The sequence below is a fragment of the Anastrepha ludens genome, chromosome 4, assembly GCF_028408465.1.
Source record: "Anastrepha ludens isolate Willacy chromosome 4, idAnaLude1.1, whole genome shotgun sequence".
Lineage (NCBI taxonomy): Eukaryota > Metazoa > Arthropoda > Insecta > Diptera > Tephritidae > Anastrepha > Anastrepha ludens.
The window spans coordinates 38,127,884-38,188,831 of NC_071500.1; the positions used below are offsets into that span (position 1 = coordinate 38,127,884).

Consider the following 60,948-nt stretch of genomic DNA (forward strand, 5'->3'; position numbering starts at 1 on the left):
TTTTATCAGCTTGCGTAGCGCAAATCTTAAATTGAGCTTACAAGGACCTAAAGACTCGAGAAACTACGATAACACTGTGGAACAAATTCAGGTTAGCTAAAATTAGGTCCATTCTGAGAGTGGCGGGTGAAAATAGAGGCGAAATTAGAAGACCCGTATCGCGCCGTTTTTTTTTATGTTAGTTCGAATTTTTTTTTAATCGACCTTCGAAGTTTGCAGTCAAATGCCGATTTTCAGTATATTGTTTCATAAGTACCACAAAATTTTTCGAAATCAATTTTTTCAAAAATTGTAATTGTTGCACAGGTCTCTAGCAATAATTTGGCTTTTACAGATTGAAAAAATATCAATTAGTCGACGAGTTATAGCCAAAAAAACATATAAACAATTTTGCTCCGATTTCGAACTTCGAAGGCCGATTGAAAAAAAAAGTTCGAACTAACATAAAAAAACGGCGCGATACGGGTCTTCTAATTTCGCCTCTATTTTCACCCGCCACTCTCAGAATGGACCTAGTTTTTGCTAACCTGAATTTGTTGCACAGTGTAACAGTAGTTTGGAAAATTGTCAATTTGATTTCAATCACTTATTCTTATTCTTATTCTTATTCTTATTCTTATTATTCAAAGATGGCTACATACCTACGCATGCACAAGGTGGCGCAAAACTAATCAATTAATCAAAATTAATCATACTTTTCAATAACTTTTTTAACTCAATACAAAAATTGGTTTTGTGTGATGCAGCTGTCTAGTTTGCAAGTGTCAAATATGTTCAATGTATGATTAAAAAATTATAATAATTAATAATTAATTAAAATAATGGAAACATAATGAATATTCCGATAGGGTGTTTAATTCAGACTGTAGCAAAGCAGGTGGAATGCAAAATTGTTCAAAAGATGACGTCATAAGTTCCATTTTGGTATATAAAGTTCGTTTTTATTTGTAATGAAGAGTGTAGTAATTGTTTCTAACTTACCACATTTCAATATTATTCAAGTAGTGGGACGAGCGTGCGCCTTAGAACTCCATGGCGTATGAGTAACTAGCAGAAGAATGAATTATTGTCGGAACCTCTCCATCAGGACAATAACTTTTGCACTATAAAAGTTTATCTTACTGTGATGAGGCATTTAATGTAAGGATTTAAAGGTATTACATATTTTTTTTAAGTTCAAAGTAGTATCACTGCAGTGCGCCGTTCTTGGAAATTTTTTTTTACCTTTCACGCTTTTTTACTGGTCATCAAGTGCATACGTATCTAACGTACATAAATATAAAAAATTTAACGAATTTTATAAGCAAATGCATTTAAATTCATGTTTTGAAATAGCTTCTTTTTTGAGGAATCACGTATGTGTTAACGGTAAGAGCAATACACGAATAGAATTTCTAATCCAACTACAAACTGCTATTTGAGTGGAAAGTCAAATATATTTGCATGAGTAATGAAGTGATGAATTCAGTCCTGACAAACTTTATATACCTACAATTGACCTACCTATTTAGTACAAATTAGTTTTTGCAAGAGCGTACAATAGTTGGCGCATGCCGATGATATTGAAACCGTTGCCTTAAAAATCGCGCTGTTGGTTCTACCTTTTCCAAACTGGATAAAGAAGTAAAGCGAATGGATCTAGTGGTGAACGAGGACAAACGAAGTATCTTCTGCCATCAAACAAACAGTTGGCGCACTCTTGTATTGGCACCCACGTCACTGTTGACAGCTATGATTTCGAGGTTGTAAAAGAACTCGTTTGTTTAGGAACCAGCATAAACACCGAGACACACATTGTCAGCCTAGAAATCCAACGTAGAATCTTTCTAGCCAGCAAGTGATACTTTGGACTAAGTAGGCAAATGAGTAGTAAAGTCCTCTCTCGACGAGCAACACTAACACTATACTAGGCTCTCATCATGCCCGTTTTAGCGTATGGCGCAGAAGCGTGGTCGATGACAATATCAGATGAGGCGTCACTTGGAGTGTTTGAGAGAAATATTCTGTGGAAGATTTTTTATCTCTTGAACGTTATATAGACATAGCGCAGCGAATGAAGATACAGGGGCTCCGTACACTGGGTCAAGTCATTCGAATGGATAAAAACGCTTCGGCTCTGAAAGTATTCGATGCGGTAACATCTAGTGGTAGCAGAGGTAGAGAAATGCCTCCATGGGAACTTAACCTCACTTGATGTGTCCACCTCGCGCTGGTTAGCACAAGAAAGAAACGGCGCGCTTTGTTAAACTAGAGTAAAACTTGGTAAACGGCTATCGCGCCAATCAAAAAGAAGAAGGGAATTTGGGACGCCTTTTAAAGGAACCAGCCCATTTTCAATTCCAAATTACTTTAAATAAAGAGTAATAGGTGCAAAAAGTTTTATTGAAATATATTAATTTTTGCGCGAGTTCTTGCGCGTGTGGACGGATGGGGATATCTAAATCGACTCCCGCCATTAGTCTGAGAATTTTGGGTTACAAAACAGGATTCTTGTAAAAGTTACTTTTTATTTCACTGAGTGCAGTATTTATGTAGAGTTATTTTTTCCGAATTCTAAATCATACTTGTGCACACTCCAAGAACATCTCCAATTTGCCTAAATTTCTTATTCTAGAAACATTGAGACTTATGAGATGAATTTATATGTATTTCTCTTCTTTGCTACTTAGCTCTGTGTAAAACTTATATTCATATTTATCTATCGAAATAATAGTAATGAAGGGCTATATGCCATATGTTATTTTCAATACATTCATCAAAAGTCGGCTTAATAATTTTATTGAATTTGACATACACTTAGCTGTAGCAGTCGTATTTAAGTTCTCTTCAATAACCTGATGAATTATATCTCCATTATATTTATATGAAATTTTTAAAAATCCACCAAATGTTATTTATTCTTGCATCGATGGATGTCGGACATAGCTTTTGGAGACAAATGTGGTCAAACAGGTTGCAGAAAACAAGCAAAGGATGTATGTAGAGGAAAAGTTTGTCGTACGAGCAATGCTGCAGGGACACCGGAACTATAAGAACGTCGAAGTAACTGTCTCGTACTATTTAAAAGCTTGCTTAAATATATATATAATTTTTAAACGCCTTTAATCAGGTTGCGGATAGTTATTTCTAACGCCTGACAAAATTCATTAGAATCCTCCGTCGATTTAACAAGGCGAACTCACAAACAAAAATGTGTTACCACAGTAAACCTATAACTGTAGGCATATTGGCAATGCAGTATACTTATACATGCGCGGGATAATATCGCCATTAACATTCACATTATCATCTAATTTTAAATTTCCAATAGTATTTCTAATAGCAGAACTTACAAAATATTTAGTAGATGCATTCGGAATTAAAAATGTATACCCTTGTACCAGGCTTGAAAGATTTTTTTGAAAATTTTTTTATTTTATTAATTTACCGATTAATCTATCAGAATAAGTATAGTTTAGCTGCACCTTCTTGAGTCACTCATATATTTAATTATTTTCTTTTTTCGTTTTCTATAGAGGGGTACAATAGAAAGAAACGAAATTTTTTTAAATATGACATCAAAGTGAAAAAACGGTTGAAAATTAACTAATTTGCCTTTACATATTTGTAAAATATAATCGTATCATGGGCATAATCCCGAAATAAGATGTTTTCAGTTGCAGTTTTCAGAGCAGTTTATGTCAAAGCTTTAAAAACAAAACAGCAAAAAGTCAAACAACGTAAACTGCCAAGGTTTCTTTCTCTCAAAAACATATGACCTTGAAGTCAGTTGTTAAGTTAGGTAGCCTAACCTAATGGTTCCCCAGGAAGAAACATGCATGTATAAAGAAATCAAATTCGTCCTTTTTGTTCCCATTGCCGAGGAAATAAGGAGGAGGTAATAGAACAGAAGAAAGAGGGGGACTTGTGGTTGACTACCCAATGATACCTGATTCCTATTGTGCTAGCCTCTTCATGCTGCTGATGAAGTTCATCAGATGGTTGACATCAAGTCATAGCAAAGGAAAGAGAGCCAATATGCCTAAAGCATAGATTCACAAAATCAGAAAAGCTAAGAAGAAGATGATTTCCCCTAATCCTTTACATAAAACTCATAAAGGAAAAACAATTCTGGGCCTCACATCATGCATACCTCATGGACAGTGCCCTGTAAGGGCACGCACAAGATTCGAAAGTTGACGTGTAGTCCACCCTTCCAGGAGTAGACCACAGGTAGTCAAGAGGATCCCACTCTGTCTAGCTGGTTCATCAGCATTGCAGCCTCCAGGAATGTCCCTGTGATCAGGTGCCCAGATGAGACCAGTTTCGAGTGCACCATTATCGATCACAGGGTCTGATTGCAGCTTCGCTATGAGAGTAAAAAAAAAAAAACGAAGTTGTCACTTCCAAAGCAGTTTGACATCTTTTCCCCATTAAAGAATGTTAAAAAAATAAAACTTAAAGATTTGCTTTACATAAAGAACGCTGAATACAGCTGAAGAACTTTCGTTCGTTTCCACTAAAAGCTACTCAAAAACCATTTACAAGTAAATCTGATGATTGCGGGGAAACAAAAACCAGAGTGATAATGATGGACAATAAAAGATTTACATATTTTTTCTTACATATACATACTAACATGTATATACATTTACATACAAGAAAAAAAGTTTTAACGTATTCACTGAACTTGATGATTTTTGTTCTTTTTTAGTTGGCAGGAATACCTCAGGAAAAAATGAAAATCTGAAAATTGATAAATCAAAATTTCCCTCAATTGCAGTTGCAGAAACTTGGCAATGGCTTGACCGATTTGAATACTTTTTTGGTTTTGTTCATTTCAATATAGATAAAATAGAGAAAAAGTATAAAGAAAAACGTATATTCAATTAAAGTTAAAATGCGAATAGAGTTCCTCTGGATGTGTAAAATCCCACTCTAAACGTTGACTTCAGTGGCAGCTATTGCAACCTAACGAACCATATTTTTCTCCTATTTCTGTAGTTCAAATATCGCGCAAATTGACACTACTTGTTAAGCTTTAGAACAAGTCTGAAGTCCACTCGATTCAATTGCCACATTCCAAAAAAACCACCAATCAACTTTGTCACTTCTTTCATGCCACATCACTGCTATCAGCCTATTAAAATATCACCAACATTTGTATGTGTAAGTGCTATATAGTCGCCATCTTGGCTTTGCTATTGTTTATATTTTTACTTCAATACAGATTCACTGCCAATACCATTTTAATTGCTAGCAGAAACACAGTACAGACAGTCTTACTACGGCTTGACACCTTTCAACCACTCTGTGTGTACTTTTATTAATGTATGTTTCAACTTACATAGAGCATACATACATACTTTCATGTATATATGAACACACTCATATTGTTATTTATGCACTTATGTGGGTATATGTTTACTTGCCTATACCTGTCTATAGTTAAATATAAAACGCAGATTTTACATCCCACTAGACATTTTTATACTATTTATAACACAATTTAATCCGCGAACTCCCCCTTGGTAGCAACTCTGCTCCCATTTATTCAATATCTGTGTCTACATATCTGCTCGTCACTACATTCAGCACTGGCCACATCTCACACTACTTACGCGCACTAGTCGATTGCTACGATCAACATTTTATTAGCAATTTGTTCATTAACAAACCCCTCTTATTGGGGTAGTCCACTCGATGGTACGTGCATTTGTATGTAAGGATGTATAGTAGAATATTTCTGGCGAGAGTGTGATATGTGCTAGCTGCCGCCATAAATATTCATGTACGCGGGTAAGGATTTTTTCAGACTCATATGGTGTATCACTAAAAAAAATACGCTTTTGTGCAAAACCAATGCAGTTACTGAGTTATGTATTCTTTAAGTGTACCATATACTATATATTGATTAGTTGGGTAAAGTGGTGATTCATTCGGAATCCAACTAGTGATTCCACACAATTTTGCTGTCACATCCTCGCCACCAACTGGTGGAACAGTTATTTAGAACATGCCTATTTATACGAAGGCGCTTCAATAAATACCCGTGTTTGATGGCAGAGGCGTTCCTGAAGGATGTTGGTGAGCTGCCATCTATTAAACGACGGGAAAAAATCTCTGTCTGACTGATAGCTTAGTTTGGATTTGGCAGCTATTCGAGCAAGACGTGTTTCGTGCAGTATAGTTCGGTAATTCTCGTTTTCTTTTTGGATGGGAAAAAATGCGAGGAGATAAAAGCAAAGCTGGATGCTGTCTATGGGGACGCTTCGCCATCTATGACCACTGTTAGATATTGGTTAACCGAAATTAAACGTCGGCGAACGGCCGTTTTTGACGAGGAACGACCAGGACGCCCGGCAGGCATGGGTACCGAGAAAATCGTTCAAAAATTTCACGACATGATTATCCCTGATCGTCGAACGAAAGTGCGCGGAGTAACAGAGGCCATAGGTGTGTCGACCGGAACGGCTATTAATATTTTGCATAATAATTTGGCGATGAAAAATTGTCGGCCCGTTGGGTGCCGCGATTGTTCACAAGCAACAACAAGCGGATGCGGCTGTTAGCTTCGAAGCAGTGTTTGGAGCAATTTCAGCGAGATCAGAAGGAATTTTTGCCTTGAGTTGATACCGTTGATGAAACCTGGATTCATCATTACATACCAGAAACTAAAGAACAGTCAAAACAATCGATTCCTCTCGGTGAATCTGCTCCAAAGAAGGCGTAGAGAGTCCCAGGGCCAGGAAAGGTCATGCCAACGATTTTTGGTATGCGAGCAGCGTCATCCACATGGCTTTTTTTAGAAAAAGGAAGAACGATCACTGGACAATACTGCAGAGAGTTATTGGACCGCTTTCACAAAAAAATGCATATGACACGGCCGCAGTTAGCGAAGAAGAAGCGCACCATCACCTAACATAAAAAAATGGCACGCGAGAAATAAAATTAGTTCCAACGAGGAAGTCAGCGCCGAGACGGAGGCGTATTTTGGAGAGCTCAACCAATCCAGTTTTTTGGAGGGGTATGGGCATTGGGAGAAATGTTTCTTTCTAAAAGGGGACTTTGTTGAAAAATAAAAGAAAATTCTTTGAAAAACTGGAGTCTACATTTCTAACACGGGTACTTATTTAATGCTCCTCGTATATCCAGTCTGAGTGGTTTACGAACCAACCAAGCCAGACAGTTGTTCGAGATCCTCAAATAATGGCTTGCCCATTACCTTTTCCGCTGCTTGTTTTCCAATAGACCAAAAGCCATTTATGACTGACGGAAGTCTCCAGACGTCTCGTCGTTTCATGTTTATCAATACTGATGTTTATTTAAGGTTGTTGGTGGGTTTTGCTAATTTTGCATCTCATTTGGTCTCTCCTTCTACAATCCATGATTCGAAAGTATTTTCAGGAAATTGTATTCGTGATTCCACCCAGTGGTGTGAATATCGCATCTTCAAGAACGTTATTCATGGCAGATCCTTCTATTCTTCTACAGTTCATCTGTTTTTTTGCTACCTTCAATGTCCCGATGTCCCGATATTTCGGAACACAGATTAAGGTAAAGGTTATGGTTTTGAATCAAGATGGTAAGGCTATTCCTACTTTGTTCCACCAGTTTCGAAGTTGTTGTTGCTGAATCCAAAGCGTGCATTGCAACTTGGCTATCCGAACGGGTATGGATATTACCCATTTCTGAGAGCTGTTCTCATATCCACCACCTAGGAACGCGCCATCTAGGAACACAGGTTCCCCTTAAATTCTGTATGAACCAATATTTAGAGACGAAGTTCAAAAAGTCATAAGGCGGCGTAAAAGTACCCGTAGCTTTGGAGCCGATGAACTACTGACTTAGACCTTCAAAGCTGCTGAGCGTGGCTGGTCTGATGAATACATACTTTCTTATGTAGTTAATCTATATTTGCAATGCATATTTGACAGAAAGTGTGATGAAAAAGCACTAGGAGAATTACATAAAAGTATTTAAGAGCTATGGCTCCGGAATTGGGGGAATTGGTAAACGAGGACTCGTGCCAAACCCAAGAAGTGCTTGCTGAATCATTGGGCGTTGATAAATAAACCGTTTGCAAGCGTCTAAAAGCGATGGGAATGATCCAAAAGCAAGGACATTGGGTCCCGTACGAGTTGAAGCTGCGCGACGTCGAACGGCGATTTTTTACGTGCGAATTGCTGATCGAGCGACAAAATCGGAAGGGTTTTTTGCATCGGGTGGTGACTGGCGACGAAAAATGGATCCACTACGATAACCCAAAACGCAAAAAATCATGGGGTTTGCCCGGCCACGCATCAACGTCGACGGCCAAGCAGAATATTCACGGCAAGAAAATCATGCTCTGCATTTGGTGGGATCAGGTCGGCGTCGTATATTTTGAGCTGCTCCAACCGAGCGAAACAATCACGGGGGATCGTTACCGACTGCAATTGATGCGTTTAAGCCGGGCATTGAAAGAAAAACGGCCGGAAACGGTAAAAAGGCACGACAAGGTTATTTTGCAACATGACAACGCTCGGCCGCATGTTGCTCAACCTGTCAAAAAATACCTTGGAACGCTTGGCTGGGAAGTGTTACCCCACCCGCCGTATAGTCCAGACATAGCTCCCTCCGATTATCATTTGTTGCGGCATATGAGTCTCGATTTGGCGGACCAGTGATTCTCCTCGTACGAGGCTACCAAAATATGGGTTGAGTCATGGATAGCCAAGCAGCGGCCAGAATTTTGGAGAAACGGCATCCGGAAATTGCCCGAAAGATGGGCGAAAGTTGCAGCTAGCGATGGCCAATACTTCGAATAAAATATTTTGTACCGTTTTTTCACAATAAAGCTTCAAATCTTCGAAAAAACCTTTAAAACTAATTCAACCTCCCAATACATAAATTACTTTGCTTCGCAAAGGATGGGAAAATTTCGTGGTGATTATGGTTTATTCGAAAATTGGTGTATTAAAAAAAAATAGCAAGTTGGAGTCGACACAAGTTGGAAAAACACGCAATCAAACATCGTGTATGGTGAGCTGCTCTGAACTAAGAAGCTCCAATAAGCTAATATTCAACAAAGAAATTAAACTTTCTCATCTGAGGTCAGGTAATCAGACTTATAGTCTGACATGGGTTGATCGCCCCATCTTTACGTTATCTAACTTAAATTGTTGTGAGCTTTTAGGTTTTACGTTCCCAGCTATGTATATAGAATGAACGAGTGATCAAATTTTCGTTGAGGAAACCATCTATGTTCCTATAAAGACGGGTCCAGGATGGACTTTAATATTAGGGTAGGTGTTTCCAAGGAGGTTGGTCATGTTCAATTATTAAGTTTGGAAAAACATTCGAGCACCTTTCAAACGCAAATGTTAGGTAGCTGCGTAGATCTTAAGAAGTAATAGCATGAATTGAATTGAAGCATGAACTACTATTCGAAAGGGCATAGGTTCGAAACACCAGGCAGATCATGGCAAAACCTCCGAGTATATTTCTATCATGGAAAATCTCCTCATAAAAAGTCATCTGCCGTTCGGAGGCGGGATAAAACTGTAGGTCCCTCCCTCTATTTGCTCAATCAAAAACCTAAAAAGGGTGTAAATGCCAACTATGTAAGTATGTACGTAATCTGCCGCACTATTAGTAAAATATGTATATATATGGTATTAACTTTTCCATCTAACTACAGGCTAACTAGTAAAAAATGCGGAATAAAATTAAGCTCAGCGGCCCCGTCGCCTCTGTTATTTCTCTCATTCGGATTTCCTATAAGTAGAAATATAAAAGAAATAGGAATGCAAATGAATTGAAAAATCTGATGAGTCTGTCAGAATGAATTCGTAACGGTTATTAGCAGAATTGATCAGCAGTGAATTTAATTTTTTTGATTTAGCGAGGAGAAAGGGATCAGGGATTCGAAAGCGTAAAATAGCAAGACTGATTTAACTTAACCACAGCAGGACGAAGACAGCAGGCCTACTAAAGAAACCAAAGGCAGAGGCAATTGGAATTGAGGCTGTTATTACAAGACACTGGATGCTACAAATTCATATAACAGTAATACGGTTCTTTTATTACGCCAGGCAACAGACTTATGGGATTTCTTAATAAAGGGTTTTTCAATAAGGGCGGGTAGATGTTGAAATGGAATAAAACAAGCTGTGTGTAAGTTATTGACAAAATTATTTTTTTATTTGAAAGGCGCATATATGCCATTAAGTGTGGAATATGGCATCATTCAAATGCCCGCCTCGGCTTCTTACGGTGGAACGGATCCGAGTGGTCCAATTTTCAATGACTCTTCCGCATAGATCCGGCTGAATTTTAGCGATAGCCTGTGTTTTGTTCACCTTTAGAGCATCGGCATGTCTTTGGTGGCCAATTCACATCACCTCTGCGAGAGATAACCTTACCCTCAAATCGTTCATGCAGAATGTCAATCGTGGCGTTCGCTGTGTGGCACGTAGCGCCGTCCACATGTCGTCTAGGTCCATATGGTTGTGTAGCGCTCGCTGTTGACCGTGACCGCCTCACCAACGTCGTTTTCAAAAAAGTACGAACCAATGACGCCGCCGGCCCAAAATCCACACCAAACGGTAACTTTTTGAGGATGCATTAACACCTGGTGAACCTCGTGTGGATTGGTGTCGTCCCATATACAGCAATTTTGTTTGCTAACACAGCCATTCATCCAAAAATGCGCCTCGTCACTAAAGATGATTTTTCGCCCAAAACTGGGGTTCTCTTCCAAACGATTCGAAGCCCAGCCAGCGAACAAACGGCGTTGTCTATGGTCATCAACTTTGAGCTCCTGGGTCAGTTGGATCTTGTACGGGTGTAGGCCAAAGTCCCGACGCAAAATTCGCCAAGTTGAAGTCTGCGAAAGGCCAAGTTCTTGGGCGCAATGCGCGCAACGTTTGCGTTAATGAACACTCATTTTGATAATAAAGTTTTATCATTTGAACGAGCTGCTCAATCGTGTAACTTGCCATGATGATTTGGCATAAGCAACTGAATAATAAACAAAAGATTTGACAGATGTCACTTAAACTAAATGGCTGCCACAGGGCGCCAAAACCGACCTGCGCCAATTGAAAACCCCTTAAGGTGGCCTGCATACATTTATATGAACGTGAAATGGTTTAGTTAATGAGACTACGGTAGAATTCCGGTATTATTCACGAGCAGCGCAACAAACTTGCGCCTACCTGTGTTTAACAACCCTAGTTACTTTGAAAGCACAGTAAACAATTAATGAATCTATCGAAACAGCCGCTGGAATTTTTTTAACAAATGAAAATTCAACGAAACCTACGTAAATCGTTTTCACAGAAGCTTTTTCCGGACCAGGTACAATAATTTCGCATTCCGTTTACAAATCACAGTACATATTGAAAAGTAGTATTAATATACATAGGTCATTATATTTCTATTTTAATAAATACAAAAGCAAAAATTACTTTATATGAAAAATTCTAAATTTAGTGAAGCTGAGCTTGGATGGAGGTCTTTGCAGCCCGCATGCATTGAACAAATTACTAAAGGTTCTTAATTAGAAATACGCAAGAAAAGGTGTAAGAGTGAAAGGTGTAAGCGCATAACTACCCACACTTTTGTACAGTTCACAAACCCACACACAAATACTTATTTCAGTGAGTACTGCATTTCTCCCTCTCGTGAACAGCTGAGCTCCATGAATTCTTGGTTGGCAGTCAGCCCAATGCGTCACTTGGCTTAACGAACCGCGTCGAGTAAACGCAACGAGGCAAATGCACACCGAGCACACCTCGACACCAAAAAACAACTCAAAAAGGTGCAAAAAATCTAAAAAAGAACAAATAACGCTCAGCTCCATCAACATAGTGCACCATGACGCGGTGAAGGTAGTGGGTGCCAGAGTCAACGTAACAATGCCCACTGTAAGCATAAGCCAGCTCAAAAGTTTTCATGCGGCTCAAAGGATGCGGCATGCGGTGAGCGCTACAAGGCGCACACTTAATTAAGAACTCATATTAACAGTAAATATTTGACACATGCAAATTGTATTAATTTTCACCGCATCGCGGTAAATACAAACTAATCAAAAATAGCAAATAGGAAAATGTGTATGTATGAGGTGCATTAATTTAGAATTTAGCGTCCTTCACAATAGCCGCTCTTTAACTCGGAAAACAAGTGGAGGAGGCCGTTCTAGGATGACAACATGGAATGTTGCAATCACGCAGAAGTATATGCGTAGGGAATGATGACGTGGGTATAGAAGAGAGTAAATGACACTGCATTCAGTTCCCACTTGGACATACTCGTGTTTGTTAACCACTCCACCCTTTTTCATTTATATATCCTTCCAGTTTCAGGTATGCACTACAATGTCTAACCAGCTAAGAAAATCTCTGACCAACAAATCTTCGCAGATCAATTTTAATGCGAGTCACTCATTTTCACGACACCAAGGAAGAAGTTTCCATAGAAAATATGCATAAAACACAAGCTACTGGTGCCACCGTCATCAAATTAAACATTGGGTTTCTCTTGAACCCTAGAATGATAATCATATTCTGACATACATAAAAGATAATCATGCGTAAAATTGTGTCTTATATCAGAAACTTACTTAACAACCCATACATATGCAAAGATGAAAAATTACAGCACTTATTATACAAATCACTCTTTAAACAACGCCACAGGAGGAAGTGCAATTCTGGTTAAAAATAGTATACGACATATTGAAAAAGAAAAAGTTTGCATTGAAGAATTTCAATCCACTAGCATAGCAATAAATGTCGAATCGAACGAAATATGTTTAACTGCGGTATATAGTCCTCCACGACATAATAGCAGTATAAACAACTACTTCAAAAGCATATGGGGAGACTCATAATAGGACGAGACTTCAATGCAAAACACGTTCATTGGGGCTCGAGACTCACAACAACTAAAGGTCGTGAACTCTATAAAGCTGCAAGAGAAACTGGCTGTGAATTTATCTCCACCGGCAAACCTACTTATTGGCCAACAGACCAAAATAAAACTCCTGATCTAATTGACTTCTTCATTGTAAGAAAAATTTGCAAAAAATCCTTGCTAGTACATATATGAAGGGAAAGACCTTAATTCATATCATTCACCCGTATATTTAAAACTAAGTGAAGGCATTGAACTTAAACAACAAGCGCCTACTCTGACCAACAAGTTTACTGATTGGGAGTATTTCAAATATACGCTTAATCAAAACGTTCAAAAACAAAATACACTCTCGTCACATAATGAAATTGATGAAGAAGTATTATTGCTTACCCAACAAATCCAAAATGCCGCATGGTATAGCACATCAACTCAAACAGCAAAACAAGCTGGACTTCGTTATCCAAATGAAATATATTCCCTTATCGCCGAAAAAAGAAAGTTAAGAAAAAAGTGGCAACGAACCCAACAACCATCGCTAAAAACTTTGTTAAATAAAATGACTCAACATTTAAGAGAAGAAATTAATAAACTAAAAAATGTATCCTTCAATTACTATATACAGGAACTAACAGCGGAAAAAAGTACTGACTACTCCCTATGGAAATCTACAAAATACCTGAAAAGACCAACTATACAAAACCCTCCAATTAAAAAACCCAATGGCTTGTGGGCTAAGAGCGATATTGAAAAAACGGAAGTCTTTGCTGATCACTTAGAAAAAACATTCAAGCCTCATGAAGCACATCATGCGCCATTGCTTACAGACATTCATCAAGCTGAAAACCAGTTCTGTTTGTCTTCGCCTGCAGAGATAAAGCGTGAAATAAATCTCCTGAAATCTAAAAAAGCACCCGGCTTCGATCTTATCACCGCTGAAATCTTAAATAATATTCCTCAAAAAACCTTGGTTAAGCTAACAAAAATTATAAATGCATGCCTTAAGCTAAAATATGTGCCAACGTACTGGAAAATTTCAGAGGTAATAATGAATCCAAAACCTGGCAAAAGTCCTCACGAAGTGTCATCATACCGTCCAATCTCCTTGCTACCTATAATATCCAAACTACTCGAAAAAATAATTCTGCAGCGGTTAAAGCCTTTGATTGAAAACAAACGCCTTATTCCTACGCACCAGTTCGGATTTCGAGCAAAGCACTCAACAATCGAACAAGTGCATAGGATTACAAATGTGATAGAAAAAGCAATTGAAAAGACAAAAGTGTGCTCTTCCATATTTCTCGATGTTGCTCAGGCCTTCGACAAAGTATGGCATGACGGACTACTCCATAAAATTAAAATCTTGCTTCCAAGGGAGCTTTCGGACCTATTTACTTCGTATCTATATAACAGATATTTCAGGATCAAGTGCGATAGCTCTTATTCAAGCCTAAAGCGAATTAAAGCCGGGGATCCACAAGGCAGTATCCTTGGCCCTATACTTTACGTGCTTTTCACATCTGACCTACCGGTCTCTGAGACTAGCACTATAGCTACCTTTGCTGACGATACGTGCATTTTAGCAATTGGAGATGATGAGACACAGTCCTCTCGCAAACTTCAGGAAGATGTTACAATAACAAAATCACCGAATGGACTACAAAGGGGCGTATAAAACTTAATGAAGCCAAGTCACTTCATGTGGATTTTACAAACAAAAAAATTCAATATAATCCTATATATATTTCAGGCACGAAAATTCCTTACTCCAATACGGCGAAGTACTTAGGGATGACGCTTGATGCCAAACTATACTGGAAAGAGCACGTTAAAATAAAACACGTGGAATTAAACCTCAAAATGCAAAAATTAAACTGGCTTACTGGAAGGAGGTCTCCTCTTTCCATACAAAATAAACTTTTAATTTATAAACAAGTATTTAAACCTATGTGGACTTATGGTATACAGCTATGGGGCTGTGCCGAACAAACTCATATCGAAAATATACAACGATTTCAAAACAAGTTCCTAAAGAATGCAGTAAACGCACCATGGTGTGTGAGGAACACTGATTCACATCGTGACCTAAAGATGTCATTAGTATCAGAAGTTGTCAAACATTACGCTGTAGCTCATGCCGAAAGGCTCAAAAAACATACAAACCCGGAGGCTCGGCGACTTGCCAATTTAGATGACCAATGCCGGAGACTTAAACGAAAAAAACCAAATGATCTTGTTCCAGAAATTTTGATGATTGACAAATATATGTAAATTTCTGTCAGCTGTCTTCCAGTTATATACGTATTTCCTGAAAATACTGTTGAATTTAATAAAATAATATTACTTGATAGTTCTGAACTAGGTGTAATAGAATGAAATGTATTTAAATATATAACGTTTCAATAAAAAAAAAAAAAAATCGTAAAATTGACACATGATTTTTAACCAGCTATTTTTTCATATTTTATTGATTCATTTGGCATAAACTAATATGGGTTATATTTTTAGGTACAAATGAAATAAAGCGGGTAGGTGGGTAGCGCTAAATGATCTGCGGCCTCAACGGCCTTCCTGAACGATGATGACCCCCCCGGTTTCAGATTTGGACTTATTTCTCCTTCAACACTTTTTAGACTTTTTTGACCCCTCGCGGCATTCTACCACCTGAGTATGCTGAGGTGAAACTCATCAGAAATGGCTGGTGGGCTAATGACGTGACTGCCCTCGTCCCGCTTAAACCTTGGCAGGCCTCGGAGTACGTTCCAAACCCGTAGCCATTGGGTTGGTGGTGTAGGTGCGGTTGAGACGACTCCCGTCTTTGTGTCCGGTCTGGCTCTGAACGCATGCCCCATAAGGACATGCGTCAACCCTCGCATGGCCTCCCTGCTACGGCACAGACAACCATGGGACCCTTTAAGGACGACTACACACTACGGGTTTGGATAGCGGCTACGAGTGGGGGCCCACTCAATACAATAGAGAACTACAACAAAACAACAACAACAACACAACTAACAAAACAATAAATCTTCACAAAGCCTCAGAAGGTGGCGGGAACTTGGAACCGAGTCCCAAAACCACCTCGCTCAAGACAGGAGGAGCGAAATCGCCTCCTCGAAAATGTTTACCCCGGGGGGTAGTCTCTAGTGGGGGTAACGCGTCGGACTCAATGCGTAAGGTAGTAGCCAAGGGAGACACCGAGGGAAAGTCGGAACCGACTTTCAGTATTAATCGGGGGGTAAAGGGTGGGAATCCACCTTTGATAGGTAGCGGAGTACAGACGGAACCGTCTGCAATTCCCAAAGTAGGAGCGATGGATGGGAAAGCCAGCACCAGCAAGGGGCTTTCCCCAAGTATCTCTCCTGGGACCCTCCACTAGGCCTCGAGTGGGCCAGGAACGTCATCAGGGGAGCAGAGGAGGGCAGTGGAAAGGGAGTGGAAGCGAATGCGCCACAGTCGGACTCGGGAATTAAAAGGCAACGCTCCCAGGAAGAGGATCTTCCGCAAATTGGTGGTGGCCCGCCAAAATCATTTAGCGAAGTCGCTAAACAGGCGGGCTCGATCATTCTTGGAGTAATGGGCATCGGTAAGGAAGACGGCGCTATCTCTATGGAGGAAAGGAAGAGGGTAGCGTCCGCCATCTCCGCAGTTTTTATGAGGGTAGTGAGGGTTTAAACTTAAATTTAACTAGCGCGTAAATTTAACGCTTTCGTTTCTTCGTTTTTTGCATATTTTTTGTATTGCGTGATTGTTTAATTGTCATTCACCAAATGCCATGGCAAATGTAATATCGAGCCACTTTTACCCAGCGACGTCGCTGTCAATGCATATACTTCTTTATGATTTTCACACATATTTTTGTAATCGCTGTCACGTTGTTGTTGTTTGTAACTTTTATCATTATCATTACTGTCATTATTTGCTCATTGTAGTTGTTTGTCGTTGGAAGCACATTTCATTTGATTGCAGTTGTTGTTAATTGTGACATTAGCGGAAATGAGATTTTGCAATTGTATTTACACACAAAAACTCGTGCACTGGCACGCACATATACATACATACTTACGCATAGAACCGAAAATGCAAATGCGTTTTTTTTTTTTGTGCACATTTTCACAGTTATGTGTATGTGTATGGGTGTGCAGTGATGTCAGTCTAGTTGAGTAGATGAAGTGAAGCGGATTTTATTTTTTCTATTTGCGCATCACCGTCTGCTCGAATGGAATGCTTCTCCAAGCAAACAACCAACATTTGTCTCTTCGGGCATGGACTGATTAAGTTCACTTACAAGTGCCGAATGCAATTTGGTTCACGCGCATACACACACATGGCTTTACTTGTTTGCAGTGTTGCAATCAGTTCGACATACCCCATCACATTGCAGGTTATTTTTGTCTAATCGCGTTCAAATATATTTGTCTGTATATTTGCGCAAATGTTTTTATTGTCACTATAAATCGTTTTGTCTTTATGGAATGAAGCTCAACAAGCTTAGGTGTTTTCAAATAGAATAGGAGCTCTGTTTATTTCTTTTATTTATTAATGCTCTTGTTTGCTACTCGCCATTCATGAAAATATATTTCAAATTCATAACTAAAACTTTTAGTATACATTTCTGCTGTTGTAAAATATTCAGAGAATGCCTAGATTTTCACCTATTTGAATGGTACTAAAATACGGTGTAGTTGGAATATATTCAAAATATATGATTATCATTGATTTATTACTTTCTATTTTCTCTAAAATTTTAAATTTCATTTCATGTGTTTACCTACTCTGATTCACTATCGATTTCTTAACATTTGTATATATAAGTAGCTATTTTTGATCACTAGCTAACCTGTTTTTATTAATATTTTTTTGGTATAATACGGTTTCTCAGAATCTTGCAAATATATTCTGGCGCTGCTTCAATGAACCCTGGGAGCAGCTGCACAAAACCGGTCTGTTGCGCAATATTACTATGACTTGGCAAGAAAATATACGAAGAGTAACCGAAAGTGGAATTGTAACAGGGCCCATTTCTACTAGGTGAATTTGACGTAAATTTCATCACATATATGCAGAGACCTTAAGATTTTGAAGTTCTATAGCCCAAATTAAGGTTAATAGCATCCAAATTTTGTAAAATCAGATAAATGAATATTTACAATAATTTTGGATGATTTTAGATATGGTTCTCACCTCTCACTTAACACAGAATTTAATATAAGATGCGAACTTTAAATTCTGAGGTGGCGTAAGATGTAAAAATTCCCGATACAAATATTTGGCATAATAAATGCCTCCTATTTTCCATAAAAAAATCTCAAAAATTACTATAAGGGCCCGCTTTACTCGCAGCTGCGTTTATCGATCACCGGACGATCGGGACACACGCGGAAAAGCTAGGGTTACCATTTCATCTCCATTGCAGAAGCTGTGGGGACCTTTCAGAGGAGACTCTGTAAATGTCCGGGTTTGGCAGCTAGACTACTAAGGTCACTGAGAGCTCCTTTCTTCGACAGCCTGGGGCAGTGCGCCCACCTAAATCCAATCAATCTTCTCCATTATATCAACAGCTCTGGCTGACTGTAGATATCTGCCTGTTGGTGGTCTCATAATGGTATCAAAACGGCGCTTTAGTGCTACTTGAGGAGTACCAGGTGCACTTCAACAATTTCACCTATCTACCCACCATGAGGGCCCAGAGATTGAAACTTGTTCTTTCTGTTACTTAGTGCATCAGATTTGCATCTCCTCGTTCAAAAAACTATTAACACCTTACCTATACGAATTTCGTCCCTAGTGTCGATTGATTCTGAGAAGAGAAATTGTTGGATAATTCACAACTTTTAATTGTTCGCAGTGAACAAGAAATTTTGCCTAGTCATCCCTAATGCGCAATAAAGTTTTGTTGCAACTAAACATATCTTGCTGCAGTCCATATAAAGGGTGACCAACTTAGAGGTATCGGATTTAAAATTGAAATAAAACAACGAAAATTCAAATTGATTGAATTCATGACTTTTATTTTTAAAGATAATCCCATTCAAATGTTGACCGCCGTAATTCGGCCATCCATAAACACGAATTTTGGATGACTCACTGGAGGCCTTCACTCAGTATCTCGTAAATAACTTTAGTAATATTGGCTTCCAAGGACTCAATCGAAGCTGGTTTATCTACAAAGCATTTGGACTTTACATACCTCCACAAATAAAAGTCCAAAGGTGCGAAATCACACGATATTCGTGGCAAATCCACTGTTCCACGCAGTAAATCCATTGTTTCACGGGTTGTATGCCAAGTAGCGTTGTTTCGTTAGAACTAAATATTGTGGAGATCACGAGCTTTAATTTTCGGTATGAAAAAGTTGTTTATCATAGCGCGATAGCGTTCGCCATTGTTACATTGGCGTCAGACTTGTCTTTGAAGAAATATGGGCCGATAATTCCTCCAGTTCATAAGCTGCACCAAACGGTTGTTTTCAATGGATGTAATGCCTTTTCTTTTGAATGGCTTCAGCCAATGAGTTGCTCTGCAGCCCAAACTGTCGTATGCTTATTCACATAAGCATTAAGCCAAAAATGGGCCTCATCGCTGAACACCACAATTAGGCCTGAGCGCGCGATGTACACTTTTCACAGAACGTAAACTAGTAATAAAATTGTTATTGAGGCGTAAGTCTTTCCATGATGAAATATCAATAAATACTGAAAAAAACTATGTATTTTGTTTGATAGTGGACACACGTGTTCTGTCAAACACCCCTATTGGAGAAGGCCAACCCCATGAAATCGCCTTTTACTACTGTAGATAACGAAGAATGGAAAAAAATTCTCGGCCGACACACTAGAATATCTTATAAATACTCATTTCCCTGGCAACACAGAATATATTGAGAACAATAGTAACAGTGTTCAAACATCCAACCTATCAACCATTACAATCAACCACATCTTATCTCAAGATATAATATTATGGGCGATGAAAAACTTTGAGCCATATAAAACAGCCGATCCAGATGGGATATTCCCAGCCATTCTGCGGAACACTCGAGAAACGACGATTCCTTGGCTGGAGGTCTTTTTCAGAAAAAGCCTTATGCTAGGACATATTCCAAAAAGCTGGAGGAGGGTTAAGGGGAATTTTATCCCCTGGTAGACGCGGTCATGATACAGCTAAAGATTTCAGACCCATCAGCTTATCCTCCTTTATTCTCAAAACTCTCGAGCGATTGTTGGATGTATATCTCAGGGAGAAGATTACAGACACAACGATTTCACCATCTCAACATGCCTACCTCAAAGAAAAATCCACAGAGACAGCTCTTCATGAGGTTGAAAGTGCGATTGAGTGGAGCATAGAATACAAACAATACTCACTAGTCGCTTTTCTCGACATAGAGGGGGTGTTCAACAATGTTAGCACAAGATCCATAATCGAGGCTCTTAATATGTCAGGCATGGACATAGGTCTCAACGAATGGATAGAGAACATGCTTAAAACTAGAATAATCATCGGTGAGGTAGGTAGCAGCACGCCAAATGCTCTGTCAACAGGGGAACGCCTCAGGGAGGAATCTTATCCCCTCTTCTGGGGTTACTAGTCGCTAACAACATCCATACCAAATTGAACCGAAGGGGAATTAAAGTAGTGACGTACGCGGACGACATAGTGCTTATGGTTTCAGGAATGTTTCCAACCACAATCAGTGAGATTATGGAAGGAGCTCTGGTATTACTCAGCAATTGGGCCACGGACTGTGGTTTAAGTGTAAACCCGAGAAAAACTGAACTGATGCTATTCACCAAGAAAACCAAGGTACCAAACTTTAATCTCCCAAAACTAAACGGCGTCAGTCTCACGCTAACCAAACAGGCAAAATACCTAGGGGCTATCCTGGCTATCAGCTGGAAGTCCAACGTAGAGTACAGGGTAAAGAAAGTGAATATAGCACTTTACACGTGTAAGAGAATGTTGGGGAAAAAATGGGGTCTCCAATCAAAACTATCCAACTGGTCCTATACAGCCATTGTAAGGCCAATGCTAACATATGCGGCACTAGTTTGGTGGCCTGCAACAGAAAAGAAATACAACAAAACTAAGCTGAACAAGATACCAAGAACAGCGTGTATCTTAACTACAGGAGCGCTTAGCACCAGTCCTACTGAAGCGCTCAATGTACTAACACATCTACTGCCATTAGATTTACGCATTAAAACAATAGCTACTTGCAGCGCGGTGAGACTCAGAGGCATAGGAAGCTGGACAACAAGGTCGTACGGTCACAGTAAGATCCTCCTACAGGGACCCTCGCTGCTCAAAAACAGATCAGACTACACAGTCCCCGACCTCAACTTCAAGAAAGGTTTTACGGTATGTTTTCCACCGAGCACCGAGTGGAGCAAAGGAAAGGTGATTGGAAGACACGATATCGAAATTTATACCGATGGTTCTAAGATGAACTGTGGTGTGGGAGCTGGCTTCCATTCGGAGCCACTCAACCTATCTGAATCAATTCGTCTTCCTGATTATGCCACCGTGTTCCAGGCAGAACTTTTAGCGATCAGAGAAGCATGCAAATCCCTAGTATTCTATAAGAAAGTTGGTGCAAGAGTAGCTATCTTCTCAGACAGTCAAGCAGCTATTAAGGCCTTAGACTCCAACTCCATTTCATCCAAACTGGTCTTACAGTGTAGAGAGGAGCTGGAACTGCTCAGCCATTGGCTTGAAATTACTCTGATATGGGTTTTCGATCATAAGAACATACGGGGCAATGAGATAGCGGATGAGCTAGTAAGAATAGGTTCGACACTAGACATAGCAGAGGCGGGGGCAGTCTCCACCCGCTCAACACATTAAAAGCATCCATTGCTTCACACTATCATGCTTTAGGCGAAAGAAGATGGAAGCAAATAACCACATGTATTACAACAAAAAACACATGGCCGTCATACAAAATCGAAAGGACGAATGATCTGTTAAGATGCTCTCGGCCAAACATCTCACGCATCACTGCAACGCTTACAGGTCATTGGAAAGTAGGGGATCATGCAGCTTGACTCAATCTACTCTTCAATCCTATCTGCAGAAGCTGTAAAACGGAAGGAGCGAAGAAAAGTTTTCTCCACTATTTATGTGAATGTCCAAAGCTAGCTTAGGCCCGACTCCGCTCCTTTGGTAAGCCCCTCTTGCAGCAAATTAATGAGATCTCAGATATCGAGATAAAGAATTTGCTGCTATACTTGGGCTTCACTAAATGGATTTGACTTAGAACAACAAAAAAAAAATTACCTTATTATACGAGGACGGTGGTAGTAAAACGGTGCTGGTCACTAATTAGTATTATTTCAGTGGAAATACTCAACCACTTCAACAACAACAACAACAACTGTATTTCGCTTTCTCTCTGTACCTATCAACAGCTTTGTGTGCACATTTCATAATGCTCATCCTATCAACATCAGAGTGGACCACTTTAAATTCACCGGATATTAAAATGTTCATATTTGACGAGGGTAATGAACCTGCTATTCCAATAAGCTTCAGCGTCGATGTCAGTGGTGGCAATGGTAGCAATGGCATTGTCTGCTTTATTTACACAATCTTGCCTTTTGGTTTATGTTTACACTCTGCCTTGTGACAAGGGATTTGGCATTGCTGCAGTGCGACAATTTATTTGGCCAGTGGCGAGTTTGATGAAATATTAATTACCATTGCCAATAGGAATGGTTGATGTTTACATAGTTTTTGTAAATCCTTTTGTATAATAAATTGGATTTTTGCAAAACGAATTTAAAGTCCCACGTGACGCATCGAAATAAATTTGCATAGAGAATCCATTAGCGGTTTCATTTTTTATTTACCGTTGATTACAGTTACAAACTTCTTATTCAATTTAAAAGGAAAATTAGTTGTGAGTAGTTAATAAATATTCTTTGTTTAAAATATTAAGCGCTCAACGGAGGTAAGTTCGTTAAAATCGCATATCACACCTGATTTTGAGTATTGAATAAAAAATAAAATCACAAAAAATCTTAAATTTACTTCTTTTATCTTCTTTCATAGCGTTACAACGCGGGGTGCGTCAAAGCTTCCTTCAAAATGCTCCTTCAAAGCGGTCTATCTTGAGCTGTTGCTTCGTAGTTACTTAGTAGTTCCCAGCTTCTTAAGATCGTATTCCACTGCATCTATCCAACGGTTCCTCGGTCTCCCTTTGGCCTTCACGCCCATTAGCTTTCCTATCAAGGCTTTCTTCACGGTACAGTCAACAAGCATACGGATCACATGACCTAGCCATCTTATGCGCTGCGCTTTAACAAAACGCACAGCTGTCTCGTTCTGAGTTAGATCGTTCAGTTCAGAGTTCAATCGAATTCTATCGGTACCATCATCCATTCTAATTGGGCCAAAGATCTTTCTTAAATTTTTTCTTTCCATGTGAGCAATCTGAGCACAATCATCAACCTCACAACTATATGTTAGGATTGGTCGAATAAGGGTCTTGTGCATAGTGAACTTTATTACTTTAGACAAAAGTCGGGTCTTGAATAAGTTAAGGAGGGCGTAATACGCTTTGTTGGCGGCGTTGATGCGATCCCTGACGTTGGAAGTTGAATCACCGCTACATGCGAACATAACTCCTAGGTACTTAAAATGCTGCAATGCTTCGAAAGTATAGGCTCCCACATGAAAATTTGGCATCTGTGCAGGCCGCCTCGATTTCAACAAATATTTGGTTTTGCCCTCGTTTACAAAAAGGCCAATATCGTTTGCAATTTTGTTAATTTTTTAGAAAATTTCTTTTAAGTCATTCCTATTTCTTGAGAGAATAGCGATGTCATCTGCATAAGCACATATTCGGGTTGTTTTAGTTATCAAGGTACCACCTTTGTTGACTTCCCTTACGACAAAGTGCAGCATCAAATTGAACATAACTGTTGATAATTCATCACCTTGTTTTACACCTGTTTCAATAGGAAACGACTCTGTGAGCTTCCCTTGAATGATCACTTTTGCTTGTGTATTTGTGAGCGTTGCGCAAACGAGCCTTATTAGTTTGGCAGGCATTCCAAGAATAAGCAATATGTGCTGGATCCTAGCTCTTTTAACACTGTCGAAGGCTTGTTTGAAATCAATGAACAGGCAGTGAACATCTAGCCCGTATTCATAGTGCTCTTCAAACATTTGGCTAAGAACAAAACATTGGTCAATTGTAGACTTGCCTCTACGAAATCCGCATTGGTAGTCTTAAATTTACTATTTACAGATTATTGAAGTGCCGGAAAACCATGGTCACGAGTTAAACAGATTATAATAAAAAAACGTAACACTTTATTTTAAGATGTCAGTTCTTCGGTGCCTGTTTAGGTCTGCTTTCCAATTAAATTAAGTTTAAGTCCCAAGTCCCAAGTCCCTTTACAGGTTCAGGGTATGTTTAAACAAGCAGAGACGGCGTATTTCAATCGGGCGCGAACTTTATATGCTGGCACACATTTAAGTAAAATTTTATTAACCGAGCTGTTAATTTTTAGAATTAAACAAACTTATAGACAGTGGCAGCTCTGGCTTGTAACATCATGTAGGCATACGGATATTTTCTGGGATGATTTTTGGAAGATTTCATTAAATTGCTATCGATGTACACATAGTTCATAACGTCCACGTACACCTTACAAATATTTTTAAATTGGTTAAGAACACAAGAAAAATTTATAATAGAAAACATATTTTATTTGTTTATTCTTTCATTACATTCTTAAGTTACAAAAGCGAGAGAAGATAACAAGATAAAATATAACAACCAGGAAGTCTGCGTACAGTTTTAAAACATACGGAAACAGCTTTACAAATAATATACAAAAACGAAAATTAATATTTTGTTGGATAGCTACGATGTTTAAGCACTTCACTTAATCTATTTGGCATTGACTTTACTAATTTCTCTGTTTCTCCAGTTGTAATCTTCGCCTATTCTGCCCGCATAATACTTCACAAAACCTCCGAATTCGTTTTTCTTATAAATCCCGTAGTTGCTCAATAGGGCGAATTTGGGATGTTTTAAGCTGCTTTGGGGCGCTGCACAAGAGCCAAAGCTTAACGGCCTCGGTTGTGTGTGTTGGGGCGTTATTATTGTTGAAACCAAAACGTTCTTGATAATCCAATCATTTGAATTAATGAAACAAGTTTATGGTGATGATATGGGCCGCCCAAAATCAGTAATCACAGAAAACTGTATCAAAACCGTTTGTAAATTTATCAAAAATGAACAGAATCCACGTTAAAGTTCATGGGATATATCCAAAGCATGAAATTTATCGCATTCTAACTGATAATTTCAGCTTACGAAAGGTCTGTGCACGTTTCATTCCGCACAAGTTAACTGAGGACCAAAAATTACTCAAAATACAACATTCGAAATACCTCATTATAGAGGCGATAAAAGACAAGAACGTTGTAGTTGGTGATGAAACGTAGTGTTTCTAGCATGAACCTGAAGCTAAGTATCAAAGTACCGAATGGAAGACCACCACCCAAAAAATAGCGTTCGAAGTAGTCAAAAATCAAGTCGATGCTCATTTGTTGTTACGATTCCAAGGAAATTGACCACAAGAAGTTCATGGCAATGGGCCAAACCGTCAATGCATTTTTCTACCTTGGCGTTTTAAAGCGTTTGTTAATCCGTTTGTGATTATGCACCATCTCAATGATCTACTCTTGTGACTGATTTTTTGACCAGAAATCGCATTTTAACCACCAATCACTCACCGCATTCGTTTTATATGGCTCCCTGTGGCTTCTACCAGTTCGGAAAATTGTATTTGGCCATGAAAAGAAAACGTTTTGCGTCCATAGAGACCATCCAACAGGCTTGTACCGACATCGTGAAAGAAATTCCGGTCAATGGCCTGAAACATTCTTTCGAAAAGCTTTTAGATCACGCAAAACAGTGTATCGAAACCAGAGTAGACTATTTTGATTAAACATACTCGAAATTATCAGAACAAATCTCCTGTTGTTTCTATTTTAGCTCATTTGGACTCCCACTTGTAGTAAAGGTTGCAGTCAATAGGCATTTCTATGGCACAATGATTGAATTCGTAGACTCAGTAAGTTATTTTGACAAAGATTAGAGCCATAAATTTTGCTACTACCCTAATATAATGTAATTGAGCTCAAAGGAAACAACCAAACTATTCTTACAGTCACTGAAAGTATTCGTATGTACCATCTTAAAAAGTAGCGAAGAATGTAAGACAAGCCTGACCTTATTGTCATTGTCTCATTCAATGAGATCTAGGCCAATTACACTAGTCAACACCTATCTGAGTAGGTACATGTGGTTTCATAATAAGATTGATTAATAATATGTAATATTTATGTACCATATGAATACGTCTAATTTTGATATCATATTTGGAAGTGGAGATGTATTACCTTTTATTTTTTTACGAACATATGCCGTGATATTACACTCAAAGAGTAGATGACATGAAATTATCTATCTAGATATCTAATAGGACTATGAATAAGTTCGTGCGGTTTTTTTTCGAAATTTGAAACTTTATTGACGTAAAATGGTTACAAATTTAATATTCAAAATATTGTCCATCGCTTACTACTACTTTTTCCCATCTTTCTGGCAATTCACGGATTCCCTTTGTGAAAAATTCGGTCGGTTTTGCCGCAATCCACGAATCGATCCATTTTTTGACTTCATCGTAATTACGGAAGTGCTGGTCAGCCAGGCCATGTTGCATCGATCGGAAGAGATAGTAATCGGATGGCGCAAGGTCTGGACTATACGGCGGGTGGGGTAGGACATCCCATTTGAGCGTTTCTAAGTATGTTTTGACCACTTGTGCAACATGTGGCCGAGCATTGTCATGTTGCAAAATAACTTTGTCGTGTCTATCGGCGTATTGCGGCCGTTTTTCTCGCAGTGCTCGGCTCAAACGCATCAATTGTCGTCGGTAGACATCCCCCGTAATCGTTTCATTCGGTTTCAGTAGCTCATAATACACAACACCCAGCTGGTCCCACCAGATACACAGCATAACCTTCAGGCCGTGAATATTCTGCGCCGACGTCGATGTTGAAGCATGGCCAGGGTATCCATACGTTGCCCGACGTTTTGGATTGTCGTAATGGACCCACTTTTCATCGCCAGTCACAATTCGATGCAAAAAACCCTTTCTTTTGTGCCGTTGAAGCAGTTGTTCGCATGCCATAAAACGGCGTTCAACGTCTCTTGGCTTCAATTCATACGGCACCCAATGGCCTACCTTTCGGATCATTCCCATGGCTTTTAAACGTTTGGAAATGGTTGATTGATCAACTCCCAAAGTTTTTGCAACCTCTTCTTGCGTTTGAGCCGGATCTTGATCGAGCAATTCCTCCAATTCGGTATCCATGAACTTTGGCGGCGCACCCTCGCGTTCTTCGTCTTCCAAGCCAAAATCACCACTTTTAAAGCGTGCAAACCACTTCTGGCACGTTCGCTCAGATAGAGCATGCTCACCATAAACTTCCACCAAGATACGATGACTTTCGGCTGCTTTTTTCTTCATATTAAAATAATGAAGAAGAATTCCCCGCAAAAACACATTATTTGGCACGAAATTCGACATTTTCAAGTGTGGTAAAAATATTGTTGTTTACGCTTCAAATAAAAAACTTATACTGACGTTTGTGCCTTACGACAGTAGCTCTCCAATGAATGTTTGGAAATGTGGATCGATGGAATAATAATCAAGTTACGCCATCTGTTGTAAAACCGCACGAACTTATAAATAGACCTATTATTTTATATTATCATTTGAAATTCTCAAGCTCTTAAAACAGCAATTGGTACAAAAGACACCTTCAGAGCAACTAAGAGCTTTTTGGAAAAAAGCCGAAAATTAACTAGGAGTTATGGCTGTATTGAACACGGAGCACAATCCATGGGGCCAACATATGCCTACTACAGGCATCATCAACAACCCAATATGTATCTAGTGTTCGAAGGAGCATTCGCTAGCAAAAAACACATAATTTTGGGAGACGACAAAGTCGTCCTCGAAATCATTAAGAAGTGGGGACAATTTGAAGAGGAGATAATCATATAATCATCACGATGTGCAATTTAACTTACGTGTGCCACCCCCGCATTCCGTGGGGAAGATCAGCTACCTAACTATCGAATATTTTCATACTACTCCCATCAATACAATTGGGTTATTATCTCTCGGCCTCCTTAAAACCAAATCCGAATCTAATATGGAAAGAATGTATAATGCAAATGAGTTAGCATATTATTTACTTCATATATACTCGTATGTATGCATGTACTTATCAAGTTCCTTTATTTTTCTCTATAGTTTTTCTTTACATTTCCGGCTATTAGAAGTTCTTACAGTTTTCGAATTTACATACATTTAATACATATTTTTATTAATAGTCAATACAATAGAAAACACATTAAACATCATTTTGTAGAACAGTATTTTCAGTTGTTATCATAAATTTTCTCTAATATTAATACTGGTAATAAATTAGTTTAAATTATAGTATTTTTATGTGTATGCAACAATTTTACATATGATTCGAAATAATTTATTGGAAACATGCGTTTTATGGCTGATTAGATGGGTTTGTGTGACATAAACATGTAGGTATGAATGTAGTATGTGTATATGTATGTATGTATGTATCCATGAACGAATATACGGTTTTTCTATTGGTATGTATGTATATATGTTCTTGCCCTTCATATTTGTCTCATGTAAGATTTTCAATGATTAAATTTACATATTGCACTTAAATTGCCATTAAGCTTATTATTTAGTTGAACAATATTTTTTTTAATTTCATTTATTTATACTCGTATGAGTTTGCAACAGCATTTTAGCATTAAAAAATATTTGAACAACAAAGTTTCACAATATGATAAATATAAATGTATAATCACAAACAAATCAGCAACTGATACAAAAAAAATTGTTTTCGTAATAAAATATGGGTTTCCTTTAGCCTATTTTTTACACCACAATTTCGCCTTGAAGCTGGAATTTGGCGTAACATATTTTAAACTCCCGCTCACATACCTGGCCGATTGTAGTTACAAAACACTTGAGCCTCATCAACGCAAATATTTTTCGAAGCACTTGGTCAATTGCCGGTGCGTTATTTGCTAGATTGCCTTATTTACAATCCGTTCTTTGTGTGATGATTGATCCCTTATGTCATGCTTAGCCTTAGGCAATTTTTCAGATTAACTTAAAATCTAACGAATCGCTTTAACGATGACTCATTTTGGACGAAACATTTGACAAGCCATTCCAGAATTTTAAAAGAGCTGTGGATAGTACCTAAAGAGACTGACCACTGCCACTATTAGCATTAGTCACTATTAATTCTTCTATTGCGGAAGTACTGGCGGCAGGCAGCTGTCTCGCGCGAAGCAAATCTGCATAGCCATGCCTTTCGTTCAAAATGGTGTCCAAAAACAAGTTCACAAAGTGAGTTAATCAAAGGAAACTTGTTGCGTAGTTTCCAACAATTCAAGATTACCATAAGGGCAAACTATATCCCATCTAAGCTTGGTAGTAATAGAAGAAGTAGAAATGGGATGTTCTAATAAACTGACCTTAATCACCTTAATAAACTCGGAATCTATCCGCGTGAAATTTGCACATTCTGGAGAACAGAGAACGGAATTGTAAGGCACATACTCGAGCATTGCCCAGCACTGATGGTCAAACGCAAAAGAATCCTGGATAGCCATTTTTAAGGAACTTAGAGCTTACTAAAGTTTTTCTCGAACATGGCATTAAAAGACATTATACAAATCCTTGAAATATGAGCAATGGCTACTAAGGTCGCAGTGCTGCTTTCCCAAAAATAATGGCAAGGATAAAATAATAATAATCATAATAATAATAAAAGTAAGAAGGACCGAACTAACTACAGTTTCAATTAGCAATTCCTGTTGGGTTTAGTGATGGATTATTTGCATTCTTAATGCATTTAAGTTTCATTCAAATATAGCTGCTGCACTGAGTTCACCCGGCACAAGGTTTTAAAGAACTTCTATACTTTAACTTTAACTCACTCACATATCTTAACTTTTTGACCACTCACATATCTTTTTTAGGGTTTGTCAGTTTTATCATCCTTGAGTAAAGAAAATTTACTTTCTGTATCAAATAAGATGTGAGTGACTTTATATAATTGGGGCTATCACGCTTTATTGAGTATTTGGCCTAGCGCCTCCTTTTATGTGAGTCTAGAAGTTTTTTTCGCAAATGGAGAGACCATTTCTTATCAGAAATACATTTGGAGCTTAGCCACTGACGAGAAACGACCTCTGTTAAGAAAAACTTTTTTCCATCATTTGGTGTTTCATGCTCACAATGAGTTTCGCACCCGGGCTATACCGAAAGTACATAGTCACGCACCAACCCTTTGGCTATGGCGGCCACCAATCAACTTTTACTACTGGTATTTTAAGGTAAAAGTAAATTAACGACATAATCTAAGTTTCAATGGAAATCCAGTTTTTCTTTCCGGCACTAACAAATTTTCTACAATTACGAAATTCATAAATTGGACAAAGTAGTTTCAAAACTGTTACATCGCACATACAAAAACAGATTTGGCCTATGAATGTGTATTTTTTTTAAATAAGTTCTAAATTATATAATTCTACATATATTTCACTAATAACTTATTTAAATATTTTGTCATAGAATAATAAAAATTAGTAATACTTAATTTACAGTAAACCAGCCTCTACATTTATAAATATATGGGTGTACGTATAACTATTGGCAAATTAATATTTCACTGAAGGTACTTGACTATTAAATTTTCAATCAACAATTGACTGTAGCTGCTTGTTTCTAAACACTATAATGCTTTTAATTCTTACTTATTGCATGTATTTGTATTACGAAGTTTCGCCTTTGACTGCAATCAGGATTTTTCGTTTATATTTTTTTCTTGTTTTTTTTTTTTCTTCATTTCTTGTGTATAACTATAAGTAAATTTATAGGTATTTATGTGTATTTTATGAGAGCGTAACCATATATAATATTAATAATATTAAGCACATTTGTTGAAATACATTCGTGAGTTTACTATAACTACAGTGGTGTGAAAAATAATACATTACATATTTTACTTTAAGTCGAAGGCATTTTTATTCAATTTTACTAAGAAATTGTACAACAATAATAGCAAACCAAATATTTTTTTTTATACTCTGGAATATTTTTGCGCGCCCCTCTAGTAGTTGCTTTTCTAATATACATACGCATGTAGGAAAATTGATAAAAACGGTGTGAGTGTTTTTGAATTTATTCACGTATGCCTAGAGTAGTTAAGTTTAACAGTTTTCCCTAATTGTAGTTCAATTCAAGTGGAGGTTTAAGTAAGCGAATGCACTCAAGAGTTTTAAGAGCGTGCATACGAGCATAATCGTTTGCTCCCAGCAGGAAAAACTTCAGCTAGTAAAAGTAATTTCTAATTGAGAGTTATTACGATTTTGCCACTAGCAAACCCTGCGCTTGTTTTTTGCAAGGAGCAACTGTTGCCGACAGTGACGATGACAAATCCGAAAAATAAATGCAAACAATCGGCTGTACCAGAAAACACGATCGTTACGCAGTAGTAGTACTGTATCGTTATTGCTACAGTACTTTGCTGGTTCGAGTCGGGCTGGAAGTGGAAGTTGATTGAATTCAATTATTTTAAAAATTACCCATGAACTCGTAAAAGTTATAACTCATTTTAAAATGCATTAGAAGTCCAAAATTGTTATGGAAATTCCGTTATTTGAGGCATGTACATATATAAAAAACAAGTATGTATGCATAAGAGCATAATAACCGATGACCACCTAGCCTTAACTGTAGTTTACCGTTAACTTCACTTCAACATCGCATTTAAATTTAAATTTGCCATTTTCATCCAATTTTTGTTATATTAAAACTCGTATGTTAAGTTCTCTCTCTCTCTCTCTCTCTCTCTCTCTCTAAGTTCAGTACTTTAAGATTTTCCTGCAGGGTCACAATACATGGCATTAATTATCTTCATAATGCTTTTCTAATTTGTCTTATCAGAATGTGTGTATGTAAATATACTTATATAGTACGAAGCATATTCATCACAAGAATACTTTAGAGTGTAGAGTTGCAACATACATACATACACCTTATATTTTGAAGAAAACTAAATTTCCATCAAACCTTTCAGTATGCAATAAAGTAGAAGTATAATAAGTACTTGCTTGCTAGTATTTTTATCATATTTAGTTTTCCCATTCGGTGTTTGCTTAACTCATTTCTTTGTATTGCCCCTTTATACCATTCACGTTACCCATACACTATTAATGGTTATTTACTTTTGCCTCAGTGCATATTTAAATATTATATATGAGTATGTTTGTATTTAAATGCAACGGTGATGCAAATTTTCTTTCGTTTACGTTGTCTAAATCCTTCCAGGTTTGTATGTTTAGCTCGTAAGCTTTCTTTAAGCATTTGATTCTTTTAGATTCTGCAATCGTGCCAATTGATTTGAGTCCAATTCTTCGGGTATGCTTGCACGTCCGCCCACCACCTGCTTGGGCGCTTGCACATCATCAACGCTCGGTTCGGCATTCAAATCGGCAGACTGTGCACCACCGGCGAAAGCATCATCAAAGTTTGCGTCGAAATTTGCCTCGAAATTCGCCTCAAATCCATTGCCAGCATCAACGCTCCCCTTTTCATTGAATGGATCTTCAGCCTCTTGCAAAGTCTTCACTTCGGAGTCGGGATCCTGATCGGATGAATGTGTATCGTCTGCGAAGATATTAGAATATTCATTCAGAAAATAGTCGTTGATTTCAATGTAAATAAGGAATAGGAAAAAAATAAACTCTAAGCTTCAGAGTGCGGTTGTTTATTTTTAATCAGCCAATTTCGTTTAATTTTTATTTGATTTTTTTTATTTGTTTTTGTTTTTTGTGAGTGGGGTAAAAGAAAGAAGGTAGGGAAGGAAAAACTCTCAGTTAAACGATTATATTTATTTATTTATTTATTATTTTTTTAATTTTTTATTTATTTATTCGTTTATTTATTTATTTATGTATTTATTTATTACTTTGTTATTTTATTTATTTAATTTAACCAAAAATACAAAGATTCTTATTGACTATTGGCTTTGCGCTATTTCCATTTATCAATAGAATAACAAATACGAGCTAAAACTAACTCACTAAAAAAACTTGATCAAATAGAATATAATTAAATTAGCGAATTAAATGAAACAAAGAAGAGAACTTTTAGTTATTGTAAAATCGATCGATATGGATTTGGAGATGTCATTAAATTCGCGCAGTGTCCGAGCAAGAGGCGCATTGAACTCGAAATTCGTTTTAAATAGCTTGAGATAAAAAGCGTAAGAACTTCGTAAAGTTCTCGTCGAAAAAAGAAAGTTAATGCGTTCTAAAAGGAACGCACAATTCATGCCACCTTGAATTAAATTAAACACAAAGAAAGCGATAGAATCGACCTTCTGCACTCAAGCGGGAGCTATAAGAGGGATATGGGACAGAAAATTTAAAAAATCTTAGGCCATATTTAATAAGCATCTTCTGTACCCGTTGTATTCTTGTAATAGCAAATTGGTGATACGGTCTCCACATGAATTAAGAGTATTCCAATCTAGATCGAACAATCGCGGTAAACAGTAATTCCATCGTGTGTGGGTTTAAGAAGTTTGACCTGTTACGTCTAACAAAGACAAGATCGAGTATTATTTTGAGATAATATCATTAAAATGACTGGAAGATGAAAAACTAGAGTCAAAAATTGCACCAAAGTCTTTAATCTCATCTATCGATTGGAGGACGTTATTAGAGTTTGTAGAATATTACGAGATTTAGAGTAAGTGACTTGAAAATATTTTTTTCAGTTATTTAAAGAGGCACATGAAAACGTACACCAAAAAACGAGCAGATTAAGGTCAGTCTGAAGCCTAAGCACATCTTCTGCGTTTCTTATTTAGGTAAAAATTTGTAAGTTGTCTAATTGGTGCCTTGCAAACGCAAAGCATTTGTTTATATGGTTTATAAATAAGACAAATAGTAAGAAGCCCGAAACACTACCTTGAGGTACCCCAGAAGTGGCAATGATATCTTTGATGAGTTTATCTTTAATATACTTTAAATATTATATATTTATCTGCATATGAGTATAAGTATATGGGAAAAAAGTCGAGTGGAAAATGTGGCTTGAGGGTGAGCTCCACGTTTGAAAATATTTTGCACACTCAGTGTTTAACGCATTTTCTTCCAGTTTTAATTAAATATAAATATTTTTTTTAACTAAAAAATATACATACTTTGCCTTTCTCACCTATAGTCAACAAACTTATCAAAGCTCAGAGAAATTATCCATACTGAATCACAAAAAATATAATAGTATACATATAAAATGTGTGTAGTTAATAGCCATAGAAGGGCGAGCTGGCGTTAAATTAATACAGTCCCATTCACGTAAATGTAAATCCTAAGTAATTTACAGCGTCTTCCAAATAATGTTTGGTTTGTGTGGCCAAGTTGGGCGAAACATAAATCGATATTGGACTATGACATATAAATCTAATGGCAAAATTTTTAAAATAAATAAAAATTAATAATCAGCGCTTGCACCCTTTTTGTGTGTTTGGCCGAGCTGCACCTCCTATTTTGTGGCGTACGTCTGGATATTGTTCCACAAATTTAAGGACCTACAGTTTTAAGCCTACTCTGAATGACAGATATTTTTATGAGGAGCTTTTTTCATGGCACAAATACACTGGGAAGTTTGTCATTGCCTGGCAAGGGGCCACCGCTTGTATACAAAACTGTCTATCATTTTGGTGTGCAATGCAGGGAGACTCAAACCTATGCACTCCCGAATGGTAACCCCGCACTAATGCATTCAGCTACGGTAGCCGCCGTAAAGTATATGTTATGATATAGTAAAGGGTTTTCCAATAACGGGTGTTATCTATCGCTACCCAGAGATGATTAACGATTTTTTATGGCCGGAATTGGATGGTATTGATCTGGACAGCGTTTATTTTCAACAAGAAGGCGCTACGTGTCACACAAGCAACGAAACCATTGATTTTTTACGGGAAAAGTTTCCGGGCCGTGTTATATCTCGTTGAGGTGATTACAATTGGACACCGAGATCTTGTGATTTAACACCTTGTGACGTTTTTCTTTGGATCCACGTGAAAGAGAAGGTCTACGCCAACCACCCAGGGTCGGTTGAGGACCTCAAAGATAGAATTCGTGAGTTTATCGAGGACATAGGGCAGCCACTTTGCAATTCGGTTATGGAAAATTTCATGAAAAGGATAATGTCCTGCAAGCGGGGTTGCGGTGGATTGGCCTGATGTTATTTTACACTATTAACGGCATACCTGCCTCCTTATAGTGAAATAAACATCCGATCATTTATATTAAAAAATATGATTTTTCTTTGAATATCAAAATAACACCTCTTATTAGATAACCCTTTGTATACTACATAGTATGTATATGGAGAATAGAGCGTGAAAGCAGAATACGAATGAAATTGAAAGGTTTCGTTTCCTTGCAATTTGAGTGATGCTTCTGACTTTTTTATATCTACATATAAGCTTGTAGATATGAGAAATATGTATATGAATAAAGTGCTTGCGACAGATTGTCCGAATTTCGGTGGCGAACTTTGCAGGCCATACATTCTAAGTTCAACCGTAATTTATGGTGGAAAGGATTTAAATCTGGGCTACCCGTGTACCAAACTTCAGCAGAAATAAAAATAAAATAAAATATAAAATAAAAATATTCTTGTACCGTTTTTAGCTTTATGTCTACTGGCGGGTGGTGCTAGAGGGCATTTTTCTTTAACGTATATGAAAATTTATTTACACATGAAAGTAGAAAAAAAATATTGTCACATATTTTCAAAAGGATAATTTTTAATAACTGATTTGCAATAATCTTTTGAATTATGTGTCTTAGCTGAAACATTGTAGTCCTTTTAAACAAAGCAGAGTGTGCTGGTAAAAAAGGAATTAAATTGCAGGCGTACTACAGCTAAACCCCCGCATTGGGCACACATCAATTTTCCAATGAGTGTTTAGTACGGTGTCGTACGGTGCAATTTGTTGCTCTTAACTCTTTTGCTTATAATGCAAATGCTTATTGATAAAAAATAACATTTATTTCCTTATCAATTTACCTTCGTGATTTTCATTTTCATCGGCCGCTATTTGTGCCAATTGCTTCGGTTCCACCTTTTTCTGCTTAACTGGCTTGCCATCGTCGCTGCTAGCAGTTTTCGCAGTTGCTGCGTCTGCGCTGCCTCCATCACTTTCTCCTACCGGAGGGAAAGATTTATCTGTGCCATCTTCAACCATTGGGGTTGCGGCAGTAACAATTATTTGTGCCATACCTAAATTTAGTGAATTACCTTCCTTGCTGGAGCAGATATTTAAAGCCGGTGGCGGCAGCGATGGTGGCGAATTACCATCGTCGCTTATATCGTCCTTAAATTGAAAAACAAAAATCAATAAAATATTTTTAATTATAAATAAGTCAAACGAAAATCACTTAAGCAAAAATTATCAAAATTCAAAGCCATTACATAGGCTGCGTTCGATTTGATCAGCGATTCTGACTTGAGCCGTCATCTTCTGGGAAGCAACAACACATTGAAGGTAAGTTTGAAAGGAAAAATGTATTGTGCATCTTCCCAGTTACATCAAACACATAATAAATGCTAAAACTTAAAAAACAAATTCTACTTTAAATATGTTTGCAAAATTTACCTCCATTCCAGGCTCTTGTATGAGTACTGATTGCATTAAATTAGAAAAAAAGGCTGGATGTTAACGTATTTCAAATCTTTGAAGGCAAATCACATAATTTAACGATAAAAATATTTGTTTTTTTTTTTTTTTTGCTTACATAGCAAAATTGAAAGGAGAAAAAACCAACGACATCAGAACATAGATACTACAACACTACTTTCATATACATACATAGGTACATACATACATATATTTAATTACAATTATGTACGAAAAATTGGTGCTATTCAGCAGGAATGGTGTTGTGAATTTTCATTTCATACCAATAAATAAAAAATAAAAACTGAAGTTTCAAAGTTTACACCAATTATTTTGTGTATTTATTGGCTTTGTTCGTCTACATTTTATATTTTTAGTGACCTTCTATATATTTATAGATTAATGTGGAAAAACTAACAAATTCATGATTATGGAACGGAAACATTTAAAAAAAATTTAAGTAAAACATGCTAAGAATAATATAAAAATCATTTACCCAAAATAATGGAAATTTTATTATTTCTTTAAAACAAAATTTGTTTTTTTAGAACTTTTAAGTGGAGTACCTACTTACGAATGTATGAAATTAGCTAGAATACAGATGTTTTTCGAGTTATTTACAGACTAGACAGGCGATTGCGTTAATCGGGATTTACGACTTAATTCGGAATTATCTGAAGAATTAATTGCAACTAATACGGCTTGACAACTGGGCTTAATTCTCTTAATTTAAGTGAATCAGCGAAATTTTCTACGGCAACATTGGTAAAATATTAAATTTAATATCTACTGGGAATGAAAAATAATGAAACTTTTAAAGAGTAGAACAAGAAAGACTGGATGCAATTCCAGTTTGCAAGGCTGATAGAATACATGGTTGCGCCTTCTGAATTCGCAGTGTCGTAAAAGCCCATGAATAAAAAACCAAAGGAAGAAGAATTACTTATTTGTGAAAAGGAAGAGTAGGCGAGAACAATGGAGACAACCAAACACAAGGAATTATAGGTACTCGCCCACATTTTCTAACCACGGCATTTTCCGCATAAAAACGTAAAGAAAACTTCCTTTAGAGGCTTTATATTCATTTGTGCTTTCACAATTTAACACGCGGCGCTTCGTTTTCAGTATGTTAGTTTATTAAGTTTAAATTTCACAAAACACAATACTACCAAGCCATTCACTGAATTTTCAAAAACATGTAATTTCTCTTCCTTTTGTTTGTTTTGTTCGTTTGTTTTGTATCGGAAAGGGAACTAACGTAAGACTTATCAAAATCGTGAAAAATAAAGTAACTGCTTTGGGAAGGCGCCACTTATGGTACTCAATTCGCCTTGGATAGTTTGCACTAGCACGCTCCAAATTACATTATTTGTTTTGATATTTCGGAGCAGTTCAAGGAATTTCAATTCAAGATTTTTTTAAGTAAATAATAGTGTGAGGGGAACTATCACCCGTATTTGTTGTCCATCTTTCAGTGGAAAACTATCCAATAAACAAATCAGATGTTCACTAATCCGCGTAACAACCGTCCGTCACACTACAGTTTTAATCATAATTAGCTGCACCGGTAATCCCGATTAACGCCGCCATCTGTCTAGGCTGTATTAGTATTAGTAAATATCCTCTATTTAAAATGTACCTGGAGCTTCTTATTTAAGCGAATCGTACTTGAAGTATTGAAAAAAAATATATATTTCTTCTCTGATACATCTTTCAGTGGTTTACTTATCACTTTTGAGCGCAATCTGTCAGATAATGCGTTTATAATGACTTTGTAAATTCAAAGCGGGAAAAGAAAGAAAAGTTTAAACCGTGCCTTTGGATCGCACTTTAAAAGATAGACCGGGTTTTGGGGGATCAAGACAAACAGAGAATTTACACGAGACTGTCTGAAAAGTCTAGGTCAGAGACAAGCAAAACAGTTTACCCTTTTCTTCAGGCTCCTGGATGGAGAACGCTTACGAATACTCACTAGAAACTCTGCGGGATATTGTAATATAGTATTCGTTATCATTTCAGGAAACTAGAATTAGTAGAGACATGCAGCTGGCATTTTTGCGAACTTTATGATGAAACTCCAGACCGCATCCTCTGCTAAAGTGCAGCTCCCGTATACTCCTACACTCAAATTGTGCGACCTTAAATTCATTAGTGATATAGAACAAAAAGCCTTAACAGTGCATTCTTTCCTCGAAAAGGTTAAGAAAATTATACTCGCGTGAGCATCTACCTCTTTTGAAACCGATATTAGTGTCTAGTTTGCATCGATGGTGGGAATTACTTATTATGATTTGAAGGTGAAACGAGTCGAAGCGGAGCTTGTAGCGTTAGTGCTCACTTTTTCCAATCGCATTGCTGCGGTTAAAGAAATAGCACTTCTCAGAAACGCCAAAACCCGTTCAATTACCTTTCGTCAGGTCAAATAGTACCTAAATAATGAATATTATGTGGGCGTTCTAAAGCGTTTAAGGAAGTGTTTGTGGCAGGAGGCTGAAATGGTTGCGAAAACTCGGTTTACGCCTATAATTTTGTAAGCGACTACTTGGAAAGGGGCAGTCCTCACGAATCAAGTTACAACTTTTTGAAAGATGTTCGGAAATAATTTAGACCACCAAAGAGAATTCGTAGAAAAAGCTGAGAGCGATTTCAAAACAGATCTCTAGAAGAAGCGTTGGGGTTGGTACCTATGTAAATTAATTACGATGGAGATTTCTTTGAAGAGTATAAGTAAAATTTGTTTACCAACTCCGGGTACGAAAAAAAGACACTAAACTACTTAGCATTAAAAAAGGTTTAAAATCACTTAAAAGTAATATGCGTACTCTGCCCCTTAACATAAAGAATCTACGTATGATATTTTAAACAGCGATGTCTTAGATGGAAGCTCTACTATGCTATACTGTTATTCCGGGAAAGCAGGAAATAGCAATAATGACATGCAGATAAGTTTCCCTCAGAAACGACTAGTAACCGATTTTCTAGCTAGTCATTAATGTATTGAAATTCTAATGAATATCAAATTTGAGACCGAAGCCCTTTTTCAACTAAACGGCTATGTGAACAAATGAATTATGTACAAAATTCCTATGGTGCAATATTCTTCGCTTTACAAAATTCTGAGAACCGTTGAAATAATGAGAAGTGCGCTTTTTTCTCATTATTCATACGATTCGCAGAATTTTTAATACATAAATTTATTTTAAGGCAATATTATTAAAATAGTTAGTGCCAATTTTAGAAACAATTCAAATAGAATTTCAGCAAAGCAGCTGTGCAGCCTATGATTCACCTTGAAGGGAATTTTTTTGGTTTATCAAAGTACTCAGATCGTAAAAAATTACAACATTTTGCAGTTGCAGGTACAAAAATACACCTTGATAAAAAAGTTTCCGGAACAACCGCCAGGGGGCACACGAAGTCAACTGATTTGAACTCTGTTTTTTTTTTTTAATTTTTGTTAGGTTGCCACATCTGTGATTTGGGCCAATATTATAAAAGTTACGTCGTTTTGAGTAAATCTAACTCTGTACGAGTTTTCGATTTTTACAGATTTAAAAATAAATTTGAATTTACAACAACGAGTTTGTATTCAATTTTGCATTAAAAATGGTTCCAACGGTACGAAAACCTTAGAAATGTTGGGAAACTGTTTCGGTTATCATAAAGAAATCAGCCATTTACGATTGGCATGAACGCTGCAGAAGTGATCGTGATTCCATCAAGGATGATGAGAGTCGCCGGCGTCGAAAACTGATGAACTCATCCATAAAGTGAAAGAAAAGTTATGGATCCATTCTGGACATTATAGTTCATAATTTGTAATTTTCGCCGTGTTGCGGCAAACTTGGTTCCAAAGGGTCTGAATTTCATGTGTTGATATCGTCACAGACATCATTTCCAAGACTGAATCCGGTCCAACATTCATCAAGCGCATCATAACTGGAGTCGTGGGATCATGAGTACGATATACAATGCAGACATCAGACTGCAGGCGAGCGAGTGGAGTGCTTCGAATGAACCAAGACCAAAAAAACGACGTCATTTTCAATCAAAAAAGGAAGCGATCCTCACGGTTTTTATGTATTTATAGAAAAACAACTCGTGGAGATTGCACTATGATAACACATCATCATTATCCGTGAATTTTTGACCAAGAACGACACGAATACTATCCAACAGTCAGCGGATTCACCCAATATGGGCTTTCTGCGTAGTTTTCTTGTTTGAACGAGTCAAAAAACCACTAGGGGAGATGCATTTTACCAGCTGAAAGGGAGTAATGGAAAAATTAAAGACGGCTCGGATGGGTATACCGAAAGTAGAGTTCCACAAATATTTAGAGAGCTGGATCAAACACTGTCATAAAAGCGTTGCTGTTGATGGAAAGTACTTTGAAGCCGAATATATCACTTTTGACAAATAAACTTGTATTTTGAATTTTCTGCATGTATTCCGGGAACTTTTTGATGAAGGTTATTTTAACATAAATATATTATTGTTGAATTGCGAACTGTTTCCATTTCTTTTTTGAGTCATTAATAATGTAAATTTTTCCATTGAAGCTATAACATATTTTTTCTTTAAAACACATTAAAAATACAGAATTATGGGCCCATTCCAATCGACGAGGCTTGTCCGCAGGCTACAATCTTTGCGTCAATTGAATCTTATACGGGAATAAATGCAAATCAATGCGGATAATTCGTTTTAAAGTGGTCCGAGCAATACCCAACTGCTGAAAACGGCGATTTTGGGATGTCCTTGGCGACATCTCAACACTGGCCCGTACAAGAGCAATATTCTCATCCGATCGCCTTGGTCGGTTTTGAGTTGGCTTCTTTGGATTAGAAAGAGCATCACCAGTCGAGAACCTTTCGTACAAACGTTTAATGGTGTTCTTAGAAGGCGCACTTTTCACATTATTTAATTTTTTATACGCACGTTGAGTTTTCACAATTGACTTCTTTTGTTGAATGTAAATTTCAACAATTTGGGAGCACTTGCGTGGCGTGTATTGTTCCATGGTAAAAATCTGCTTAGCATAGATAACTAGATGTGAAACTTATTCATTTTGAGAGAGAGCGCGCCCATCAGGATGTTTCAAAACTTGGCAGCACTCACACATTATGGGATTTTGAACAGCTGATAGGCGAAATGGCAGACTGCCAGAAGAAACGCGCCAAAAATAACAGACGAAAACAGTTCGTTTTTGCTTAATGGAGAAATTACGTGTTGAAATGTTTATAATTATTTGTCTTAAAATTAATTCAATTGAAATGTAATAATTTGAATTTAAGTGAGTTTGTAGAATCCAAAGCTCGTTATATCCTTTTCGACTTCTACTTTTAATTAGTCTTATGTACATAATGTAATTTTATTGAAAACTGTGGTTTATGTAAATTTGTATATACGTAAATATTCTATGGTTGAAAAGAGTAGGTAAGGGAACTGAATTTGTGTTTGAGATATTTTACAAAAATTAAAGGTAATCTGCTTTAACTTATTCTGTTCGTTGTTTGAGAATTTTTTTTTTCTTTTTGTTACCCAATTTCTGTGTTATATTAAAAAATCGCAATAAGTAATGTTTTTAATTATAACTTATGTTTTTCGCGTTCATTACTTTATTATTATTAAATTACTTTTGTATTTCAATTTAAATAATTTCATTTACATATAAATTTTTAAATTTTTTGCTTATTTATGTACATATTTCATACGGATTGTGCTTATTTTTAGTATATGTAGGTGTTTACGAGTGATATAAGGCTATTGGGCAACCGCACACTAAATACTAACCTCAATGGTGGTGTGGAAACTAAAAATTCCAGACCTTTGGTTCAAAAATACCCAATTCATGTTTCTACCGGTGTGGCAATATTGAAAAATGTTATAAAAAATGCACATTTTTCAGCGCTCTCACGAGAAAAGGAGTTTCACATCTAGTCATCTATGCTGCTTAGACTGACGCTTCCACCGCGGTATGTCATTAAGCGATCTGACTTCTCTGTCGAAAGATACAGGGTTGCCAGATAGGTCCGTCGAATATTGGCAACCCTGTATTATTTCTGCATTATTTTGTCTTTACAGAATTAGGACTTACATAATTGGGAAAATAAAGAATTTAGGCTGTTTAGAATTTATTTCACATTTTAGTGAAATTTTTAACCAAAAGAATATTGTAACGCAGAATACCCATAACAAACAAAATTACCGTATTTGGCGCAAGAAAACCTCGCACGTAATTTTTAAGAAGGCAACACAACTGCAGGCAGTAATATTTTCATACTGATTTTGGAGGCATTGTATCATTGGCCATTTTGTTCTCAAAAATGCTGCTGGAAATGCCGATTTGGTTTATGATTGATGTTGTGCGGCTAACGGAAAATAATTTATACATTTACTTATTTATAGGTATATAAAAGTAATGCTTATATTGAAATAATACGATTATATTGAGTGCATATCTAAAATCCTTCAACAAATTGTGGATATTTCTAGCCTTACAAATAATTAATTTTTGTTATAATCACTAAAAATATAAAGGAAAAATATATTTGAATTAGATTCGGAATTGCAGAAATACGTGTAAGTTACTCGTACATAAGTGTGTGAGGCGGGTAAAATTTTTTAAATTTTTTTTTTGTTTTTTTTATAGTCTACTTTTTAAGGATTTTTATATAATATGTACCCAAAAAAAGTCTAAACACTCATGAACCTCATATTTAGAGCAAACAACTTGAAGTTAAATATATTTTGCCAACTAGTGTACAAAGGCATCCTAAATATGTAGAAGAAATGAGTAAAATCGATAATGCAAAAAATCTAAGCAAACACTACGAGCATTTACCCTTTTTGACGCTGGCTTTTTTACTTTGCACTTGGAAAACAGAAGCTTATTAATAAGAGTACAATAAGAGAAATTACTTTTCGAAAAGCAAGAGATACATTTATGTATGTACATATGTTCAAACGACTGTGTAAATGTGTTGTGAGCAGTGAGCTTTGCGGGTGTGAGTTGTGCTATGCGTGATAACAATGCAGATGACAGACAATACATAAATAATAAGACATACGTACACATATATAGGACAGTGATTTTGGAAATATTTTAAATTGGTGTATTGTTTAAAGTGAAGAGTGCAGTTTTGTGTAGGTGACTTATTGCTGCATAGGAAAAAGCTGGGTTACAACACACACACGCACACATAGATAGAAAAATATTTTCAAACATATTAAAATGAACTGGAATGTTTTCGAAATAAGAATCACTGAAAATGCCAACACTGTTCGATGAAAAGAAATACATTTCACTTTTCGATTTTGCAAATTGGAAATTGGAAATTTTAGCACATTATTAGTAAGATGGGTATCGTGGTTTTTATCTCTAAAGATATTAGAAGCAGGAGTTTTTACAATATATATGTATATAATATATATATATAAATATACTTATATATATATATATATATTATAATGAAGTAAAGTTCAAATTGTATAGAATTACTAAAGGTATAGGGAAAATCGCATTAGTGCTACTTAAAGAATGTAATAATTTACCTGGTGGAGGCATGCTAGGTGCACCACCGTTCGGTATGTAGCCGCTGTCATCGTCTGCAGCAAAAATAATAAATAGTAAATACGGCATACAAATCAGGCACAGCATCGCCACTCACCTGCTGTCTCCTGCGATTCAAACATATCCTCAGTCAATTCGTGTGCATATTCGGGCGGTAGTGCTGGTGCGGGTGGAAGCGCAAAACTGGGTGGCGCGGTCGGTGGTGGTGACTCATCGCCACCTTCCGATAACGCCTCGCCATTCTCGTCGCATTCTTCAACCACCAAGGATGGGAAGTTACCAAATTTACCATCTAATTCGCCCTCCCACCAGCCATCGTCAACCCCATGTGCCGTCTTTGTGATGATCTTAATAATTTGACCCTCCTCAAAGGTAAGCTCATCTTCAGCGGTGGCATCGTAATCGTACAGTGCTATGCAATAGAGTACGTCAGGCTTCTTCTTCTGAGGCGCCATAATGACGGAGACCTGGTCCGGTGATTGCATCGAGTCCACTGTTTGATCTTCATTGTCAACAGTGTAATCGACAGAAGAGAATGAGATTTGTGAACGCAATTGATTGCCAGAGCTACCGTTAAGGGCAGTATCCTGTTCGATGTCCAGATAATTGTGCGGCACATAGCCTTCCTCGCCGCGATAGTTCCGAGCGCGCAGCCAACCATCACCGTCACCTTCTCCAATCACCTCCAGTTGTTCGTTCTCGACAATAGTTAGTTCGTCTGGATTTTGAGCCTGTAATCAAAGCGAGTGAATGTTTACAAGAAGAAAATTGATTTTTTTTCATAAATTCCATACTGTGTAGCTATACAGTGCTGTGCATTTAAAGATAGCCTCCTTTGGCTCCGGAATAATAGATTCATCCTTTTCTTCCCCTTCGCCGCCCCAGTTGACTTCTGTTGGATCATCCCAGCCAGTAGAACTAGCCATCACTGGAGCTGCAGCAATTGGTTCGGGTACACGTTCTTCAACCTCTGTTTGAGTATAAAGTAAGGAGTTGTAATCAATTGCATGCGCTCAGCTCTCTATATACAAACAGCGCCATATTTACCCTCTTCGCTATCACTAAACGTCTTGTCGCGGGACAACTCTTTCTCTACCTTTGATTTGGCCGCAGCTCCCACCTGTGCGCCAGTCGCGTCATCCTTGTCACTGTCATAGAATGAGTCTGAACTTGGATTTTCCTGCAAAAGTGTGTGTTTCGGTTATACGTAAATTATTTTATATCTTACTGTCACTCACCCCTTCACCCGAAGCATCTGTGCGCATAGAGATAGAGCTTGCGGATCGTACCAATTCCTGTACGCCCATTATCTCGGCCTCTTGTACCCATTCGTCAACATTAATACCACCTTCACGCAAACACTGCAGGCATGCCTCTGCCTTAGCTTTCTCCGTTTCAGAGCGTCTTATTAGGTCCCTAAACTCCTCAATCTTTGTATCCAAATCTGGACCATTCGGGTCGTTTGGATCACTGCGTTGTCCCGAATCACGTAGGGAAACACAAATGGCCAATTTCTTAGCTGCCTCACGTATAGCCAAGTTCTCTTTCACCACACGACCTGCCAAATTTTTAGCCTCTTTCGTGAGCGTTTCTGATGCCGATTCGTGTTCGATGGTAATCTTTCGTACTGGATCATTATCACACGCCTCGAAATCATATTGAATATGTTGCTTTAGTACCGGATAGAATAGGTAGCAGCACTGCAAATTATATTCGCGCGTCAATTGTTGTGCCTGGTCACGAATCTTGCCGAACGAGTTCTGTGTGGCAGAACAGGTGAGCAATTCAGTTCGGCCCATCAATGTCAGGTACTCGGCTACACGTTCAAACACATAATTCTCCATAGTAGTCATCGTTGTCTGCAGATCAACTGTAAAGTAACGATTCTGGTGAGCATTCGCTGCGGCCAAACTTAGTATGTAGTCATTGCGTGCGCCAGTCGACTTCTCTTCCAACAATTCTTTGCGAGACGTGACGCGTGCGCTATTCTTTTGCAGCGATGTTATCGATTGGAAGAATGAACCCTTTTTCTTCTTCAGTTTCTCTTCAATGTCGCGTGCCTTATCGCGTACATCATGGGCACAATGCTCCTCGTCGAAATACTGTTTCTTTGTCTTATCCACATCGGAAACACTGAGATGCAGTTCCTTTTGTACGTTGACTATTTGTGCGAGTGATCTTTTTGAAATTGCCAATTTGTAATCACGCAACACCTTAGCTTCATCGGCTATTTGCTGTTGGAATACTTCGATGGCAGCGAGGCGAGCGCGTGCGAGCTTTTCGTTCTCTTCGAGTACCGTACGCCAAACGCTCCACATGTTCCTGGGTGGAAAAAGAATAAATTACATTAAATAGGGTCTGGATTTTGCACAGTATATCGGTTTGTACTAATAAAATGGTAGATTGAAATTGAGTAGAGGAAGAAAGAGGAGAAGGAATATTAATATTGTATTTCGAGAATGTTTGTTTACCGTACGAGCAACCGTTTTGGGAAAACCGAAATCTAAAGTGACAGACAGAAAAAGAAGTGGTCATCCTCGTGTGGTTCCAACCGTTCTAGAAAGAATTCGGAGAAATCCGCTTAGAAAGCAGAAAATCTTGTCGAAGGAAATGAATGAATCAACCAGATCATATCAAGCCTAATTGGGAATTATCTCCACATGAAAGCCTTCCGTCCCTCAACTGGTCATCTTTTGACAACACGCTTGAAGAAAATTTGACTCGACAGATGCAAGCAGCTTCTTCGGTGGCATGCGGTCAACGGCCATGAAAATATTTTTTTCACAGATGAGACAATTTTCACTGTTGAAGAAGTTTTTAATAAGCAAAACGACAAAGTCTTCTAAAGATGGAAAAAATATTGTTCGAAAGGTTCAGCGTGGCTACCATCTAGCCTTCGTAATGGTTTGGTGAGGAGTGTCTTGTAAAGGCGTTAAATCTCTTCATTTCTGCGAAAAAGGAGTTAAGACTGGGACAAAAGTATTATACCAGGAGGATTTCCTAGAAGGCGTGGTGTAGTAGTTGAGCAGTGCTCTCTTCAATGGTGAGCGTTTAATCTTCCAGCAAGGCTCCGCTCTAGCCATAACCAACAAAAACACCAAGCGGTAGCTAAAAACACTATCCCTCGGTTCATAACCGCAGAAGAATGGCCGTCAGCAAGTCCAGATCTGAATCTATTGGACTACAGTTTATGGTCAAATTTCGAAAACATAGCCTATCGAAGACCTCATACAAATTTAGAGAGTCTCACACAATGTTTGGTTCGAGCACCGACGTCAATGTCCATGGAAACCGTGCGTACTACGATAGCTGAATCTCCTAATCGTTTGAAGGCTTGTGTAAAAGCTAATGGTGACTATTTCCAATGAAAATTATTTCTAAGTAAGCTCTGAAGCTCCAACCCGAGAGACATTCTAACCTCTTATATTGTACAACTTCTACACATTTCTTTCGGGTTCTAGCTAACGCAAGGCAAGAACATAGAAGGTGTTCAAGAGTTTCTCTCTCTTCTAGTTCATTGCGAAATCTGCAGCTATCATTGTTTGTAGTTCATATTTGGGATGCGTGTGCCGCTAACAAATTGTGGCCTGTCAGTATACCAACTATAGTTCTGATTTCCTTTCTAGACAGGACTAACACGAATCTAGCGTATTTAACTGCATTCTGTATTCACATGATATTCGCGGTTTTGCAAGTGGCTAGATTATTCCACTTCCTGTCTATCCGTGTTTTCATGTCCGCAGCGATGTCATTGTATACCGTATTTAAAGGATTCAGTATGTCGTTTTCTTATTCAAATTCTATGTAAACAGCGCTTTTGGCAATCTCATCTACAATTTCGTTTCCTGCAATGCCCTTATATCCTGGTACCCAATAGCAGTCTGTCTGCGACTAGCCGCTCTATAACTTCCCTGGTCCTAATAACATTTTTAGATGAAATTTCATATGGGTTTATTGCCTTTATTACCGGTTGACTGTCAACGTATATATTTATTTATGTTGGAGTTGCTCGATGTCGATTGATTGTGTCGATTGATTGTGCTATTTCTGCAGCCTTTCCTACCGCAAAGACTTCTGCTTGAAAAATATTGCAATGGTCACGGAGCTTAATTGGCCGCCTGATGTCCAGCTCTGCGCAATAAATCCCCGCGCCTACTGCCTCCATCATTTTCGAGCCACCAGTAAATATACTAAATGCATTGGGACGAGGTTTCATACCTTTTTTCCACGCACTTCTTCGATTGTTGTTCGGAATCTCTTCACCCAATTGTATTTCGGAGTCATATAGTCCGTATTGGTCCTATAACGGACTTAACTTATGACTGAACTTATGTCAGGACTATGTAAGTATATCCGGCTTTACGTATGGAATATGACATCGTTCATATCGTCTACCCCGGCTTCGACGTTGGCCGGAAAATTAGTGAATAATCCACAGCAGATATCGATGAGCCAGCCAGAAAGGATACTAATCTTCCACTGCTTGAAAGCAGAGGCAATATTGGGATTCCTGGGGCAACTTACAAATTAAGGATAAAAAAATAATATTTTCCAGGAGGCCAATAGGTCAGGCTAATTTGGCCGCAAATAGATAAGAAAATATCAGGAGAATTGCTCAACCTCTTAAGAGAAAACATCTCGAATCTTCTAAGCTAGGAATATTTGGGCATGAATACTGCAGAAGTTGTAGAGACGAAGAAGAGGAAGAAACAGTCAAACATTTCTTTTCTAATTGTCGAGCCTTAGCTAGGAGTACAGCAAGTTTGATGGGGGAAAATACCATTTTGATTCTCTTACAGAACTAGCCGGTGTGGGGATACAACCGATCCTACGCTTCATGAGAGAGTCTAACTGATTCGATGGAAAAAATTAACAGTAAGGTTCTCTAGTTAAACAGTGGTACCGCAACGGACCTACATGTCGAAGTGAGTTGGTCCACTGCCACAAAAGCCTAACCTCACCTCACAGCAGATATGGCAGAAAATACCAAAATAATATACATACATATACATAACTCAAATAAGCATTTTCCTGCACTACAAATGATTGCATACCTTCTACAAACAGCAAAACAAACAAAAAAATCCTTCACACGTTATAAGCAATTTGACTGAAGGCTCCGCTTAAAAATGCATGTAGATGTGTGCGTAATAGAATTTAACCACCTATGTATGTATGTACATATATACTTATATATATGATAAAAGTGGTAAGGACTAAATTCCACTGACTTGCACAAATTTTACAATGATGCGTAAAAGAATAAAATGGGCCAGACTTGTTCACAAGAAATACCGCATTGCTACAGAGAAAATTGTACTAGGTAACAAGGGAGGGCAAAATTAATCACCCTATTGGAAAATTTATAGTTTTTGCAAATGATGTCGTAAGTCAGTTATATTCGACGCCTATGAACTAGACAGCTGCGGCATACAGGCAGACAAATAATGGAGCACGTAATGATCTAAATACAGATTTCCATCCCTCAAAAGCATTTGTTTTAGTTTGTAAAAAATTAATTTAAAAACAAAATTGAAAAAAAAAATTTTTTACAACCAATCTCCACCTTTTTTTTATACTTTATTGGACAACTACAATTAACAGTGAAATTGATACTAGGAAATGAAAATTTAACCATCATAATCACTTGTGTTATGGCTCTAAAATTAATCCACAATGGTCTTCATTACATTCCTTTTTTTTGTTTTTGAATATATCCCATGAAACTCTTCCAAGCTATTGAAAGACGAATATTTCAAAAAGCATTTGCCACATTTTTTGGCTAGTATTGCCCAGATATCTGCCATATAATTCTATATAATGAAGATAATTTTTTAATGCTGGGTTCTTACTGAGGCCTTTTGAGAACCTATAGAGAGTAATCAAGACGTGGTGGTAAAGCACTAAAAACGCAGATGTACTATCGAGTTGTTTTTTAGCTGCATGAGAGCCATCGATATCAAGAACTATAGTTTGACAGCTGAGAATGGCAAGGGAGATTGACTGAGAATTTGCATTTCTGTTCGTTCAGATTTGGCAAGTCATCATAAATGGTTTAACGCCAGATGAACGCTTCCAAATTGCAGAAATTTAATTTGAAAAAAAAAATCTCTTCGAGAAGTTCATAGAGCACTTGCCATGCAGCGCGCTTAGCAATCTATTGCGAAATCAATTTAGTGACAACTTTCTTTCCAGAAGTGGTCCGGTTTCCATGAGTTCTAACTCCTCTGAATTACTTTAAATGGGGCTATGTTACCAGCAACCAGCAACTCTCAAAGCATTAAAAGCCGATATTCAACTCACCATTTATTTATTGGGAAAAGTTGTAACTCGTTGCCATGGAGGGCATATAACGGATATCATAATAAACAAAAAAAAATGGCATGAAGTCAACTTGTTATCTTCTTCTTCTTCTTCTTTAGTCCTTGGTGAACCATTGCTTAATTCACAACCTTGTGTCATCTGTCTCTATCTAAGGCTACCACGTTCCACCGCCGCACGTTTAGCTTTTCAAGGTCACCTTCCACGTCTTCGAGCTATCTCTTTCTGAGGCGTCCTCTTCTTCGACCTCCAACAGGGCGTAATTCAACTGTCTTTCGACTTGTTCTCTCCTTGGGTATTCTAAACCCGAAACATTTAAATTGGAGCCTACATCCATTCGGAAGTATGTAGGTTCGAATATCCGTACATGAAACGCCAAAATTATAGAATTTTTTTTTCTAATGCCGGTCACCCCTCGGCAGGCAATAACAAGCCTCCAAGTACATTTCTGCATTAAAAAGATCCTCGTAACAAACAATCGGCCCATTGGGAAACCACATCAAGGCGCACGCTACAAATAGAAGGAGGAACTCGGTCAAATACGCAAAATGGATGTAAGAGCCAATTATATATACGAGTATACAGGGCAGTAGGTACTCTTTCCAATAGAGTTTTTTTTGACAGATCACGCGTGAGTACTGTCAATCTAAATATGTAATTTTGTTCAGTATTCATTGACATATCCTCATGGAAATACTTACGCCTAAACAACGTTTATAAATCGTACAATGTTATTACGAAAATCGGCGCCCTGTGAAAAATGTTCATCGTGCGCTCAGGCCAACTTATGGTATTCAGCTAAGAGGTCCATTTTTGGCTTAATGGCTACGTCAGTAAGTAAAATTGTCGTATTTAGGCTTAAGAGCAACCCATTGGCTGAAGCCACTCAAGAGCAGCTATTACATCCATTGAAAACAGCCATTCGGTGCAGACTCTGCGCTGGAGGAATCATCGATCCATATTTCTTCAAAGACGAGGCTACCGCCAATGTAACAGGGAATGGCGAACGCTATCGTGCCATGATAGATGCATTTTTGAAGGTCGTGATGTCTACAATACTTGGTTCTAACGAAACGGCGCTACTTGCAATACAACCCGTGAAACAATGGATTTACTGCGTCGTTGTTTCGGTAAACAATTTTTCTCTCGTCGCAGTCCAGTGTGTTGGCCACCAAGATCGTGTGATATCACACCTTTGGACTTTTATTTGTGGAGGTATGTAAGGTCTAAATGATTTGTGAATAAACCAGCTTCGATTGAGGCCTTAGAAGCCAACATTACTAAAGTTATTTACGAGATATTGACTGAAGTCCTCCAGCGAGTCATTCAAAATTCGATTCGTTGGATGCCCGAATTACGGCGTAGTTGCGGTCAACATTTGAAAGGGATTATTGGTAAAAAATAAATATCATGAATAGCTCTACACAAAAAAATAATAAATATTGCCCAATCAATTTGCATTTTCGTTGTTTTATTTCAATTTAAAGTCCATACATTTTTTGTTAGATGTTTAGCCGAGCTCCTCCTCCGATAGTGTGTGTCTAATCGTTGTTCCACAAATGGAGGGACCTGTAGCTCTATACCGCCTACGAATGGTAGATAGTTTTTATGAGGAGGTCTTTTGTGGCGGAAATACACTCGAAGATTTGCCATTGCCTACGAAGGAGTGACTGCTATTAAAAAAATAATATTCTTCGTCACGTTGTTGAAAAAAAAAAAATTGTAAATGAATTTCCCTTCTTCAATTTGAAGTTCTAAAATTTATTTATTTCTATTTTAAGGGAACTGAACTATATAATAAATTCAACCAAATCGGCCGAACTAAGGGATAAAATTTAAGAGCTGAAACTTAATAAATCTTTATCATATATTTATAGCCATTACCGAGACAGCACAACCCATTTGGTGGCATCCAGTCCGTGCTTCTCTTCTTATTCTTCAATTTTTTTTTTTTTTGGTACTCGCCTTCACTTTCGTTACTATTAGTTGTTTTTTCAGTATCTAATACAATTTATAACACAATTACATAATAAATGAAAAGCAACAAAAATTTCGATCACAGACTATGAATTTAATTTGAGGAAGTGCTGCAGGAATTCGTTGACTATCGCAGTAAACAACCAAGAAATATGGCGGTTTAAGAAAATTAACTTACAAGTCACTTTTTTGAATTAAAAATTTACTTTTATAAGGTACTAGGTACTTCCCGGACTGGTGGACTATGCACTCCCGCCTATACTTACCATTACATCGTTTACGACCCTCCTACCCTCAAGGGAAGAGTGGGAACGAGACGACGTGAGATAGGGCGAGTCCATCCATGTATACACAGATGGCTCAAAGCTCGAGGGCAGGGTGGGCGCAGGTGTATATTCTGAACATCTGGGGATCTCCTTCAGTTTTCGGCTCCCCGACTACTGTAGTGTCTTTCAGGCAGAACTGATGGCAATAATAAAAGCCGCGACACTGATACAGTGTGATGCGATATCCGGAAATGATATCTAAATTTTCAGTGATAGCCAAGCGGCGATAAAATCCCTCACAAAACAGTCGACATGGCTCCAAAGTAGCCATGAAATGGCGCACACCTCTTAACGAGATGGCTGAGTCATTTCACCTAAAGGTAACATGGGTTCCTGGCCATCGCGACATTGAGGGTAACTGTAGAGCCGATGAACTAGCAAGACTCGGCACTAAATTGTCTGATGAGCACATGGAGCACATAGGGATACCCTTACAAACATCCTTGAAGAAATTGTAAAGAAAGCAAACGAAAGATGGCGAAATGAAGCAACCTGCAAAATCGCCCGTCAACTATGGCCGACTCTAAATGCTAAACGCACAGAATCTCTGCTAAGCCAAAATAAACACAGTCTTAGCACACTGATTTCAGTCACAACGGGGCACTGCCTAATAGGTGGGCATGCCCAAAGGATGGGTGTGCAAACACATGACTTCTGTAGAAGTTGTCTAGATGAGGACGAGGAAGAGACAATCTCGCACCTACTGTGCCACTGCCCTGCTCTATCCAGACGCAGGTTTACTCTTCTGGGTAGACAATTTTTTAATGAGTTAGAAGAACTCAGTTCTATAGAAATCAGAGATATTTTAAAATTTTTGAAAAACACACACTGGTTTTAGGAGAGATAGAGACAAGCTCCCACGCGGCATCACAATGGGCTATGAGCCTGAGTGTGTCCCACAGGACAACCGCTTCAACCTAACCTAACCTAAGGTACTTTATTTTCACAGTGCAACCACTTTAGCATAGGTTTCATAAATTATTCAATTATGCAGACTTGCTGTCTGAGTATGTAGACTCCTTAATGTTATACAATTCGCTGTAATTTGAACACAAAAATCAACACAACCTCCAGCTTTGGGAATTTTATAGTACCACGAGAAACAGATGCTTGCCATTTGCAGAGTGGCAAGGCCAAATGATTCAGTGGAATGGCATGAGTAGCCATCCATGTACTTGTATGAATATTTAAGCATTTTTAAGCGAAACAATCAAGCGAACAGCGAAATGTTTTGTAATCACAGAGGACAAATTTTGTGAACAAACAGACAACACAATTAGGTTAGACACTCGCAAATATGTAGGCTACATTCCGCTATTGTAGGTCAGCATCACTATGCGAGTTTAAATAAAAAAATACTTATTTCACTACTCACCACCGCTCCTCCATGCCCTCCATTTTTATGTCCGGTATATTCGGTATTTTCTTATTCAAATACTGCGAAGAAATTTTCAGCAACGACTCACTATAGGATTTTTCGATGGCAGACCGTTTGATGGTGAATTGTCGAATGTCCTCGAGCAGATCGCATTCATGTTGGTTTTTTAATTGCAACTTGGCCACTTGCTCTGTGTGTAAATTCTTCAAGAATTTCACATAATTTCCCTGTTGAGAATAAGCGTGGGAAAAGACATTTAATGAGAAAGTTAAGGCAATCGCAAATTCAATATAATAAATTAAATGCGTATATTCATAAGACTATTGAAGACATTATCGCAAGCTTAAAAAGAAAACATATTTACTTAAAAGGCAAACGTATTCATTGTTTTTTGCATGCATTCTAGCAAAGAAAGTAACTACATTTTTTAAATTTAGTACCGATACTTAATTATGAAGCATGCGAGCTAGAACTCAATGCCACGTCTTCTAGGGTGTTATGGCTTTCAGCGCTTTATTCAGCTAGAGTTCCATTGCTAAAGTCCTTCCAGGCTTGGCCGCTTATGCCTCAAAATCAAAATTACTGCAACTATGTATATAAAAGCACCTCTACAAGCGAAGTTCGAAACGCTGAAAGGACTGGTGCGAAATTCTAGCTTCAAAGATACCATCTCTGGAATGCTTGGTATGAAGTTCTAGCTTTTGGTTGATAGATGCCGAGGTGTGCATGCATTTAATTTCGCCGCAAAAAAGCGCTAAACAAAATACTTTGTTTTTAAATTTGTATGGCTATTTTGTTTTTTATTCTGGATGCATTTAAAAAACATTATTGTTTTCACAATTGATTTCGCGACTCCAGTGGTCCACAGAAATGTCAGCACAGTATTTTTCAAACTCATGAGTTTCAGTATCAAAATTAAATTTCAGTATGGAGCGGGTGTTTATTTTAGATAAATAGAAATTTCGATGGAGCAATTTTTAAATTCACCTGTATACCCTTCTACGCAGTGCAGTGCGCACAATCCTGTACATATATATGTACGTTCTTATGGATAATATTCTTCAATATTGAGCGAAGGCAGTCGAAATGGGTATAGCCACAGACCCGAATTTGATGGTTCGACGCCACACCTAAAAACTCAACTCTTGCCCTTACTCTAGAAGAAGACTTCGATTAAAATTTTGGCCTATGGACGTATAAGAATCAACGGCAGCGGGAACTCAAGCTTTTATGGTTTTTGTAAGTGAGTTTTTGCAAGTCCGTCAAGTTATTGGGATACCCTGAAAGAAAAGCATCGTTTGACGATTTGGAAACGAAAATTCTGTGTCTTATTGGCGAGACAAGGACGGATTTTTGAAAAGTGATACGAAAAAACGCAGTACGAAAAAACTTAAGTGCCGGCCATTTCTATAAAAAAAAGTATTTATACAGTCTGTGTCAGAAAAAAGGAACCGCGATTATTCATGAAATATAAAAGATATATATTTACAATTTTTTTACATGGAAGTATGTACAAAATTACGAGTCGCAATTACTCAATAAGCCATGTAGTCTCCATCGCTGGAGTATATCGTGGCATCTTCTCGGCATGTTTGAACCAGCTTTTCAGCGTTGCTCGCAGACAAAGAGGACCAGATTTTGCGAACTTGACGGATGGGTTGCTTTAAATCATGGACTGGCTTTCCGGCAAGATTCGTTTTCATAGTTTCCCACATATTTTCAAAGGGGTTGACGTCTGAGGACCGGGAAGTCCCGTCCAATACTGTGACGCCATTTTCTTGTTTTGTTGTTTCTTAATATGTTTTTCCGAGAGCAGGGGTTTTGACGATTTGGGACGGTTAGATATTTTCGCCTCCTTCAGTCGACATTCGATAGTGTTGATACTCACATCTTTTCCCTTTTTAGCAAGAACTGATCGTGCTTGGCGTAGTCACAAAGAAGAGTCCCGCTTAAAAAGTTGGATGATCACTTTATCCTCCTTTTTTGTCGTCACTCACTTCAAGCCGCGCTCGGAAAAGCGCGCTCAACATTTTTGTACACCTTATACCGCTGATTCCACATCACAACAGACTTATTTGATTACTTTTGCAGCCGCGGCGTAAGATAATTTCGGCTCTTTCGAATGCGTGCATAAAAATACGGTCTCAAAACGTGTCGGGTACTTCTTACGCATTTTTGTCAAAAGGAAGTGATGCTCCCAGTCAAAAAAGGAAGCGATGCTCCCAGTTTTTATAGATTGCAGTGGTATTGTACACCACAAATTTCTACCAGAAGGTTAGACAGATAATAATGACTATTATTTGGACGTTATGAGATGTTTACGTAAAGCAATTCGCCCAAAAAAAGCAAAAAAAAAAGTTAAATAATCATGTACAGTCTCACAGTGCCATCATTACATTTGAATTTTTGACGAAAAACGAAACGAATCCCATCCAACAGCCATCGAATTCACCCCATAAGTCTTTCTGCGAATTGTTTCTGTTTGATCGAGTGAATGAACCACGCGTTTTAACAACTGAAAGGGAGTAATGGAAAAATCGAAGACGGTTCGAATGGGTATAGCGAGTTCCAGAAATATTTCGAAAGTTGGGTCAAATGCAGACATATGTAAGTACACAGTTGATGGAGAGGACTTTGAAGGTGATAATAGAACTTGTGAGGAATAAACTTGTACTTTGAATTTTCTGAATACAAGGTTTGATTGAAAAGTATTGAGCCTTGCCGCGCGGAGCGTCTGCCAAGCGATCAACCGAATCGCCTAGTGGGGGAAAATGATCGTTGGACCTTCCCCTTCCACTAGAAACCGGTCCCAGTTCGCTAGCAACAGTAGTGCAGTCAACATCGCTCGCGCGTGAAAGCTGTTTTAAAAGTGTGCTAGGATTTTGCAGTGGCGAAAGTGCAACTGATCATCTTTTTCGACTCTTGAGGCATCGTCCGCAAGGAGTTTGTACCTCCAGGAAGCACTGTAAGCGCGGCATTTTACAAAAAAGGGCTCCTTCGGCTGAAAAACCGCGTCGCCCGGGTTCGGCCGGACCTCGTTAAGAATTGGACCCTTCATCACGGCAATGCGCCGGTGCACACAGCCTTCCTCTGCACGTCTGCATTAGCCAAGATGGGGGTTCCGGTGCTTCCCCACCCTCCCTACAGCTCAGACCTGTCCCCTCCGGACTTCTTCTGGTTCCCACGCCTGAAAAAAAAACCTAAGGGGAGGCGTTTCGACTTCATCGAGGCGATCTAAAAAACTGTGAGAGCCGAATTGAACGCGATTCAGGCGGATGAGTTTAAAAAATGTTTCCTGCAGTGGATGGACCGCTACCAGCGGTGTATTGACGCTCAAGGGTCCTATTTTGAAGAATGGCTCATTACTTTTCAATCAAAACCTGTATACTAGTATTCTGGGAACTTTTGAACGGACAGTTTTGTGCTTGGTTAAGCCAAAGGTATATATTACAGCGTTCAAAAACGGAAAAAACGCAGAGTGCTGTTTTCAACTGTTTCGTTCTGGTGATATAACCGTCCAGAAGAAAGGGCAAGCTTTGATAAAACCATTGCCAAAAACGGTGATAAAATTAAAGAAATCGTCGAATAGGACCGGAATATGAGACTTATACAACTAAAATTAGATAAATAATTGGCGCCTACACTACTGTTAAGTGTTTGGCGAGGTTCCTCCTCCTATTCTTGACGTGCGTCTTGATGTTTTCGACAGTTTTTCTACAGTTTTAAGCCGACTCCAAATGGCAAATGGTTTTTATGAGAAGCTTTTTTCATCGCAGAAATACTCTAGGCAATTTGCCATTGCCTGCCGAGGGCGAATTCCATTAGAAATAACTTTTTCTATAATTTTGCTGTTTTATGCACGGAGATCCGAACCAATGCACTCCCGAATAGTAGTCATGCTCCAAACCATTCCACTACGGCAGCCGCACCCAAGTCATAAAAGTGTTTGGAATCAATTGCATAAGAATAAATGTAACTATATACGAGAGTATGTTAGTTTCATTGTGAAAATAAATCGAAAAATGTTGAGAACCTTTTAATTCACAAAATTGTAAGAGGCTTTCTGTAAAACACTGAACCGGCCGCCACATTCAAATAAAATATATCTACTTTTTGATTGAATCAAGTTTTGATAAACGCTATTTCTAATGCGGTTGCATGAGGCTCATAAAAAATTGTATTCAGTGCCAAGTTCAACTTAGATTAATTTTTACTAGGAAACGCAGTGATATATAAAAGTGTTATTATTATATATGTGTTCGTGCGAATGACAACAAAATAAAGCGATTAAATAAATAGTGTGAATGTATTACAATTTTCCGTGTATTAAAAAACTTGGTTTGTGGGCCAAGCAAACCTGGAAAGGGGAGGACGAAAAAGAGTAAAACAATTCGGGCAAACTACTTCTTCGACTAAGCGCTCTATGTTAGTAAGTACGACTGAGAAAGAATATCCAAATAAACCGAAATAAAAACGGAAGTAAAATATCGCTTGGGTGTTGCTCAGAAAATCTTTTCCACTTCATGTTACTATTAAACGAATACAACAACAACAAAACACAATCACCGCATAGTAAGTGACAACATGGAGAAAGTGACAAAAAGAGAACAAAACACGGCTACAAAGGTAAACACACATTAACACGAGTAAAACGTATACATATGTATGTGCATATATGTAAGTACATGTGTACACACATATTTTCAGCCGAGTTCGTGGGAGCGGAAACTTACCTTGCGTGGCGGGGGCTGCATTTTCGAGTGTTTTTTCGTAATTGCACTCAGTGCAATCACTTCAAAGTATCTTAAGAATTGTTTCCCCGATAAATGTATATATATGCTATTTTTTTGTTTTTTGTTTTGTTAATGCGTTGATGCCGCAGTTGATCGAATATTATTGATTTTTGTTTTTACTTTTTCCTAATAGCAGACTTCTTTCAAATTAAATGGAGGCATGATAACTAAAGGCAGTGTAGAATAAAACGTGGAATATGTCGAAAGAATAAAAGAAAAAGAAAACACAATAATGAGACACAAAATTCATTTGCTCAGCATAAAGCACTGGTATTTGTGTTTTTTTCTTTCAAATTTTTTTTTTTTTTATGAAAAATACTGTGGCAAAGTAGGGGATTGGGTATGTACAATGATACAAGGACTGTGTTAAAGGATATATTGCGCGTTAGACACTTTTCGAACGATTATATAAGCGCACATTTAGTAGACCGAAATGCTGTGCAGACTCACGGCACTTAGAGCGCTTAAAAAATACATACATATGCGAAAATAGCGAATTATGTAGCAGCATAGCATAGCACTTAGAGAGGCAATTAATTCATATACACTTTTTATGTTATGAGCTTGAGTAGAAATGCAAATTTGTTGAAAAATATATCACAGCGCGTATGTATTTTTATTTTTTATTTAATTTTTCTTTAATTTTTGTTTTAAGACAATTTTTTTTTTTGTTTCAATTTATTTTAATTAAAGTTCTTTTTTGTGTAATTTGCATGCATTTTCTGTAGAGTATTTATATATTATTCTTTTGAAGTTAGCTCTGCTCAAATATATATCTATGTATATTTTTTCAGCGCAAGCTTCTACTTGGAATACCCAAAAAACACATTTGTGAATTGATTATTTATTTATTGAATGTTTAATCAGAATTCAAAAATATTTCTTCACACTAGCAAATTTATGGAAATGTGCGATTATTTAAAATAGAATGTATGCTAACACTTCTCTTCGACATATCCACTTCGTTGTGTTGTTGTTTTTTCATTTAAATATAATTCTTTTTAAATACTTCTCCTTAGCACTGTAGATATCCACACTTTTCTTCTACTCTTATTTGAATTTTATTTTTTATTTTATTTCTATTTTTGTCTTAAAATGCAATATTCTTCACCAACATAGGAAATTTCGTCAGCGAAAAATTCGGTCGCACTGTCAGAAAATATCTGATTTTTCCTGCGTACTTATCGATTTCGTGTCGTTGCAATGAAAATTTCTTCTTCCACTTTTCTCATTGGAAGTTCAAGCAACACACTCGCACGTACATCAATGCATATAAATGTACATACATACATACATACACACAAATGAGTATAAGTGGCTAAGCGTGTGGTTATATATTTCCTGGCTATTCCCCAGACTAAGCGACTGGATGTCTGGCTACTACGTTGCTCTCCCTACTAACTGAGCATTCACACAGTTAGCTTTACGAGAGCTCTATGAACGCCTAAGCTTACCAATCTTTGCCAACAAATGTACTTTAAGCTCTCAATTCCTTTACACAGCACTTCCAGCACAGATTGTTTATTAGCTGGTCTATTGTGGACATTTGTAAGCATCGGATATTCAACCAAATATATATATGTTTGATTATGCGCATACATACATACATATGTACAAAGCTACACACATCCATTTCTTTGCATAACAAGTGGCGTTCAGTAGAAACCATTCATTCTTGTGACAGTTGGAAAGAAATAGTGGTGCTTCCAACCTACACTTCAATGAGCGCATGCGCAATTAATATCCTTTGGCCACAATTTGCTCTGGCTGTGCTCTCTGTGTGACAGGGAAATCCTTTCTCTCTAAATTTTTGTTGTTTTCACTTTTAATCCATTGCCTATTTATAGCCATCAT

General features: G+C 37.7%; 1 protein-coding gene across 14 annotated transcripts; it reads right to left on the minus strand.

The window, feature by feature from the left end:
* Positions 1–30,821: 30,821 nt before the first annotated feature.
* LOC128861699 (protein nervous wreck) lies at positions 30,822–60,297 on the minus strand. Of its 14 annotated transcripts, none has more exons than XM_054100038.1 (12): positions 60,035–60,296; positions 54,299–54,528; positions 45,538–46,621; positions 45,347–45,479; positions 45,094–45,269; positions 44,397–45,030; positions 44,281–44,334; positions 43,571–43,615; positions 36,703–36,728; positions 36,345–36,420; positions 36,114–36,251; positions 30,822–32,693 (listed from the first exon to the last, which is right to left on the minus strand). In XM_054100038.1, exons 1-12 carry the CDS (start codon positions 60,077–60,079, stop codon positions 32,383–32,385), a joined length of 2,952 nt encoding a protein of 983 aa, XP_053956013.1. In that variant the 5' UTR covers positions 60,080–60,296; the 3' UTR covers positions 30,822–32,382. The 14 variants fall into 14 exon arrangements, with proteins under 14 accessions (XP_053956013.1, XP_053956009.1, XP_053956012.1 ...); XM_054100034.1 differs by having other exon boundaries at positions 36,114–36,281; XM_054100037.1 differs by having other exon boundaries at positions 36,327–36,420.
* Positions 60,298–60,948: the final 651 nt, after the last annotated feature.

What these genes read in the sequence shown, in the direction of transcription:
- LOC128861699 (XM_054100024.1), bottom strand. Translation starts at nt 60,079, where the DNA reads ATGAAAAAACAACAACACAACGAAGTGGATATGTCGAAGAGAAGT. An exon ending in GTTTAGTGATAGCGAAGAGG is followed by an intron (nt 45,270 to 45,346) that starts GTAAATATGGCG and finishes ATACTCAAACAG; the next exon opens with AGGTTGAAGAACGTGTACCC. An exon ending in TGAATCGCAGGAGACAGCAG is followed by an intron (nt 44,335 to 44,396) that starts GTGAGTGGCGAT and finishes TTTTTGCTGCAG; the next exon opens with ACGATGACAGCGGCTACATA.